The sequence below is a fragment of the Cryptomeria japonica genome, chromosome 4 (genome assembly GCF_030272615.1).
Source record: "Cryptomeria japonica chromosome 4, Sugi_1.0, whole genome shotgun sequence".
Classification (NCBI taxonomy): domain Eukaryota; kingdom Viridiplantae; phylum Streptophyta; class Pinopsida; order Cupressales; family Cupressaceae; genus Cryptomeria; species Cryptomeria japonica.
The window spans coordinates 285,899,769-285,971,857 of record NC_081408.1 but is presented as its reverse complement, the minus strand read 5'-3'; the positions used below and the strand labels follow the sequence as shown (position 1 = coordinate 285,971,857).

The 72,089-nt window shown below is 35.4% G+C and overlaps 1 protein-coding gene across 1 annotated transcript in view; it reads left to right on the top strand.

Moving 5' to 3' along the window:
• Window positions 1-1,594, top strand: part of LOC131875093 (putative disease resistance protein RGA3) — a 2,380-nt gene extending 786 nt beyond the window's left edge. Inside the window, exon 2 of the mRNA XM_059219109.1 lies at window positions 1-1,594. This exon is cut by the window's left edge and continues 503 nt beyond it. Coding sequence (XP_059075092.1) covers window positions 1-1,594 — 1,594 coding nt within the window.
• The last annotated feature ends 70,495 nt before the right edge of the window (window positions 1,595-72,089 follow it).

Below are 72,089 nucleotides of genomic sequence, written 5' to 3'. Positions count from 1 at the left end.
TTTACTATCTAAGCTTGGCCTCTTAACTGGAGACAATGGGTATTGCAAAATTCTGGTTAGCACAAGAAACAGAGAAGTTTGTACAATTCTAAATGCTCATATTTACGAGATGCAATGTTTGTTAGAGAAAGAGAGCTGGAGTCTGTTTTGTTTCTATGCGTTTAAGGGAGGTAAAGCGCCAAATCATCAGATCGAAGAAGTGGGCCGTGATATTGTAAAGCAGTGTGGGAATTTGCCGCTAGCTATCAAAATGGTAGCTGCATCTCTGCCGAAGACCACAATGCCAAGGGACTGGGTGCGCAAACTCCATCGGCTTAAAGAGGTAATTATTGCCGATGATGATCAGATCTTGCCCATTCTCAGACTGAGTTATTTCACATTGCCTGCACGTCTTAAAGCATGTTTTGCTTTTCTTTCTTTCTTTCCCAAGGTTGAGCAGATAAATTGTGAGTATCTACTATATCTCTGGATAGGGGAGGGATTTATTCCAGCAGGAGAGGGCCAGTGGGAGGCTGCTTGGGATTGTATAAATCAGCTTACCAATCTCTGTCTGCTTCAGCAATGGGAACAATATGAGGATGGACCATGCTGTAAACTAGTAAATTATTGTAAAAGTCACGATTTGTTGCATGATTTGGCCATAACCATATCTAAAGAAAATAAATGTATTTTTTCAGTTGAGGAAGCTTCTAAAGGTGAAAACAGTGACTGTTGTCGGATTTTACTGGGCATGAAAGATGTAAATGACCCTCCGATATCAGAGAGGCGTCTTGTTTGGCTCCGCACCCTCTCATTGTCTCAGAATTGGAGGATTACAAACATTCCGGGAAACTTGTTTACCGCTATGAGAGGATTGCGTGTTCTCGAATTGAGCGGGACACGGATATCTAAATTGCCTCAAAGCCTTGGAAAGATGAAACTTCTAAAAATTTTGAATTTAAATGGTACAAAAATTGAGAAGGTACCAGAGTGCGTGAGACACCTGAAAAGTCTCTTGTTTCTTGCCTTACCTCCAAGATGTAAGAACTTACCAGTATGGATAAATGAAGTTAAATGTCTTCAACATTTACAGTGCAAGGGTGTCACACGCATGCCAAAAGGAATTTCAAAGCTAGTCGCTTTGAGAACACTCCGATCAGATTGGTTGGACCTTTCCAGTAAAGGCGATAGATTCATGGGACCGAATGATTTTGTGCATATGACTCAGCTTCAGGAACTATCCTTAGATGTTAACAATGAAATGGATTCAAGGATAGAAGAAGGGATACTTGCACTATTGGTAAAGATGCGTCGTCTGACAATTTGTAACAGCATTGCAAAAGATTTGGAGCTTCCAAAGAAAATGGCAGCAATGGAAGATCTGGAAAGCCTTATAATATGGAGTTTTGCAGTAGGAAGTTGGATATGTGATATGGCAAATCTGAGGGAACTCGAGTTAAAGTGGTGTGATTGTAGTAATTATCCGGAGTTGCAAACAATGCCCAGTCTAGTCAGGTTGGAGTTGTCGGGAAATGATAGCTGCAAAGAACTGCCAAAGGCTTTTGGGCAGCGAGGGCCGAGGAGGGTTTATACACCTGCGCTTCCTCAAAATTGATCGGTTCAATGAATTAGAGGACTTTCATGAATTGGAAGAGGGGGCAATGATATGTCTTGAGGAGTTTCGTCTATGTAATTGTAGGAAAGTGAAAAAAGTGGGAGACGGATTGGAGCGGTTGAAAGGATTGAAGCTTTTCTATTATAAAATGACAGACAAATTAGAGGAGATGTTTAAAGTAGGGGGAGAATATTGGAGTAAAATTAATGTCATTAACCCTCATGTAAAAATTATGTCATGATAGATTGATATTAATAAGACATTTTGATGTTTTAACTTGTAAAGTTTAGATTTTAAATTGATCTATTTAGTTATAATTTTAGAACTATTTTAACTATGATAAAATATTTTTAAGGTGTTTAATTTATTATTCACTAATTTAAAGGGAGGAGATGAGAACTAGTAATTAACAATATTGTTTTACATAAATGAAATTATGAAAAATTATTAATTATTAATAGTTAAGGTATTTAGTTCTTAAATTAATGATGAATTATAGACATTGGAAAATTGTTTGCTTTTTTTTTGTGAGAGGTAGATAATAGTTAATGACAAAAGAAAAATTATATGTCATATGATAGTCATACTATGGAGAATAGATGTCATAAAGTTAAATGTTAAGTTCAACATAATCTTTTGTATCATTTAAATTAATTAGTTACACTTAGTTTGTGTTGCATTTAGGCTACCACAATGCTCCTATGTAGTACTAATAACATCAATCATTCCATGTAATAGTGATGTTACTAGCATGATAGTATTGTAATATTTTTTGTCACACATGTTCTAATATGAGGCTGGTGAACATGTTGTTTGTGTCATAACCATGTTTTGACATGGAGCATTGAGCATCGTGCCATGTTACTTTATGGTCATTGAACCTAGGGCTCATGTGTTTGAGTGAACATGAGGTTATTTAGCATGATTATTATTTTTAAGATTGTTTAATATATATTCTATCTAATGGGATCTATAGATGGTTGCCGTTGTGCATTCATTTACTACCTAAATAGACAAGGTGATAACATATGAGGAGCCTTGAAATGCATTATATAATATTTTAACCATATGAATTCTCTCTTTTCCTATTAGCAACTTAATGTTAGTCACATAGTATGGTGAACTATAATTTATATTACAATTCATCATTGGAAAAATCTACTTATGATCTCATTCTATGAGGTAATCACAAATCCAAATTAGAGAATATATTTAGTTTGTATTTATATAATAAATAAAAGTATAAATAATAGAATAAAAAATATATAAGCCTCATGGATACATGACTCAAATAAGTGAAATATTCAAGAGGTTATTATTTGACACAATCACAAGGTGACTTAATATGGTTTGTTTGTAATAAAGGTGGTCATGAATAAATAGATGTGGAGCCTAGCTACGATTGATTTGATGACACCAACTATAGTTGCAAATGCATAGAACCTCACCAATTCAAGGCTAGTATATGGAGATGAAGGTTGTGTTATTCAAATCGACCCACACAACCTCTAAAAAAGCCTAAAGTTGTATTGATAGTTATATCTTTAGCTTTAAAAGAAAATGAAATAGAAAGTACAATTGTTAGTTGCTATAGTAGCCAAAATATATGCTATAAGGATCTAAACCGTATGCTACAAGGTTTAACAAGACCACACTAATTCACAATATACCTAGATACAATCATAGAAAAAAGTGATTGCTTTGATAACACTACAATCATATTGGTTGGACCTTTCTAGTGAAGGTGATAGATTCATGAGAACAAAGTATTTTTTCAATATCACTCAACTTTAGGAACTATCCGTAGATGTTGTAGTGTCATAAATTGTATCCCTATAAAATTTAGCTTGATTGTGCTCAACCCATGACCATTTCTAGAATCTTGTCATAATCCCCTACTCACTGACACTAATTTCAGCCTAGAATGCAAGGACTGTGACACCTAGGACCATAGACCTCATAGACTATGGCATCGAGTACCATAGTCCAACCATTTTGCCCCAAATTTGAATTCATTTACTATATAAAAATTACTTATTTTTGTTCAAATATACATGAAACATATATTAATTTTCTATTATATCACATGTAACAATGCTACATTTTTAACAAAGGAGTGGCATTTTATGTATGTGCAAAACAAGGCTACCCTAAAGGTTTTTGAGTGCATGTGAAAAGAGTCATATGGTGTATTTTATAAAGATGGAAATTAAATTAGAAGAGTAAGAGGTTAGAGCTTTGTTGGGAAATGATAAATATTAGAATTACAAATTTCAATAAGAAAATGATGAATATATAAGTTTTCTTTTTCTTTTATTTTTTTTCCAATTGAAGCTATTTTATTATGGTGTATTATCCATTTAATATAATACTTTATTTGTCTATTATGTTCAAACAATTATAAATTATTGATAGTAATTTTGGGTCCACCCACGCTTCATCTAATAGGATTTTTTGATAATTTCACACTATTTCTATTATTATAGGTGTAAAGAAGTAAAAGACGATACTAGAGGTTAGAGAATTTATACAAGTTTAGATAGATTCTCACTTCAATTCAGTAGATTTATTTTTAAAAAACTCATACTTGTGTTCATTATTAGACTAAGATTGGACTTCAAAAATATTATAACTATCGATAGTTTGGTATTGGCATCCTCACGCTAAAGATATGAAGAGCTCTAGTATTGATAAAGTTCAACATGGATATTTTCCCCAATAGTTGGAGTTTATAGATATTATAAATTATATCCTTACAAAGGTCACAAAACAACATGATGGGGCATAGCAGATACAACTTAACACATATGATTATCCAATAATTTACAGATATATTTTTTGGGAGTGTGGGGAGGTGGGATCTAAAAACTCAAGAACTCAACTCAAAGGATATACGTTTATTAAAGTTATATGATAACTTGATATATATATATATATATACCTATTCTAAAATCAATTTTCAAAGAGAATATTCTAAGGAATATGAGTTTAAAATTAGTTTTATTATTTGCTTTTTTTTTGTTTTACTTTTTCTTATTATAAATATTAATAAGGGGTTCTAGTAAATAAGGTTTATATTTTGTAGTAAAGTCACACTAGTGACTTAGTGATGTTAATAATAAAAATATTAATTGTGTGTCATTTTAGTTATCAAGTGGTTTAAAAAGTCATGTTTTATAATCGCTTTCTAAAATCTATTTTTTGATAAATGGGTTAATGATCTTGAATAAATTAATAGTATAAATTTTTGTTCTTCATAAGGGTGTGCAGGGGAAAAAGCGAGATCGGGTGACTAGGTCCTAACCCCACTTTAGCCAACACATTGGGAATATGAAAGAGCCTAGGGAGATAGCTCACTTTCACTACTTTTTGTGAGGAAGAGAGAGCCAAGGATTATCTCTTAGGGTTTCTATTCCTCTTGTTGTATATGAAGATAAGATGTGAAAGATTGATCAACTAGACTAGGAGATGAATAATGAAGCATGTATGAACTGAAATTGTGGAAATTTGCATATCTGGAACTGAGATACTAAAAGAAGACAAGGGGGAGGAATTTGAATGTTTACCTGATACTAAAAACTGAGCCAAATTGACTAGGACTGGGCTTCCATGCCTTTATCTTGATTTTGTAGACTTGAGGTTGTAACTAATAGACTGCAATTATGAGATTCTTAACCTGTATACAGCCAAAAATCACTAAAAAGTGAAGGGACCAGGGCGCCACGCTCCTGTCCTAACATGAATAGGGTGCCACACCCCTCTCCTAAGTACGATCAAGGTTCCACATGCTTTTCCCAGAAATATTAGGGAAAATTTAAGGGTTTTCGGTTGTACTTGTGCCTTTTTCTGATCTGTGAAGCTTTCTGAGTACTTGTTTCTATAGTTGCAACTTAAAAGAAAGGATTTGGGTGGCCATATAGGGTTTTACCTTAGTCAAACCCTTGTTTTGGTGATTTCCACCTTCACAAATAGTTATTTTGTATAGTAAAATAGTGTGTGCAGGAATCGTCTATGTGTGCAAGACGCTAGGATGAAAGTAAACAATCTAGAGCAACCCTAAAGAGTAAACCTTCAATGCTTGTAATTGACAAAGTAAATACTCTAAATAAATGATGCAAAGTGATCTAAAGCATGAATTTAAATATGTAAATTGATGTAATGAATCCCATACAAAGACATGAAAACAACATGATATCATACCCAGCCCCTACGGGAGGAGTAAAAGGCAATCGTCAGTCGATGATCTCCTATTATTTTTCAATGTCTTCAAGGCTCCTAATTTATTATGAATTCCTGATGAATACTTGATAAATGCTTTATGAATGTTGTTGAATATTGTTGAAGACTCCACATAATCTTCTCTTTCACTGCATAGAAGGCTCCTTGTGCTCACTCCAAAAGCTTTTTCTTTTTGTAGATCTTAGTTGTCTTCAAATAAAGAAAGAGAGCTCTTATGTATGACACCGTAGATCTTAAGTTTATATTTAGGCTGACCTAGGAGTTTAATTTCTCACCAATCTCTTTGGGTTAAGCATTATAATATCATAGAATTATGCTCCCGAAATTTTGGGAAAAGAGTCGGGGACCACGTTGAAAGTGCACATGGTCCAACCAACTTTTCACTAAATTTTTAAGGTCATTAGATATGATGATATTAGAGTGACTCCCAAAGTTACAACTGATTTTAAGATGTTTTGATATGCGAAATCGGACCTTAAAGGTCAAAATAGGACATAATTAGGGTTTATGATTAAATGATTTAGTGGAGGAATAAAATAAAAGGGGCACACTTAGGGTAAAGGGTCCAATTTTACGATGTGAGGAGTGATGAAATATGACTTTAGATTAAATTAAATTCTTAAAGAGAAATTATAATGCAAGATGCAAATACACTAAGGTGGGTGCTAAACTCAGCGTAAAATTATACCAGCCTAGCATGGGTGTACAATTTACGACACTACATTTAGCCCCCACTTTAGAGGTCATATGACACTACGTGCATATGCAAGCAAATGTAAAGAAAAGTAAACATTCATGAAAAAGGATATATCCACAAGTTTTCAGACGAAGCCCCCAGCAGTATCTACAGTACACAGTTAGGAACCGCACCCTACAAAACCATATGTTAGATCACAAAATCAACTAAATGCTTACTAAGGAAGGTGATGAAAATTTGAGGGTAGCTATATGCCCCCCCTTGTTTTGGCTTACTAGTTTTAGTGAGTTGAAATAGTGTATCATGTTTACCATATCAAATTGTGAAAGAAGATAGATGACAAATGCTCACAATTAGATTTGATACAAGACCAAAAACTAATGGAGAATCATTTGGTAAGAAAGAGAACTAAACATGAATTCCAACACAACAAAGAGTGTGTGGATTTGAGAGCTCTCTAACACAAGATGAAATATTTAAATAGAAATAAATGCAAGAGATATAATCCAAAAAAGAAACTCTATAAAGGAAATTGGAAAAGAATGGAGGATTGAAATGACATCAAAGAGAGATTATTTATAGAAAAAATCTTTTGAAGAAGGCAAGAGATCCTCGTCAGGGATATGCACATGCACAAAAAAGAAAGGTTTATTATAAAAAATACTAGTCAATGAAGAAAAGAAATTGATGAATGATCAAAGACTTTCAACACCAAGGTGGAGGTCCCAATTAAGGATATGTACTTAAGATCCCAATTATGGAAGCTTGTTCCAAATGAGAAAAGGAATTCAAATATGAATACGCCTCTACAATGAATAAGAAATCCTTATAGAAGATAATACTTCACAAAGGGGAAATTTAGGAAGCAGAGATGATAGAAATAGGCTATTATATTACTTCCAAAAGTATGATTGCACTTGAAATTGTACCATCATGAATGATAATGAGGCCCCAGTAAGTGGGCTACCAATGTCGCATAATGATGAGCAATATAATAGCCATTAATGTTATTTAAAGACATCATATATTGAATGAGGTATCTGAATATGTGTTGGGCCCATATACAATTTTCATTCCATATGCATCCCTATAAGAAGTCGTGCTTGTTTAGTTCATCGGTCAAGAACTTGCTTAAATTTTGCTCTTGTCATTCGGTCCTTGTTAGGTTTCACTGCATTGAACTTGAACCTTGAAACTAGAACTTGAACCTTTTTAGTTCAAGGTTCAAAGTTCAATGGGCATTGATTCAAGTGTCTTTCTTATCCGCGCAACTTTAAGCTTTGTTAGTCTTGTTGACATTTTGCATTCTTTGAACCTTGAACTTGAACCTTTTTGATTCAAATTTCAAGTTCAACATTCATCTTGTCAATGTCTTTTTGTGATGGTTGCGCAAGGCTCTGAGTTTTATGTTTAGATTTTTTGGAAGATGTGTGACTTGCCACGTGGTGTTGGCCCGGACTTTCAGAACATGATAGACGGCCGCTGAGGGAAGGAATATTATTTTTCTAATAATTTGAAATCTACCATTTATGGCATGTGTGAAGATCAGCTATGTCAAAAGAAAAGTGACTTAATGGTTAAGGCATACCTCAGCGTAATCATTTCAAAGTAACTTGACACGAACAAGGAGTAATGAAGGCAGCTTTAGTAATGATGGGTAAGATTTTTTCCACTTTAAAACTGAGTAGTTGTCTCATCAAAATTATTATTTTCGTGAGAAGATTTTGAGGAGTTCACGGAGTGGGAAAATTAGGCAGCGATAGAGGGTTACAAAGAGTAGAGGAAGGTATGCTCAACAATTTTCTAAATTGTTGCAGTTTGTTTTAAAAGATCTGGGTGTTCTTTAGCTACTTTTTTTTGTTTTCAATTTCTTTCTTTGCCTGGGATTCATTTGGGGAAAATCACGAATCAAAATATGAGGCCCATTTTACCCAAATTGGTGAGCTCATCTTCCCTAGTCAGCTCTTTACCAGAGTTGGGTGACACAGCCCTGGTTCAACTAGATTTAGAGGTTTTTTTGTAGAGTGTAAGGAATTCAACCACAGACATGATGAAAGATGTGGCTCAGAGCAGATTATTAGAAGTCGTCACCTTCCCCACTACTGCTCCCTGCCCAGAGTTAGTTTTAGAATGCATGAATCATTACAACAAGGGTAATAGGTGTATAAGGAGAAATGATGGTGAATTCTTGTTGTCTATTGATAGATAGACAGTAATGGTAGCTATGGGTATTCCACACCGGGAACCCTATGAAGACTAGACTATTGGTAAATCTTATAGAAAACATAGTACACTATAAAGACTAGTCTTGTTGTTTACCAATAGTGTGATAGCGACCTGGTAGGATTTGAAAACAAGATTTGAAGCTAGATTCAAGGTAGCTAAAGATGAGCACTCCCTTTTAGCTCAGTTATCTCAGTTGAAAAAGGAATTCCCTAAATCTATGAGAGACTTTGTTGCTAGATTTGATAAAATTCTGCAAAAGATTCCGGTCAACCAGAAACCTTCAGATGATAATCTCAAATGTTTTTTATTAACTCAATGCCCTCTGAAATAAGTTTCTTGATTCGTAGGCAAAGGGTTGCTGATTTGAATGCTGCCAAAACCCTTGCAGTTGAACTAGAAGATGATTTGATCACTACGGGCAAATGGAAATGTGAAGTGCAAACACCTAGTGCACAACCTGCCACTTCCTCAGATCTTGTCATTCAATGGTTAATGAATTATGTCATTACCCTAAGGAGACAGACTCCTAAAGAAAATACTTCCTACTCCCAGCCATATCAAGATATTCCTAGGAGATATCCTAATCAACAGACAGGAAGTGGTGGGAGACAATTGCAGCTACCCCCTATCCAGCAGAGACTTGCTATTGAGGGGCCTCCACTCAAGACAAATTCTTGTGTGTTTCATTTAACTGATGAACATGATAGATCTTCGTGCCTGGAGATGGTTCATTTTTCTCAAATGATTAACAAAGGAGAAAAAATCTTAGAAGTGGATGAAGTAGGTTCCCAAGGAATGCCTGGCGACTCTGAAATTCATTATATGGAATATGTCTATGACTCAGAGAGGGGAGGAAACATGTTGGTATCCTTGGAAGATTCTTCATACGCAATTCTTACATGAACTCAACAGAATTTGAGATCTCAAGATGCTACAACACCCGTACACAGTTCTAAGAAGGGAAAAGAAATCTTGACCCATTATGGAGGTATGTCAAAAGTGGTTCCGGGAGGTGCACCTTCAAGTTCTAATTCTTCTACTAGCCCTTTTGATATCATTGAGTTTTGCAAAACATCTTGCATTTAGATTTCTTCAACTGAGTATTTGAAGTTAAACCCGAGTGAATTAGATATATTGGTTGAGTTTGTTAAATGGGATGATGCCCATGCCTTAGCAAGTGAAACCGAGATACCCATGAGTACTGATTCACTAACGCATGCTAATGTCAGTCCTGCTCAAGTAACCCTTGAGATCTCATCAAGGTCTATTCCTTTGCAAGATGATCCCCTCGAACCCAACTTTGAAAATAAAATAGAACCTTTCTATGTGTCCTTATATATCAATGGGCATAGGTTGAGTAATTGCATAATTGACTTGGGGGCATCCAATAACGTCATGCCTTCGGCTATACCAAAGGCTTTAAGTTTAACCCTAACAAAGACTTTTGGAAAGTGTTACTCCATGGACTCCAAGCAAGTTCCTTTATTGGGGAAAATTAAAGATGCGCTGGTTGCCTTAGTGGCACATCTTGCCAAGAGAATCAAGTTAACAATCCTAGTGGCTGATATTCCTGCTAGTTATGGCATGTTATTGAGTCACACTTTTTGTAAAGACATGGGAGGGGAGATTAAAATGGACTGGTCTCAAGCGATAATCTCAGTCAGAAAACAAAGAGTTATTTTGCACCCTGAAATGAAGGCTAAGTACATGGTTTTTCTCTCTCATGATCCTAAAGCTCAAATTTTGTATCAAGATTGTGGCTCTGGCAATTACATGATAACGACTGACCCTCAAAATGAGAATATGTTATTTGATGCAGGTAGGTTAAATGAACTCTGGCTCATGGAATTTGATGAGAGTTGTTCATCTTCAGGATAAGGTGTTGGGGTTGTTTTGATATCTCCTTATGGAGAAAGCATCCCTTATGCTTTTAAGTTAGAATTCCAAAACACAAATAATACGGCCGAGTATGAGGCCTTGCTATTAGGTCTAGTTGAAGTGAAGAGGTTGCAAATCAAAATGTTGAAAGTGAAAGGTGATGCAGAACTTATTGTTAAGCAGGTGAGGGGCTTATTTGTGATCAAAAATGAAAGATTGAGGCACTATAGAAATCGCGTTTGGGATGAGATTGAAGCCTTTGATGCTTTTTCAATTGAAGCCATTCCTAGGGAATTTAATTCGAAGGCCGATTCTTTGGTGGTATTTGCAGCCTTGCTGGTTCCACACCCAGATTTCACAACTGATACTTACAGGGTTGAACTGGTTTATAGACCTAGTGTGCCAGATAATTCTGAATCCTGGCAGGTGTTCGAAAATGATAAATAGATTCAAAACTTTCTGCAATGTGCTGATATTTTTACATCCTTGTTTTATGAAGGGTCAGCGGAGAGTTGTAAAGAGTTTTCTCTCGATACACAAGAGGAAGCACATGATGGGATGTTGCAGTTAAAGGGAAATAAAATTCCAAAGGGTTTAGTTTCTCTTGAACATCTCTTCGACAAGAAAGATGGGTATGTTAAGCGAAGAGATAAGGAAGCTCCTATGATTCAAAGCTATGGGGAGTACGAGCAAATTAACATTGGTACCAATGAGGATCCTGAATTTGTTAATTTGGGTAAATGCTATTCTGAAGTGGAAAGAAAGAGGTTCATTGATTTACTGGTAGAGTTTAAAGATGTATTTGCATGGAGTTATGATGTTTTGAAGAACTTTAGGGATGGTAAGTTTCAGCATCAAATTCCTTTGAAGCTAGGTGTTAATCCATTCTAGCAGAAGTTGAGGAACTTTAATCCCAAGGTAGCAAAAGTGATTTTTCATGAAGCTGACAAAATGTTGAAGGCCCAAATTATTTATCCTATACATCATTCTACTTGGGTTGCAAACATACTTCCTTTTCGGAAGAAAAATGGCGAGATTCAAATCTGTGTTGATTTTAGAAACTTAAATCAAGCAAGTTTGAAGGATAACTATCCCCTGCCTGTGATGGATCATATTTTACAAACTATTACCAGGTCAGAGATGATGTCCATGTTGGATGATTTCTCTGGGTATAATTAGAGAAGTGTCATGGAGTAGGATCAACACAAGATAGCCTTTATAACTCCATGGGGCACCTTCACTTATAACAAGATGCCTTTTGGGTTGATTAACGTAGGAGCTACTTTTCAAAGAGCGATGGATCTTTCCTTTGGACATTTGAGGGATAAGATTATTGTGGTGTATTTAGATGATTTAACTATATTCTCTAGAAAAAGGAAACATCATGTGCGGGACTTAAGGAAGGTTCTATTGAGATGCAGAGAGCATGGAGTATCCCTAAATCCTAAAAATTTTGTCTTTGGTGTCACGAAGGGGAAACTTTTGGGACACATTGTCTCACAGGAAGGAGTAAAGGTTGATCCACAGAGAGTAAAGGCGATACAATAGCTTAGTCTTCCCTCAAATAGAAATGGAGTGAGGTCTTTCTTTGGATAGGTGAACTTCTTAAGATGTTTTATTCCTGATTTTTCTGAAACTACCAAGTTCATTGTGAATATGATGAGTGAGAAGGTAGCTTTTAAGTGGAATGAAGCTAGCAGAAAAGCTTTCGAAGAGATTAAGAAGGAAATTGCACATGCACCAACTCTGGTAAATCCAGAATATAACAAAGGTTTTATTATTTATTGCTATGCATCAGATCATACTATGTCCAAGATTTTGGTTCAAAAAGGGGAAGATAACGAGGAAGTGCCGATTTCATTTATGAGTGTTCCCCTAAAGAAGCATGAGTTGAAGTATTCACAGATAGAGAAGCAAGCTTTTGCAGTGGTTAAAGTCATAAAATAGTTCAGGTATTATATACTTCACTCGCATGTGATTGTTTTTGTTCCCAATTCTACAGTAAAGGTTGTTTTAACTCAACAAGATGTTGGCGTCAATAATAGAGCATCTTGGGTTTCCAAGATACAGGAATTCAATTTAGATATTAAGTCCATTAAACTAGTCAGTGGAAAAGGCCTCTGTAGACTGATGGCGGAAAATGAGTACAAAGAAGACAACAATTTACCTTTAACCTTGTCTGTTGATCATAAAGATTCTTGGTTCACTAACGTGGCTTATTATCTTACGTATGGGGATTGTCTAGACTATCTTTCTCCTAGAGAAAAATGGAATCTGAGGTTGAAAGCTTTAAAGTATGTTATCTCAAATAACATATTGTATAAAAAGGGGTTAGATGGCACTGTCCTCCGGTGTGTGGACAAGCCGCACCAGGAAGCTCTACTGAAAACCTTCCATAATGAAGCTTGCAAGGGTCACTTTTCTTCTACAGTTACCGCATACAAAATCCTGATAAATTTTAATTATTGGCCAAGGATGTTCCAGGATGCATACGCTTGGGTGGCGAGATGTGAGAAGTGCAAGTTATTTACTTGCAAACCCCAGTTGGCTGCCTTGCCTTTAAGACCCATGGTGATTGAAGAACCATTTAAGCAGTGGGGACTAGATTTTATTGGCCCTTTGAATCCTAGTTCTAGTGCGGGGCACACTCACATATTAACGGTGATGGATTATTTCACTAAATGGGTGGAAGCTATCCCTGTAAGAAAAACTACCTCAAAAATTGTGTGTACATTCCTTAAAGAGAATATTCTTGTCAGGTTTGGAGTTCCTCATAAAATAGTCACAGATAAAGCATCCAGTTTTTCTTCATCAGAACTAAGCTTATTTTGCTATGATCATGGGATTGCTCTAGCACACGCTTTTGATTATTATACGTAGGGTAATGGTCAAGCAGAATCAAGTAACAAGAACTTGATCAATATTATGAGGAAGGTGGTCACTGAAAATTTTAGGGATTGGCATAAGAAGCTGCATGAAGCACTGTGGGCAGATCGAACTTCACCAAAATAGGCCATAGGGATGTCACCATTTGAATTGGTTTATGGTATTGGTGCGCAAAACTCTCTTCCTTTAGAACTAGTGGCTTCTAAACTGCAGTCGGTGATAGAAGATGCATTTTTCCAGAGCTCTCTTGAAAAATGAATCATGTACTTAACTAAAATTGAAGAAGAAAGAGAAAAATTGGTTGACATGATCACAAAACATCAGATGAGAGTTAAAATGATTTTTGATCAGAAGGCAAGGCCCAGGAAGTTCATGAAAGGGGATCTAGTGTTATTATGGGATAAAAGAAGAGAACCGAAAGGTGCTCATGGAAAATTTGAGTCGCTATGGAAGGGATTTTATGTGATTTACGAGGTAAAAGGGCCAAATTCTTTTAAACTTGCTTATCAAGATGGTTTTGAGCTTCCCTTGTCTTATAATGGGCAGGATTTAAAATTGTATCAATTGTGAACAGGCATCCCCTGTTAGCTTGTACATATTTCTTTGTCATACTAGTTTAGGTGTGTCCATTTTTATTGTAGGTCGATCCTTAGTCAATTATGCTACGAAACCAAAGATTTGGTGATTCATTGCTTGGTATCTTACGACACCCAGTACCCATGCAGAGCCACTATTGGGCACATATACAATTTCCATTCCATATGCATCCTTGTAAGAAGTTGTGCTTGTTTAGTTCATCAGTCAAGAACTTGCTTAAATTTTTCTCTTGTCATTCGGTCCTTGTTAGGTTTCATTGTGTTGAACTTGAACCTTGATCTTGAACTTGAACCTTTTTGGTTCAAGGTTCAAAGTTCAACGGCCGTTGATTCAAGTGTCTTTCTTATCCGCACAACTTTAAGCTTTGTTAGTCTTGTCGGCATTTCGCATTCTTTGAACCTTGAACTTGAACCTTTTTTATTCAAGGTTCAAGTTCAACATTCGTCTTGTCAATGTCTTTTTGTGGTGGTTGTGCAAGGCTCTGAGTTTTATGTTTAGGTTTTTTGGAAGACGTGTGACTTGCCACGTGGTGTTGGCCCGAACTTTCAGAACATGATAGATGACCGCTGAGGGAAGGAATATTCTTTTTCTAATAATTTGAAATCTGCCATTTATGGCAAGTATGTGTGAAGATTAGCTATGTCAGAAGAGAAGTGACTTAATGGTTAAGGCATACCTCAGCGTAGTCATTTCAAAGTAACTTCACACGAACAAGGAGTAATGAAGGCAACTTTAGTAATGATGGGTAATATTTTTTCTGCTTTAAAACTGAGTAGTTGTCTCATCAAAATTATTGTTTTCATGAGAAGATTTTGAGAAGGAGTTCGCGGAGTGGGAAAATTAGGGAGCGATAGAGGGTTACAGAGAGTAAAGGAAGGTATGTTCAACAATTTTCTAAATTGCTGTAGTTTATTTTAAAAGGGTGTTCTTTAGCTACTTGTTTTTGTTTTCAATTTCCTTCTTCGCCTGGGATTGATTTGGGGAAAATAACGAATCAAAATATGAGGCCTGTTTTACCCAAATTGGTGAGCTTGTCTTCCCTAGTTAGCTCTTTACCGGAGTTGGGTGACACAGCCCTGGTTCAACTAGATTTATAGGTTTTTTTGCAGAGAGTAAAGAATTCAACCACAGACATGATGAAAGATGTGGCTCAGAGTGGATTATTAGAAGTCATCACCTTCCCCACTGCTGCTCCCTACCCAGAGTTAGTTTTAGAATGCATGAATCATTACGACAAGGGTAATAGGTGTATAAGGAGAAATGATGGTGAAGTCTTGTTGTCTATTGACAGACAGACAGTAATGGCAACTATGGGTATTCCACACTTTGAACCCTATGAAGACTGGACTATTTGTAAATCTTATCGAATCTTCTCTGAGAAGAAGAAATATTATAGAATAGTGATTGCACGGAATTGGCTTGTAAAATTCCAAAAACGGGGCTTGAGGCTTCCGAGACCTTTAACTCATGAACATTTAATTCAAGCAATCTGAGATTTAGTCATACTGCTGAGAAGGGTGAAGGGTAACTCTCACTCTTTTTACTAGGAAGATTGGATGTATTTCTTCATCCAGGTTACACTGGATAGAAATTGGTTCATTGATTGGGGAACTGTTATTGTAGAGAGATTGCATGAGGATTTATGATTATCATCCTAGTTTAACTTTGAAAGGGCATGTTGATGATTATCTTTGTTGGAATGATGTTTTTTCTTGAAGGCTGACCTTTGAGTTATAGGGAAATTTGCATAGAAGAATGTCCGTGGAAGCAGTTGAACTCGTCAACATATATGATAGTTTCTTCATATAGTTCAGCTATTTCACTTATTTGAGAGTTGGAGGATTTAAGGGTGATCGCTTTAGACTTCCAAGGTACATCTCAGACTCTTGCATATTGATCAAAGTATCTAGATAGCTTGCTTACGTTGCTAAAGATTATGGTGAGGACTCCAACACAAGCAGGATTTTCCCCATTGATTTAGGACATTATAGTTGTAGATCAGTTTCCGATGCATTGAACCTTTAACTTGAATTCAAAAAGTTCCATTTGAAGTCTTTTGTAAAGAGGGATAACTTTGATAGTAGGGGTTTTATTGCTTAGTATGTAAAGAAAGTGGTACCTGATCAACATGTTCCTCATTTGGAAGATTATTGGGAGTGTTGTCGGGATGACTTTGAAGTATGGAGAAGGAGTTGGTCAAGACTAACTTTGACGCAAATTCATGATATGAAGTTACCCATGGATACCCCAGATGTCACTGGTGATGATAAGGACACACTTGACTCTGAGTTTATGAAGCAGGCTCATGATGAACCTCTTCCGAAAATAGATTGGAACAAGAAGATGAGCCACATTATTCAAACACACACTTTGGGTGTAATCCAAAGAATAGAAAATTGGCTTAGGAGTCGTCGTTTTCACCCAGAATGAGCCACCAGCTCAAGAAGCAAAAATGGGAAGAAGAGTACTACAAATAAAATTTTTGTTGTGTCTAACATTCCCATTTCTAATGCAGGAAAAGCATATGGAAGGATTAAGGAAGAGAAACTTAATATCAGGGTTGAGCTTTCTGTTACTGGTTGAGTTACTAGATCGAGATCTAAGAAAGGTTTCAAAGCGCCAATTTCTCACTTCATTCTTGGTCTGGACCCAGAGGAAACACCGACCAAGATGACATCCCTTGTTTCTGAAGCGGACAAGCTTTCAATTGACATATACACTATTTTATAGGACTCAGAAACTCTTGAGATTCAGTCTCACATTGACCATACCACGTCTCCCTCCTCAGCAAGGTTTCCATCCATGCCTTCAAAAGAGCTAACCCTAGCACCAAAATGTCTAAATGATTCTATCACTAGGAGAAGGAATGTAGTTCTGATTTCAGTATCAATGGAGGATGCCTAAGTAAATGTCTGGGAAGGTCTACAAAGCGCAAAAAGTTAAAAATAGAGGCAATGATTGACTTTGATGAAAATAAGAAGCATTGGACTACGGATATTGCTAGAATCAAGCCTAACAAAGATCCTACTACGGCTTCAGAGGTAGATTATGCTGTTGAACGAATAGATTTGGGAATCAGAACTAGAGCCATGGATGTTAAGCACTTGGAGACTTCCAGCAAATGAATCATCTCTCGTACCTAGAAGGATGAGAGGGACAAGGCTGATTTGAAACAAATTTTAACACAAATGGGTCAAAATATCCACGCTTTGTAGAATAGCCCATAACCATTATCCCAACATTCAAGTCCTTTTAGTCCAAAGTCCCCTAGCAATCAAAAATTGTTGGATGAGGTTCAACGAAACAGGATGATCGTTGAAGTCTTCTTAGAATGGCTCACCACAATCATGTACCAGGCAACCAATTACATAACCGACTTGGTCCAGATCTTTAAGGATGCAAATGAGGTTACTAAAGCATTAGATTCCAACTTGCTCTCATGGCAGAAGGAGAAATCTAAATGGGCTGTGATTTCAAAGCAGATGCAGGATATTCAACGTTATGGGCTAATGAACTTTCTAGCTGAAAACCAAGTGTCAGGTTTGAATGAAGATGTCATGTTCATTTGTAACGAGAGTATTGAGTGGCACAATTAGATTATTGAGCAGGGTTATAATGAGTCAGCCAGCCTGCATGGAGAATTAACAGCCTTGAGAGTGATCATGTAGAAGGACTTACGTTGTGTGGATGTTCAACTACTTATGGAAGATGGAGAAACTCTAGAGGACACCATGGAGATGATTAACCCATTCAGCAGCCACATCAGATAGATCAAGACGGAGAAATCTTTGTCTATGGAAGATTTCACAGGAATCTCTAAGGTAGAATCAATGCTCACCATTTCCCTCGATCATCTGGACTCTCACAGAGATAAAGTGCAAATGGTGAAGAGGAAGAAGGAGCTCTGGAAACAGAGGGTTATTCATATTAGTTTGCCACACGTGATGGTAATTCAAGAGTTTTAAAAAGTACACTAAGAGTGGAGTACGACCAAGGCAGTGATGGTGTCTGTTCAAGACACTAACCTGAGTGATCACATCGAAGCATAGCAAACTACATGACTAGTGTTGCTGGCAGTTGTTTGCCAGCAAGCCTAGTTATTTTCTTTAAAATTTGGTTATTGCAGTTAGGGTTGATTTTCATTAACCCTTAGGAGTTAATTTTACTTTGGTTAAAAAAACTATTGGGTCTGGTGACCTATAAGTAACTGATGTAATAACTTTGAAGGGGTTCACTAAGTTTTTTAAAAAGACTATCTTTAAAGCTAGTTAAATACATTTTATGTATGAAGGAAGTTAAGGATCATCTATGAATGTGAATTTTTTTAACAGCTATTTTCAGTCTCAAATCTGTGTGTTTGATTTCAAAATTTGATTTCTATGTGAGTCTATTTTGAGGAATGGGCTGTTATACTTTCTATATGTGTAGAAAACTATTGTCTAAGTTCAGCTCTGAAGGCTTTTTCATTCTGTTTTAGTGACCGTATGAAGTCTATCGGCTTTATATAAAAGATTATATATGAATCAGTGCTTGCATTCATTTTGTATTGACTGATGTATGCAATTGCCTTTAAGTGCTTTCTGGTGAAAAGCATTCCATTGATTGTATGTAATTTGGAGCCGAATGAATATTTACTAGAGTGAGTTGTACCTAAATTTAGAGGTTAATCAATTAAATGATTTTCCAACTGATTGGTAGAAGATTTTTTTTGCTTTCTTGTGTTTCACACTGCTATAATTTAATTAGATAAGAAAGACAACTATGTTTACCAGCAATATGACATGTCAAATTCTCTACTATAAGTGAGATTAAAAATATGTATAAGATGATGAGTGTTAAAAAGTTTATAGGAGAAGAAGAAAAGGCCACTAACTCATAATTTTATTGCACACAAGAACTCTTAGGAGAGGTACAAGTGTAATTCATTAGAGCCTTATTCCTAGAAGAAGGGATTTTAGAATGAGTAGAAGACAAAGTCTCATAAGTGGGATTAGAAATCTCTTGAAGAGACTCATAAAGAGATTTTTTCATCACCGAGATTTCCTTATGAGGGGATGAATGTTGAAAGAAGTAGAGAATGATTTAATTGAGGTGAGGTCATGATCACTACTAATGTAGAATTCACATTGAGAGATGGTCTTTTAGATGATTTGGTGGGATTAAAAAGATAATATACAAGTCCAAATGAAGCTTCATGTGTGTTATGTTCTAAAGAAACTTTAATTGTTTGTTCATTTGTACCACAACCATTGCCATTATAGCCACTCTTAGCTAAAATGTGAAAACTAGGACCATAAAGGGATGCCAAATTAGAAAGAGATGGTTGCGCCTCATAAGTCTCAGGGCTATATGAATTAGAGGAAGGATTTGAAGAATAATTTGAATTAGAAGAAACCACAAAGTGGTTAGTTAGTTGTTTAGACAAAATAGGTTGCTCTTTAGGTTTCTCCTTAGATTTCTCCTTCTCAATCTTAGACTTTTTCCAAGATACTCTATACTCTACTACAAAAGTAGGTTAAAGTTTAGAGATATCCAATCATCATACGAGAGCACTCCTTTGGGAGAAAAGATATCTTTAGGAGGAGATTCTGATTGAGTAGGATAATTGGGAGTACTATAAGGAACAAGATCATCAAAGGAAATAGATGTATTTGAAGAAGTAGGAGGATTAGAAGAGTGGGAAGTAGTTGAACAAGAACATCCAGATTTTAATGGTTCTTGAAGATTGGTATCACCTAACAAGGTGTATGTCTTATTATTATGAATGAACTTGACTTGCCTATGCAAAGTTGAGGGGACAACTTTCATGCTATGAATCCATAGTCTCCATAATAGAATATTATATGTCAAATTACCATCCATGACATGAATAGGTGTAGGTAAAGTAACAAGACCTACCTTAACAAGAAAGGTTATGACACTTAAACATTGTTTAACAACATTAGCAAAGCCTCAAATAGAGATAGTAGAATGTTATATGAGACAATGATCCACATTAATCTTATCCAATAAGTCCACACCAAACAATTTAAGGCCAGACCCATTATCCACAAGGGTTCATCTTGTAGCATTATAGTTGATAATAACCACAATCATAAGAGGATCATATTAATGTTGGATTTCATGAGAAGGTAACTCATCGTGTATGAATATAATTTAAGATTTTGGTTTGTTTGTAGGGTCAATCAAAGAAGCCATGTTATTAGGTTTCACTGTAGGTGGGACATCCAAGTTTTTCAAAGCATCTTGTAACATCCCATGATAAGTAGGTGAATGTTGAACCAAATCCAAACTAGAAATCTTGGCAAGAGTAGATTTAACTTGGTCAATGAGATCATACTCCTTGCCAAGAGCTGATATACAAGGTTTTTGTGGAAGGGGAGGTAGGGAGAGAGGAAGTGAACTTGGGATAATTGGAGGAGGATTAGGTTGCCTATTGTTTCTTGTGTTGTAGGTATGAGAAACCATATTATAACTCTCTCTAGTGATTTTCTTAGCATACAAATAAGGTCTCTTAGTACGATAACCTCCTTGCACAATAATAAAATGTTTCTTAAGAGTGCAAAAAGAATCATTAGCATAACCACCTTCAACCAATGCGACGGGCTTACATTAAGAACTTGCACAAGGACAAGCACCTTGACCTGTGAAGAGGGGTTTATTAGGTGTTTCATTCACATGTATCAAATTGATTAAAGATGGTTTAGGAATATGAAAGGTGTCCTTATGAATTTTAGAAGAAGAATAGGAAAGATTGTTGGAAGAATTATTGATAGTCTACTAAAGTACTAAAATGTTATCATGGATAAGATTAATTTTAGGAGATAGAATAGAAGTAGGCATTGATGTCTTAGAAGGAAGAGTTGTCAGATAGTTCAGATAACCAGAAGACAATTCAAAGGGGAGGGGGATTGAATCAGTTGTCACAGATTACTAGAAGCATTGGCAATTTAAACTTTAATTCTGGAACCCAAAACAATAATATCAGAATAGCAGTTAATCCAATTAAGTATAAACAATAATCACATAATAAAATCCATCCATACAAAACCAAGATTTGTATGTGGAAAACGCGGTAAAGGGAAAAACCACAATGGGAAGCCTACCCATAGTTAGATAATACTTTTGCAATAAGTTTGTGAATTTACAATGAAGGGGCCTGCACTTATAGGAAGGCCAACAACCTAGAGCATACTGATCATCAAAAAATGAGCCTCACTAACTATATATAAATCCAGACTACAATCTGGAGAAGTGTTGAACTGCAAAAGATAGCATCTCCTATGCCAGAGTACATTTCTAGTTAAGCTCAATATCAGAGGACTAAATCCTCTGACACAAACCCAATTTGATCTCCAATGATCAACCAATTCCTCTACCTGAATGATATTATATTATTTGTAGATTACATTCCTTGACCATGACCTCTTACATTAACCATGATGATCTACAATTAGATCTTAAATCTTATTTATACAAACCCTCGACCATAAACAATCAGATCAGCCACCAGACAATAAACCAATTACATAATTAGAGACCATGTCAGTCTTAGGCCAAACAAATAATATCCAACATATAAGATATCTCAGAAATACAACAATAGGTCTAATCCACATGTTACATTAATGTCGGTCCATAACCTAGATCAACTGGGACCAAGTATAGGTCCACATGCTTTAGCAATGATCTCCAAATGCCAAGTCTCAAACATGATCACCAACAACCTCCTGAAACTCCATCAGAAGCTGCACTAATACTAATTATGCAATGCATCAGAGAAACCCTCACCAAAACTAGAAACCAATCTTCTAAGAAAGCAGGATAACACCCAATCACATGACCAAAACCAACTAACCAAATATTAGTCTAAGTATCATGACCAAGCCAATTCCATCACCAAATTATATCAGAGCCTACCGGATCATGTCGAATCCAAGTTAACCAAAAACACCTCAACCTACTGGGACCAGAAGGGTGTCGGTAAAGTATCCAAACAACTAGTATTAACATCAATGACAAAAAATCAAAGCAACACATAATCAATTGCACCAAATGGCCAACAATCTCCACCTTTGGCATTGATGACAACACTAAATGTGAAAAACATCTTACCAAGAAATGCCACACAAGTCTCCCCCTATGGAAGACAGCCAATCAATCTTCTACATATAGCTCTGAATATCAATATCTCTCCCCCTTTGAATAATATCTCTGTAGAGTTCTAAATTTCTTTTTCACATCACTATCTCTCCCCCTTTGACATCAATGCCAAAAATCAGACAAAAACATCAAAGCAAAAGATAAGCCTCTGAATCTCAAAGCTAACTACTCCTCTTGAGAAGTAGCATCCCACATCAGTGCCAGAATGAATAGTATCTGTGATAATACATGCTGGACTGATGCCAAACCACATTAATCAAGTCACTACCGAAGGGGAAGAAACTCACAATATGTCTCTAAGGTGCTCAAATTCTTCCTTGGATAAAGGTTTAGTGATAATATTCACAATCTGTTATTTAGTGTTCACATAAACAAGTCTAACTTCATTTGCTTCCACCTTGTCCTTCAAAAAGTTATACTTGATAGATATGTGCTTTGTCTTATAATGAAATACCAGATTCTTTGATATATCAATAGCAGGAGAGCTATCATAGTGAATAACTACTAGTGCATCACAATCCACCATTATATCCTTAAAAAATTGCTTCATCCATTAAACTTGTATACAATTAGTAGCAGAAGCAACATACTCAGCTTCAACAGTAGATAGAGAAGTACATGACTATTTCTTGTTGATCCATGAGACCAACTTCTTTCCAAGAAATAAATCTCCACCGGAAGTACTTTTTCGGTCATCAACATCTCCATCCCACTCAGCATTTGTATATGCACATAAACTAAAGTTATCATTCTTAGGGTACCATAAGCCATATTTTGATGTACCTTGCAAGTATCTAAAAATTCTTTTCACCGCCATCTCATGATTTTCTCTAGGATCACTATGAAATCTTGAAAAAATTCAAACAACATTCATTTTATCAGGCCTGGTCTGAGTGAAATAAAGTAGACCTCTAATAATAGATTTGTATCTTGTAGGATTTATTGGTGTAGAAACATCTTTCCTTGTCAATTTCTCACTTGTAACAATAGGTGTACTTATTGGTTTAGAGTCTCCCATACCAAATTTCTTCAAAAATTCCTAAGTATATTTAGTTTGATAGATAAAAATACGTTTGTCAGTCTGAGTAATTTGAAAACCTAAGAGAAATTTCATCTCACCAATCATAGACATTTCAAATTCTTTCTCCATATTCTTAGAAAACTATATGCATAATTTATCTTCACCTCCAAAATAATGTCATCAACAAATACTTCAATAATCAATATATCATCATCAATGAATTTTTAATATAAATTACTATTAGCACTTCCCTTAGTAAAACCAAGCTTCAAAAGATATTTATCCAACCTTGCATACCAAGCTCTAGGTGCTTGTTTCAATCCATATAAAGATTTCCTTAATCTATAAACCATATCAGTATCATCTGATAGAAAAAACCATTAGGTTTCTCAATATAAACTTCCTCATTAATATCCCTATTTAAAAAATGCACATTTAACATCCATCTGAGAAAGCTTGTAGTTTTTATAAGTAGCATAAGCAAGAAATAATCTTATAGCTTCAATCCTAGCTATCAGTTCAAAAGTTTCTCCATAATCAATTCATTCCTTATGAGAATATCCTTTACAAACAAATCTAGCCTTATTCCTTATACCTTCACCATCCTCATTCAATTTATTCCTAAAAAACCATTTATTTCCAAAGACATTTTTATTTTTAGGCCAGGGAACCAAAGTCCATGTGTTATTTTTCTCAATCTGATCTAATTCTTCTTCCATACCTTTTAACCAAAATTCATCTTTACATGCCTCAATTACTGATACCGGTTCAACTTGTGAAATTAAGCATACCTCATTAGTTCCCAGTCTTCTTCTTGTCATCACTCCATTGCTCTTATCCCCAATAATTTGATCTTCACAAAGATTCAATCTCACATACCTAGGAGTCTTCTGACTCTTCGCTCCTCTTCCCTATTCTTTAGTTACTATATAATTCTCTGACGTTTCTGGAGTAACTGGTTCAACTCTTTGTTTTGGTAAAGGTGCTATCGGTTCAGATATAATCATTTCCACTGCCAGTTCCTTTTCATAAACTTTGATTTGACTTTCTCTTAGCTCATCTACTTTGAAATTAGCACTCTCCACTATTCTCTACAATCTCTTGTTATAACATCTATATGCTTTTCTTTCATTAAAATAACCAAGAAATATGCCTTCATCACTGCTAGGATCAAATTTCCCAATAGTATCATCTCTCCTGATATAACATTTACTACTCAAAATTCTGAAATACATAGCTATAGGTGTATTGCCAAACCATAATTCATAAGGTATCTTATGGGTTTCTCCTTTGATATGTACTTTGTTGAATGTATAAACCGATGTAGTCACTGGTTCTCTCCAGTAGATATGAGGTAGACTTTATTCTATCATCATTGTTCTAGCATCATCCAAGATAGTTATGTTTTTCCTTTCCACAACTCCATTCTATTGAGGTGTCCGGGGAGAAGAAAATTGTCTTCTTATACCATGCTTGCCACAAAAGTTATTAACCTCATCGGATGTGAATTCTCCACCATGATCTGATCTCAGACATTTCATCTTTATTGTTGTCTCAGTTTCCACTTTAGCCTTCAATATTTTAGACATTTCAAATGCTTCAGATTTTTCTCTCAAAAAAGTAACCCACATTATTCTAAAATAATCATCAATTATTAGCATGAAACTAAGGCCTACTCTGGCACATGCATTTTTATGTTATCTTAGGGCCCTTAATAGTGACATTTCAGTCATGATTCAGTCTACGGGTGCAAATACTCTACCAAATGCATTTGATGTTGCTATTAGAGCAGAAAACTATCTAATTCAGGCTCATAAAATATCCCCTAGGTCCCCAATGCCCATATTTCAAGAAATACAATCTATTGTACCTCTTTTAGAGCCTCCTCTAGTCGTTTTCCCACCTTTACCAACACTGAATTATCAAGTTGCAGCCCAAGCAAATATTGTCACACTCCCAAATCAAGAGTTTCAGGAATTTAAAAATGAAATGAAAACTGTGTTCCAAGTCTTCGGTAACAAAATGACCAATATTGAGAAGCAAGTTTCCCAAAACACCAAGCCTTATCAGTCCCCTTATCAGAATAACCAGTAGATTAGACCTCCTTATCAAGCTGACCCTCAGGGTCAAAGAAGAAATTATAACCAAAGATCCAATATACCTTACAATCCCAACACTACCAGCACATCCAAAGATATCTTCCCAACTCAAGACAACATGGCATTGGATTATGATTGGTGTTAGCCTTGCAACCAACCTCATAATCAGACCACTTGTTCGAATGGTATGCTACATCAAGCACTCATGGTTCAAAATAATGTTGTTGTCTTAGAAGATAGTACTCATGTAAATCATGATCAACAAGTCTCTCATTTTGAACAAGGCCTAGATGTCACCTTGCTCAATTGGCAAGGTGAAGAATTCTATGGAGTAAATTAGCCACAAGATCAGAATTAGTCCTACACTTCTATTGTAGCCAATACATGGTCCAAAAAGAGAGCCATTGATATAGGACAACAAGTTGATAAAGGCATCAATTAGGCTTCTATAAACCAACAAGCACCACCTGGACCTCAACCCACTCCAAATACACAAATCCTACCAAAAGGGAAACTAGCGGTCAACAAGGATCAGGCAAGAGGTCAATTACAAACATCACAAGTTCAAGAGGATGTTGTTGTTAAAAGAGGACAACAAAAGGTTAGTACAAGCTCATTTAATATTTTGGATCAATTGAAAAAGATGCATGTCAGTGTTTGAATGTGGGATTCCTTAGCTCTTCTAGGGAAAAAGGATTTTCTTAAAAATGCCTTGTCTAACATCCCTTTATCACAAGAGTTTCCTAATGAGCAACCCAAAGTATTCTTATCCAATGCCCCTCAAGAAAATTAGGATGAACAACAAACTCATAAGGTTAAACCCCCTCCATTTTATCTAACTTTAATCATAGGTCAACACCTAGTTTATAATTGTATGATTGATTGAGGTGCAAGTAGTTATGTCATGCCAAAGAAGATAGTTGATAAGATTGGTTTGACATATGAGCCTCTTTCAAAAGGGGTAGTCTAGCTAGATGGGACAGCAGTAAACACAGTAGGTGTGGTTAAAAATTTGGATCTCATATTGCATGCATGCCCAAACTTCTCAATTCTACAAGATGTCTACATCATAGATCTTCCACCTTACTTTGCTTTATGCTTGTCCAGAGATTTCATAGCCAAGTTGGGTGGGTATTTGTCTTCTGATTGGTCACACATGTTTTTCAGAACAAGATATGGTACCAAAGTGGCCATAAAATTAGAATTGTTAGCTAACGATCATATAGAACCATACATCCCAAGTGTTGTTAATGCAAATTTGTCTATACAAGAATCTAATGAACAACCTAATATCCTAGATCCAAACACCCCAATAGAAGGGATACTTGACATAGTATTAGATGAATGGGCAGTAGAGAATGATGAAGAAGATCAATTCAAGCATATGGAAGAATTAGAGCTAGGTGTATACATGATCCATGAAGAAGGTGTCACTGTCCTTAATCTTGAAAAGGGTGAAAATCAATTATCCAATGAGTAGGGGGAACAACAGAACAATGAATTGTGGTAACTCTATTTTGATGGCTTGAGGAGCAAGGTTGGTTCTGGAGGTGGTGTTATGTTAATCTGTCCTGAAGGTAACAAATAATTTTCAGCCTTTAGATTTTCTTTTAGCTGTACTAATAATACAGCTATATATGAGTCACTTGCACATGGATTGGAATGGGCTAGAAAAAGAAATGTAAAGTGTTTGCAAGTTTTTGGGGATAGTGAGCTAGTGGTAATTAAATTAAGAGGTTTTGAAGTGACTAAAAATGATGTCCTTAAAATCTATAAGCATAGGATATGGGACTTAATTGAATAATTTGATGCTTTCAATCTGTTGTCCATGCCTAGAAATGAGAATAAGGAAGCAGATAAGCTGGCTGCCTTGGGTGCTCAATTTGACATACAAGATGAGGTAAAAAATATTGAAAAACAACAATATGTCAAAGTGGTTGTTAGGCCTTGAATTCCAGGTAACCATGTCAATTTGCAAGTCTTTGATTCAGATGAACAAATTATTAATTTTCTTATAGAAGAGGCTGAATTTGCAGCTAGTAATCAGCATAAATTTGTAAAGCAATATAAAAATCAGATTCTTTAATTGAAAATTAATATGCTTCCAAAGGGATTGGTAACCCTTGAGTCAATCTTTAACACTGATGATCAAGTTAGAAAGTAAAAAGGTAGCATGCTGGTTAAAGAGGAGCACTACAAACCTATTGGAATCTTCAAAGATAAGTTATTAAAGCTTGGAAAGTATGAATATTTGAAGGGATTTAATCCCGCATTAGCCCAATACACCATAGAGTTGGAAGTTGATTCCAAGCCTGTCAAACAAAAGAAAAGACCCCTTAATCCAAAACTCGACCATCTCTAAACAAGTTGATCCAAGGTAATATCATATTTCCTATAAAGCATACATCTTGGGTTTTAAATTTGGTTCCCCTAAAAGAGAAGAATGGTTAGCTTAGACTTTGTGTAGACTTTAGATATCTTAAGAGAGATTCTTGAAAAGATCATTACTTGCTACCCTCAATGGAGCAGGTCTTACAAGTAGTTTCAGGTTTAGATAAAATTTCACTACTTGATGGTTAGTTTGGTTATAATCAGATTCTTGTAAAAGAGGATGACCAATTTAAAACTACCTTTACTATAAAATGGGGAACAATGGCATATAGGAAAATGCCTTTTGGTTTGTCTAATGTAAAAATAACCTTTTCGAGGGCAATGGATATGGCCTTCCAAAGTCTTATAAATAAATTTGTTTCGATTTATCTTGATGACGTAACCATTTTTTCAAAGCATGTGGAAGAGCACTTTTCTCACTTAAGGGAGATTTTTGAAAGGTGTAGAGAATATGAAGTATCTTTAAATCCCAAAAAGTGCATTTTTGTTGTACATGAGGGTAAGTTGTTAGGCTATATTGTCTCCAAACATGGAATAACCATAGATCTTGAGAGGGTAAGTTCTATTTTATCTTTGCCTTTACCTACACATAAGAATGGCCTTCAAAGCTTTATAGGCAGAATCAATTTTGTAAGGAGATTCATCCCCAATATAGCATTTCTTTTGAATCCATTAACTAGCATGCTTAAGAAAAATGTTACTTTCAACTAGTCTAAAGAGTATAAGAATAACTTTGAAGAAATTAAGACTTCCATAGCATCAATGCCTACTTTGATTAATCCAGACTTTGCAAATGATTTTATATTAAATGCTTTTGGTACTTTTGATACTATTTTAGCTATGTTGATTCAAAAAAATGGTGAGATATTGGCCTAGAAGGGTACAAGCAAAATTATTCTTTTATTGAGAAACATGCATTAGTAGTCATTAGAAGTCTAAAGAAATTTAGACACATGCTTTCAAATAACAAAATTCACCTAATGGTTGCTCATCCTAGTATAAAAGATTTTTTGTTAAATAGAGATCTTAATGACAAAAGAGTTGGCTAGATCACGAAAGTGATGGAGTATGATGTCAATATAAAGATAACGAAGCTAATTAGAGGTAAGGGATTATGCGAATAGCTTTCTGGTCACAACAAAAAACACTGAACAAGAGAATGAAGAAGCTATCCTACTTCATGAAGATAATGAACCAATTGCTGTAGCAACACTTCCTACAAGTTGGGTGCAAGAAATGATGAATTTTCGTTAGACTGGTGAGTGACCTAAAGGCTTGAACAATGCTAAACGTAGATACTATAGACTTCAAGATATACCTTATATCATTTTGGATGGAATTTTGTTTAGAAAATATTTTAATGGCACATTCTTAAGATGCGTAGATTCAGATCAAACTGACAAAATATTAGAGGAATTCCAAAATGGACCAGCTGGTGGTCATTTTTTACCATGGACTACAACATTAAAGATCATGAGGGCATGATATTTTTGGCTTGATTTGCATAAAGATGCATATGCTTGGGTAAGGAAATGTAGGAATTGTGCAGTATTTGCAGGCAAACAGAAGAAGGCAGCTTTACCCTTGCAAAATTTTCAAATTGAACAACCATTCATGAAGTGGGGGCTTGTTCTTATCGGAGTCATCAATCCACCTTCAAGTTCTGGGCATAAATGGATCTTGAAAGCCATTGATTACTTTACCAAGTGGACTAAAGTTGTATCCTTGAAGGAGGCAAATGAAAGCATTGTCCTAAAATTTTATCAAGACTTAGTAGCAAGTTTTGGTATTCCTGATTCTATTATTTTAGACAATGCATTAGCTTTTGTAGGATTTAAGATTACTGATTGGGCTGTCCAGAACAACATATTTTTGAGTACTTCATCCAATTATTACCCTCAGGGTAATGGACAAGTTGAGTCTACTAATAAGAACTTGATTAGGATAATCAAGAGGATAATAGAAGATAATCAAAGAACTTGGCACACTCAATTGAAACATGCATTGTGGGCTCATAGAATCACCCCTAAGAGAGATATAGGTATTAAATGCATTTATTAAAGAGTTTAAGAGTCAGATTATTGCAAAATATGTGAAACACTTCCAACATGCCCATTGGCTTGATGGACAATTTCGTATATGCAATAACACATTTCCAGTTGGAACAATTTTATTAATTGTTGATTTCGTAAAAATCTACACTCTAAAACCACAAGAAGAAACTAAGTCTCAGTATATAATTCAATGAAAGTATAAATTTTTGTACATATTATATATAGACATGCACATGATAGTACAAAAGATAATAGAAATGTTTTGAGGGAGTATCATTTCTATGCCAGTGATAATCGAATACACTCATTAGAATTTGTTCAATGTTGTTTCAAGGTCTTTTATGATAATCTAAAGGAAAGAGAAATTTAGATGACACAGCATATGATATGGTTAGATAATTACATGAGAAATAAATACAAGAATGTTTTATTGGCTAAGAAGAGCACAAAAGGAAACCAATTTCCAACATATATGGAGTATTTTTAAAGCAGGACATGGTAAAGGGGAACACAATTGGGTTGGTGCACATGTTAAAAGAGCTCTTGCTAGAGAACAATTGTAATTCAAGGATGCAGTCAAATTTAGAGATGGTTGTGCAGTTATAGATTGGTGCAATTTGAATTTATCTATAGGATTAAATGAGAACTCCACAATTCAATGTGTCTTCTAGTTAGTTGAGGAAGACAATATTCCTATATGACATGATTGTGATACAATCAATGGATCAACTAAATGGCATTTGTTTAAGAGTTATAATTCAAGCACATGCACTATATTCACAATGAAGCTTTCTTGTTTTTGACAGTTTTGTGTTGTTGGTGATTGGGAATTTTGCAAGATTACAAAATTGACATTATTGATTCTCTTATAAGTTTACTCATTAGCATAAAATTGATTCAACTACTTTCTCCATTGGTGGAATTGATCTAACTCCATATCAACAAATAGAACATAGTTTACAACAACTTGCATTGAAGTTGCAAACTATACAAGATGAGGGGGGCAACTAGCTCATTTTAGATTGAATTAATATTTTATTGTATGATCTTGAGGTTTTCATTTATTTGTGATCTCAATCGAGCCTTGTCTGATCTAGGGGGTGGAAGTGAGAGGTTTAGAGGTGGATGTGGGGATTTTTGAGGTTGGGGGAGTTGAGGTTAGGGATTTTGATCTAACAAATCATCTATGTCAAAGACATCCATAATAAAGATAACACCTACATATTTATAAATACACATAAATTATATACAAAATTACAAGTTCAAGAATCTATTTACATATTACAAAAATATATTTATAAGTAAAAACATGCACAAAAATAAGTTATTCGTGAGCAGAAGATGCGAGGAAGGTCATAGGGTATAGTAGGGCTTCAAAGCAGGGTTGTACGAAAGGGTAGATAGTGGCATGATTCCAGCGTAGGGTTGCAAGGTGCAACAAGGTTTCAAAGTAGGGTTGTAGGAAATGGAAGATGGCTGCAAGGTTTCAATGATCTTCAGCAGGCTTGTCACGGAAAGACTAAGGGTGTCCTCTGATTCATCCAATATCCAAATTTTGATATCAATCCCTTTACCAAAATCTTAATAAACAAACCTTTTATCAAACTGATTTCAGACTTACCTCCAGAGAACCAATGGTTGAATCATTTTGCATGTCTCCAAGATCAGTCAGATAGCCCCAACACTTTTTTCAATCGACCCTTTTTTCAATCGGCCCACTCATTTCATAAACAATGCCATAAAAGAAACAAGTAATCTGCAAAATTATTTGAACTTCAACAACTATGATCGGGGAGCTTCACACAACCAAGGGGCTCGTAACGATTCCAAAGGACACTCAGGCCATCGCACATCCTTTTCAAAATCATTCGAGCGGGAAAAAAGATTTCAAAACCTTGGACCATCCTTTCAAAAATCATTTGGGCGAAAAAAAAAATTCAAAACCCTGCCAAAAATTTTCCACCTTTGACAGCGTTTCGGTAAAAACATCAAGAAAAAGAACTGATTTTTGACATTTGTAATGTATCTCCATCTGTATCCCAACAATCTTTACTCAAGGATTTTTTCTCCAAAGGGGATAATGAAGTAGATCTTCAAGGTGATCATGGAGACCCCCTCAAGTTAAAACCAGCACACCTTGTGTAGAAAGGAAAATAGGCAAATTTCAACAAGGTGGATACCTCATTTCCCAAACCGGCTCTAGTAGAGAATACTTTCGCCATCAAGATAACCTTTCTTGATCATGTTCTCTCTCAGTCGGCCTCTTTTCTCCAAAATTCGGCTCTCATTGGTAAGTTTAGCTCAACAATCCCTCTTCAAACTTTTCTCTCATGGGCTAATAGTCACTAGTCGGGTCTTCATGATCTTTTCTTTATTGATAGCCATTTAGAGTTTTTTATTGCTCTATTTTCTTCATTTGAAGATAGAGACATAGTTCATAAAAATAAATGTTGGTTTTGTCAAGGGGTTGGTCTTTTCATCTTGACCTGGATTCCAAACTTTAAGCCAGATGTTAATCTATGTAGATTTTATGCTCACTGGTTTTCTTTACCGAGCTTTTCTTTGGAATATAAAGATCCAAATATTGTTAAGATCATGGCTAATCAACTAGGTATCTTTGTTTCTCATGATCTTATACCCTTTGAAATAATCCAAAGAGATGTTAGAGTTTGCCTTCTTCTTGCTTGAAATAAAACCCTACCAAGGCACTTCTCTATCACATCAAAATGGGGTTTATGGTACCAAGACATTGTTATGAATAACACAGAGGTCATTTAAAAATATCAGCACTAAATAGGACATTTTACTAATGCTTGTAGTGGTCTTGAGTGCTCAGAGCTTTTAGTCTGTAAAATTCACTACTCAGACCCTCTACTATGCATTGTCCACCAGCACAAGGCAGTTTTGTCTTCTGATTCTGTACAACCATGTAATGACCCCTCTGAGTCTCATGATGACTTAAGTCTTGAGCCATCTTACATTAACTGGATTATTGTTGACCAATTTCTTTATCATGTATAGCTAGATTCTCTATAGCTATAAATCTTCCTTCATGCCCACACCAGTTCTCCAATTATTTGACAAAACATCTGATGATAGGGAAGTTATAGTTTGGGACCTAATGTTTAATGAATCCCTGATTGATATTCAGAGTTTAATGCATAATTTATTAGTTTTAGGGGTAGCTGTTTCATAAAGGTCATGTCATAGCATACTAGCTTGTAAGAGAGAAGAAGAACACTGGAGACAAAAATCAAGAGAGCTATGGCTGAACCAGGGAGATAAGAACACAAAATTCTTTCATGCATCCACAAAACAAAGAAAAGCATCAAATGTTATATTCTCAATCAAGCATGCGGACACAGGGGTATTGATTAAAAATTTAGCAAATATTAAAGATGAAGGAGTAAATTTTTTCCACAATCTATTAGCCCCTGTACCTTCTAATTTAGATCCTTCTTGGAAGGATAAAGTTGATATTTTATTGCAGTCTATCCCTCCTTTGATCTCTGATCAATATAATAGAGTCCTAGTGGCCCCTTTCACTTTGGAGGAAGTCCATAAAGTGGTATTCTCTCTTTCCCCGGATAAAGCTCTAGGTCTAGATGGGTTCACCACCCTCTTCTTACAAAAGTGTTGGGATGTGATTGGTTTTGACCTCTCGGCAGTCATGGAAGAATCCAGGAATAGGGGAGCAATGCTAAAAAAAATTAATGCAACAAATATTGTTCTCATCCCAAAAATACCTTTGCCTTCAACATTCACAGAGTTCAGGCCTATTTCACTTTGTAACACAATCTATAAGATCATATCTAAGGCCATTTACCTAAGACTGCATTATCTCATACCTAAGATCATCTCGCAACAACAAGGGGGTTTTGTCCCAGCTAGGGAGACTATGGAAGGAGCCTTAGTAGAATGTGAGGTTTTACACTCTATCCATGAAAACCAACAAGAAAATTTTGTTGTCAAACTTGATATGATGAAAGCATACGACTGGGTTAAGTGGGATTTTCTCTTTAAGGTATTATCTAAATTCGGCTTCTCAGAAAAATGGTGGAAATGGATCAAAACTTGTGTCTCAGGTGCACACTTTTCAATTCTAATAAATGGACATCCCTCAAGGTTTTTTTAGGGTACACAGGGAGTAAGACAAGGTGACCCTTTATCATCTTTTCTCTTCATTCTTATGGTAGATGCCTTTAGTAGATACATCAATTTTCATTCCTCAAAAGGGCTTTGGCTTGGAGCCAGTCTTCCAGGTACTTCAATAGCAGTAACTCGCTCTCTTTTTGTTGATGATACATTGTTATTTGGTAAGTCTTTTCTAAAAGAAGTTAGGCACATTAAACAAACATTGGAAATCTATTGTTTTGTTTCGGGCTAGAAAATTAATGCTACTAAGCCTAAGATTTTCATCTTCAACACACCTCCAATCTTGTCACTAAGAATATCTAAGACTTTGGGCTTCCCAATGGATCAATTGCCATCTTCTTACCTTGGCCTTCCCTTTTTTATGGGAACAAACAAATCTTCTTATTGGTTTGTTGTTATTGCTATAATCAAGGCTCAAATTTCAGCTTGGAAAGTAGGGTGGCTTTCATTATCAGGTAGAATTCTTCTTATTAAGTCAGTGTTAATAGCTATACCGAACTATTACATGTTTGTTTTCAAAGCTCCCTCATCTATCATTCAACAATTGCAGAAACTTGTTAGAGATTTTCTATGGAATAGTAATATAACAAATGAAAGGAAAATCCCCTTAGCCTCTCAAGAAAATATGTCATGTCAAAAATCCCAAGGTGGAGTAGGTCTTCATAATCTAAAGCATCGCAACAAGGCTTTTGGCAGGAAAATGGTTTGGAAAATGTACACTAATCCTGCTTCCAAATGGTGCCAGATTATGCAAGCTAAATATCTGGACAACAATCAACCATCTAGAGTATTGACAATTTTGGATCCTCCATAAGGGTCAGCTATTTGGAATTTCATGATGGATTCAAGAAATCTAATTTCTAAGTATGTTTCATGGGAAGTCAATAATGGTCTAAGTGCTAACTTCTGGACAGACTCATGGTGTGGGAATCCTCCAATTTCTTAAATGGATAATATGGAAGATATTATGAATATAGCTATAGCTCATTGGGGTACAAAATTGAGTGACTATGTGTCCGCTGTAGAAATATTTTCTGGTAAAATAATATGGAAAGACCCAACTCTTCTCCCAATATCCACCCAACAATCTTCTTCCTTGGCAACTACCTTATTGAATAGGACAACTCTCATGTCTAACAAAGAAAATGTGTTAATTTGGGCATCTTCTAAATTAGGGCAATATTCAATTAAAGAAGGTTTCAAAGCCATACAATAGGGTTGCAACAGTAAGGTCAATAGTCGAGCATACCCATTATGTTGGAATGATATTGTTCTACCAAAAGCACGTTGTTTTGCATGGTTAACATTGAACAAAAGAATCCTAACAACATATAGACTAGTAAAATTGGGCATTTCACAATCTTTTAATTGTGTACTTTGTGGCCTAGAGGAAGAATCAGTTGATCACTTATTTTTACATTGCATTTTTGCCTCCCAATGTTGGTTCTTCATCTTGAATAAACTCCAAGTTATGATGCCCTTCCCAAAATCACTTTGGGATATGTTTAACTCTTGGCCTCTTTTATTTTTTTCATTAACTTTCTTAGGCATTTGGAAATGTGCTCCTGCTCACATCATTTGGGCCATTTGGTGGGAGAAGAATAAAATAATTTTCAAAAAAGCCATCCTCTTCTCTAGATCAAGCTTTGATCAATTTGGAAAATTCGATTGCAAAAATTATAAATTCTTCTCTCACTAATTCCAAGGACATTTAGTCATTCACCCAGTGGGATAAGGTAATTGCAAAATCATGGAATGGTATTATTTTTCTAATAGGGATCCCTCTGAATTGGTCCTTAGCTCATGTTAGAGATAGGTCTTCCATAAAATGGGTACCCCCAGCACCTAATTTCTTTAAGATCAACTTCGATGGCTCTTCCCGTGGAAACCCAGGGAAGTCAAGAATTGGAGTTTGCATTCAAGATCAATTTGGCAAAATGTGTGCTTTCCAAGCTTCTCCCATCCCTTCAGGTACCAATAACTTGGCGAAGGCAAATGCCTTAGTAGCTGGACTAGTGTTAGCAAGGAAATGCGGTTTCTCCAACATACATATAGAAGGGGATTCATTAGTTATCATCAATTCAATTACCTCAAAAAGATCTAAGACTTGGCACCTATCATATGTTTTGAAGCATATCTTGGATTGAATTGACACATTTTTGGATTACATTGTCAGCCACACATTAAGAGAGGGAAACTCTATAGCTGACAAATTAGCAAATATGGGTTGCGATGTCATTTCAGTTGAGTCGGTTGCATCTCCCATCAAACTGTCTTCTTTTCTCGAATTGCTTGAATTAGTACAAAAGGAAAGTACAACACTTAAATTACAAATTACATCTTAATAAGTACTCACATGTATGCATTTAACCTAAATCTTGTGAACATGATGGCTGATAGGACACTTGCATTTATGCATTTAAATATAGTTTGCGGATGGTATGAATAAAAGATTATTGCGAGTACTCTGAGATTTTCATGATGTCATTTCACACGAGGTAAAATAGATTTTGGCCTCTCACACATCCTCTTGACTGCATTACGGTCACATGTTAATGGAAGAAATATCAAACTTGATTTTAAAGACCGATTAATTATTGCATTTCGAGATGTTAAGTTTTATTTATAAATGGAAACTTGCCTATTTTTATATACACTATTCTTAGCAGAAGTTTTTGAAGTTTTTGATTTTTGAAGTATCTTAGTGTTCAACAATATGGAGAATGGGTCTTGCGAAGGGTGTAGGAAAATGCATTGGGAGTCCATGCCATGGAATGACCGTCTTCTAGTGAAAATTACAGAACCCTCGACAACTTTTCATGGACACATCAATGATAGGGACCTCGATCAACTATTTCTTCTGCATAACCCACAACTAAGAAGAGCAGTCAAAGATTTCGTTGGTCAGGATATTTTGTCCCCTCAAGCCAAAAGAATTCTTTTTCCCTATCAATTTCTCAGTTCTTTTTTGTCCAATGCTCTTGACCTCTTGCAACCGATTCCTCTGCTTGAACTAGTGTTTTTTAAGTTGGTAAGGCAGAATGTGCTTGCAACTACCTCATTCCATGAAGCCCTGGTTAATTATAATCTATGGCAGGGGTCGGCCCTCCTAAGGGGCCTATTTCCACGACTTTTATTCAATCCATCCATGCTTACATGGTGCTTTATGACCAAATCAAGCATGCTCTCAAAAGGCAAAACTTTTGTCATGTGAAGAATGGTCTGCAGCAATTTGGCAGACAACTAGATGAGCATATTGTGCACAAAGTCAGAATCAAAGTTGGGGCTCTCATGGCAATCTTGGAACTAGAAAATATTGCTCCCAGCCTGCCAATTTCACAACCAGTGGAAAGGGGATGGGCTTTAGATAGGGTGCCAGACCTCAATGCATTGGTGCAGGAAGGGGCCTCGGGATGGACTACCTCCTCTCAGCCCGAAGTGGCAAAGGAGTGGGAAAATATTGCATCGACTCCTTCAAGAGATGCAAGACTGTGACAACACACAGAGGTCAATTTCTGGGAGGTCCTTTGTCACCCTCAAGAAGATGCAGTGTCAGTGTGATGGGAGGTAGATATTCCAGCCTTCGATGCCCCTAAAACTCAAATCTAGGGCGATGCTTCCATGGGAGGGTAAAATGATTATGGCTCTATTTTTTGCTACTTAGAATATGCTCCATTTTGATGTATAACGAAATCTATTGGCAACCGACATGGCCGAAATTTTTTTGACTGCTTCTTGTTAATACTGTTGTTGGTTTGTTCGTTTATTTCCACCAGTATAACAAAACCAGTAGTGGAGACATCTTGTTAATCAGTCGGGTAGTACTGGTAATGGAGGTTCTTTTATGAACCGGTTAATAGGACAACATAGCAGTATCAAAGTTCCTATATAACACAACCAGTAACCGGTTGTGGTAGCTCTATAGTGTTCCGGCAACCAGAATTTCACTTCCCAAGTTTTCATGATAACCAGTTGTGGGGGTAATTTTAAAAGGTTTCTTTTGGATTTATCCTGACCTGCTACTCTCAATTTTGGCCTCTATGAGGTTTGTACTATGGGCAAGTTCTATCTTTCTCTTCAAATATTTGGGGGGTTCCTTCTTATAGCCTTGATTCCTCTTTGTTCATTGTATGTGAGCAAGGATATAGGGTTTTCTTCCTGGTTGTTTCCCTATTGAGCTCTTGAATCAATTATCTACATAAATTTAATACTATATTTAATTTTATGGATTTAAAATGTGAATCACTTGTACAAATGCATGACAAATAAATACATGCCAAATGATATGGATATGTGCATTCTAGTGTATGGGATAGGCATGAACATATAACACATGTTGTGAGACAAAAATATCTCAATAAGATTAAAATTAGAAGGAAGGCCTTATTGAGGGAATGTGAAGAAGGGATAAGCACTATGTGGTAAAATAGTAGTAGTGGTAGTACTATAATGATGTGTGATAGTAGAAGAAAATTTAACATAAAATGTTTAATGGATCAATGATAAAAGTGAGAAAGAAGGTAGAGGTAATAATCATTATATATGAAGTAATCTTAGAATTAGGTGTTGAATATCTGGGCAACTAAGAGGGGGGTTGAATCAGTTGATAACTCGAAAAAATAACTTTTATTCTTTTCACCTCTAGATCCAAACTAATAGAATTAATTAACACAGATATAGTATGAAAAACAAAAACATACAACATATCACACATAGAACATCAGATATGACATGAAAAAACAAAGAATGGAAAAACTAAGGAGAATGCTAGTTCTCAATATAAACACTGGTTAAGGTGATTTTTACAAGGTTCACTACCATAATGATAACTATGGGTGGGCTCACTACCTAGAAAACAGGTTCATTGTTGAAGAAAGAGAGAAAGAAAGAAAGAATCCACCATTGAAACACAATCAACACAAGCCGAACTTCTTTCGATTCCTTAGACCAACACACTTATGAACATTACCAATAGTCAAATCTTTCCTTTCCAATCTCACATATCTTCAAAACAATGTCACACTTTTTCCATATATAACATAAACAGATCATCCTCATAATTATACTCTTTCGGGAAGCATAATCTTCCAAGTCAACTAAGACAAAGACAAGGATCTAAAATAGGTCAATACTAAACATTTCGGTGGTGGGAAGGAATGAGTAGTAGACCACACCATAACACACATCAATGATCAGATCAACACACTACAATCATTACAAATTACTTTCCCAAAAACCATGATACACATGGTACACTATAGTCTGCAACATATTTTTGAATTTTAGACCCAAACAGCATCATTCAAATCACCAAGAATAAGAATAGTACCAAGATATCAGAAACCATATCCAGTAACTTGAAATATTTGGATCAACATATCTTCTTGAGCATCAAATATTCTATGAACACATATCATGTATCACCAATTTCAAGAACACCATCTCATCCATCACATCTGCAATAATCTGCCAATTTGTCATTGATGGAAACATTCATCAACAAAAACCAAAAAAATCTTTGCATAACACTTTGCACAATACTGCAATAACTCAACAACTAAAACAACCTAAACTCTCAAGATTTATCCCCCTTTGACAACAATGACAAAGGAAGGCATAACTTTTGCTATGAAACTCAACCCTTATCCCCCTAAGAGGAAGCACCCAAGCATCAGTCTGGATTAAAATATACAATCTACTCACTCAACCAATGCACATCCAAATGCACATTAGTTCAATCTAGAAATAGGTAGTATCCCTAATCTTTATTGAAGATACACAAAAGAATCTTTACATAGTGCCTTCATGAATATCTGCAATTTTTTATTTTGTAGGTATATACTCAAGTTTTAATTCATTATCCAACACCTTTTCCCTCAAGAAGTGATACCAAATAGATATATACTTTATTCTAGAAGGTTGTACCAAATTCTTAGAAATATTTATTGCACTAGTGTTATCACACATAATAGAGGTAGGTTCATTCAATGTTATACTAATATTGTTCAAAGTCTACTTTATCAATAAAATTTGTGTGCAACATGAAGATGTATGCAATATATTTGGCTTCAGCTATAGATAAAGAGACAAAATCTTGCTTCTTACTTGACCAAGCCACTAACCGGGAGCCTAAAAAGAATGCTCCGCTACTTGTACTTTTTCTGTCATCAACACTTCTGACCTAATCTCCATCAGTCTAATCTATCAAAGTAAGATCTAAAGTTCTAGGGTACAATAAACCAAATTCTTCTACTCTTTTTAGATATCTAAAGATTCTTTTCACTTTCACAACATGAGACTCTTTTGTTGGATATTATTGTTGCTAGGATATGTTGTTGTCATTGATGTCAACATATTCTTATGTTTTCTTGTTGCAAAATGTTGTTTGGTGTTCTGGTGATTGCATTGAGTTGATATAACTAGTTTATCTATTTGGGATGTTAGAATACTTTATTCCTTATTTGTTTTAGTGATCCGAAAGTTTACTTGATCATATTATTTGATATGGTTTGGAGTTTATTCTTTTTGTGTAGTGGTTGGGAGAGTTTGGTATTTGATCTGGTGAGTTTTGGTATGATTATAACTTTAGTTTCTGATTTGGGAGAATATTTTGCATATTCATGTGTATCTCATTTTAGATGGTTAGTGATTTGGTTCTCCACAAGGTATCTTTCTTGTCTGAATTGCTGCTATTGGTTATTCATGTGAGTCAGCATGTTATTCAATGAAGATTTGAATAAGTGGCATTGGTGCAACTATTGCGGTCAGTTCTAATGTGGTTGTTGGTGTTTCCTAGTTATGTCCTATTTGTCTCGATGGTCTGCATTGGTCCTTGTGCACATTCTTCAAGATTTTGTTTATCTGGTGATATTCTTCATGTTATGTGGTATTATTGGTGGTGTAATGTGTTGTGGTTGACCTTGACAAGATTTTTGGTGGTGATGCACATTTGGATATTTGATCTACATTCATGATATGTCATACATGTCATCATATTGGTCTAGTGTTTTATTTATGTGTCATGTGACATAAATTTGTAATTGAGAGTTGAGGGTTTCACCAACCTTGTAGTCAATGTTGAAGATTTGTGTATATAGGTGGTATAGTCATGTAATTTAGGTGTTGATGGTGTGTCTACATTATTAGAAAGTGGTGTATGTGTGCATATGTGAATTTATCCTTAGGTGTGGTCTATTGAGAAGAGATTGTTGCAAGGAAGACAAATGTGCTTAACCACAACTATCATCAGGAATTAGCAGATGTTATCATTATAGTTCATTATTTCCGGATTGTAGTTCAATCATTATTGTAAGGTAGTGAACCTTTCCTGAGGGTTGGAGCCTTCTAGGTAATCTTGTTTTTAGCAGTGATCTCTAGGTAGTGTGCCTGAATGTATGTGTATTCCTCACTGTAATATCTACACATACTATTGCAAAGTATCATTTTATTGCGGGTAGGTTCTCACCATGGTTTTTCCCTTAACCAAGTTTTCTACTTCAAAATCATAGTGTTATGTATTATGGTATCATTGGCTTTATCTTTATTCTTGCTACTTCCTATTTAGATTTGAGATGTTGGCATTTGATCTGAATCGGTACATTTTTTATTTGTAAAAAGATTAGATTCTTGTGTGATGACTATGTTGTATGTTGTCATTGATGGCAACTATATTTCTACAGTCATCTGATTCTTACAGTTCAACCAGTAAGGCATAATAAGTAAGAAGAGATAGTTTTTTATCAGATCCAACAAATAGGACTTTAACCAGTAAAGACAGACAAAATTATATTCTGACAACCGATACTAGAAATTCATGAAGTATGGGATGATGTGATTTTGCAGCAACAATGAAGATTGCTAGCTGAAGTTATGTTTGTGACTGTATGTGCAGATTCAATCAGGTGAACGAGATTTGTCTGATACAGCAGATTAGTTGATGAAGACTTAACTGGTAGTGATGAGAATCACTAAGATTGGTAAACCGACATAGAATTTGATGAGTTTAGTTAGTGGATGACTTATGTAAGGCGTGAAATGCAAGTTTTCTATATTCATTGAACCTAGGGAATTGTGCCAAGGTTCTAGCTGACCTAATGATGTTTTTAAGAAGTGTGATGAGGTATGAGTTAGTGTATGAGTTTATGAGTATGAGATTGACTATTTTTTGATATTGTAGTGATCAGAGGATTTTTGAGATGAAGTATATGTGATGCGGTAATGTTTTGAAGTAGATCTTATTAGACACTAATGGTGTTATACTAATATCACTTGAACTTTTTGTCTCCCTAACAGTTGCAGCAAGAAAATCCTCTCACAAGGTCACTCCTAATAGGGTGCAGTCAAATCCTAATAGGTCTGATCATTAAATCCTCTAACCATGTGACACATTAACTTGTGTTTAAAAATCCCAGTAACATGGGTAGCTCCTAACAGGGCTGGTCCTCAGAGGCCTTATTGCATAGGTCTTAACCAAGCTTTGACACTTCTAACAGGGTGTGCCCCTAACTGGGTATTGTAGAGCTTAATTCGTCAAATCTCTATACTGCGGATAGTGGATCTTTTTAAGTACTAACTCCCATTGTGGTTTTTCCCATTTGAGTTTTTTCACATATAACCTCATGTGGTATGTGGTTTATACTTTATGTGGTGATTGCTTACTTATTCTTATTTCTTATTTGCCTATTGAGTTTAAGTTGGTAAAATTGATAATTAGATTTGTATTGGTTTTACTTATACTAATTCTCACCCCCTCTTAGTGCCTTATAAGTTCATCAATTGCTATCAGAGCCTAACTTCCTTAAGGCTTAACTTCTTGGAATGGATTCATAAGGAAGATATGGAGGAAGGAATGAGTTATAGAGAGATGGCTAGGGAACTTGCAGAAAGCAAGGAAGACCTAGAAACATTGAGAGGCAAGTATAAGGCTTCACTTGATAAAAGAAAAGAGTTAATTGAACAATTGTTGTAGATTTCTAAAAGAAACCCTTCAGATGAAGCAAACATAGATGCCCTAAGAAGAGAGTTTGAAGCCCTTACAATTCAGATGAGTCAAGAACTTGAAGCTAGAAGGGAGGTTGAGGATCAGATTAGAGATAAAGAGCATGAAATCTTTAAGATTAAGCAATAAAATGCCAATAGTTCTAATACTTAATATAAGTATAGATCCAATAGCCAACAAGATGAGAGGGGGGGGGGTGAATCATACAAACTTAATCATCCATAAAAACATTAGATTCAACCTCGGTAACATATATATCAGTCATACAACCAAAAACTGTCAAACATACAAACTCAAAAGCATATGAACAATATAAACCTCATAACACCAGATTTAATGTGGAAACCCAAATAGGGAAAAATCACTGTGGGATTTCAGACCCACTAAGAAATATACTCTTCTAGAGTATGCTTGATTAAAAGCAAATCCTATTAAAGATTACAAACACATTGCTAGATGTGACCCGGTTAAGGGATTTCCCTCAGATCTGTTAGGATCTTCACTTTGTTAGAAGTGACCTTGTCAAAGGATTTCAAACACTCAATCAGAATGTCACCTTGTTAGAGGATTTACATATAATACTATTAAGTCCAATCGGTTAAGAGATTTCTCGTCACTTTCACAAAATAACAGTAATACAATCTATCTGCAACTTCACATCTAAAATGCTAAAGCAGATTCCTATTTGATTCAATACAATCTAGACATAGAACTAATCTTCTCTATCTATTGGGCATCAATACTCTGTTATTCTAACAAGTCTTCAAGCTTCTGTGCTCTGTAATCACTATGTAGCATCCCTATGTATACACTTGCCCGCATACATTGTTTATCTACAGTTTCCTATTTATAAACAATCTTCTAACCACTTAATCTCCTTGATCACATTTCCCATGATCAATCATAGCCATCAGATCTTCAATCTTGTCCAGGTTCATTGTATCTTTCGATCTGAAAATGTTTTACCCCACCTTGGAACTTGCACATTCACCTTGGAACTTGTGTTAGGGTAATGCAATTCAATCTGAGCTGTAGATCTTCTTGTCGACTTTCCATTGCCTTAGATTCGTTTAACAAACTTCTTTCATGTCTTGGCAATCATTGATCCGCTCCAGCTCATCAACTTCTTTCATTAAATATCACATGTAAACATTTAATGCATTCTGTTATAGCTTGGTTACAACTCGGTGAATACTAAACTTCACTCGGTAGACATTCTGTCTTCATTAACCGTCTACGATAACCTTAGGGTTTACCGACTAGGTTCTTTGCTTGATAACATAGTATAGTATTAACCTTTATATTTTACAACATATGTATGATGTTAAAACAAGCTAAAACATCAAGATCTCATCATTGTCTAACTCAGTAGTAGTTGCCCATTGAATAACTTATCCCCTTATTCATCATATTCTTTCATGTGTCTTTACAGACTTCTTTATAATCTTCAAATCATATTTCTTAAGTTATGGCAACATCATACTGAATTAGAAAATCAATTTCTTGACATCAATGACAAAATAATAATATCAAGATAGTAAAACATCTTAATTAGTTATGTCCATAATCATCAACAACCTTCTCAATATCCTTATAATGTAATATTGCCAACAATCTCCCCCTTTGGCATTGATGGAAAAACCAATTGATTTGAACTTTAAAAGATTTGGATTGCTATGATTCTAAAATGCTAAAATGCTCTCCCCCATACATTAGACTTCTCTTCTATTTCTAGTCTTTATTTCAACTTGTAGTCTTCTCTTAGTCTTCTTAGGTCTTCTCCCCCTTTGTAGGTCTTCTCCCCTTCAGGTCTTCTCCCCCTTTGTAGGTCTTCTCCCCTTCAGGTCTTCTCCCCCTGGGTAGGTCTTCTCCCCCTTTGACAACAATGCCAAAAAGAAAAAGAACTAAAACATAATTTCTTTCTGTAAGAAGTTATTGTCTACTATTGTGTATCAACTGAGTCTCAGTCAAAGCATTTTTCTTCAATTCTTGTTCCTTGTATCATTCTTTATATTGTCCCAGTATTAATTCCAGTACACTTTCAAAAAAAAATCTAAAGTTTATCAATCCAGCATCAACTCCCCAAAAGATATTCAATAGAGTCATCAAAGTGATGATTTCACTGAACTCGGTCAGTGAGTAAAAGATAGGGTTAGGACCCCTAACTTACTTCTGAGATATTCAAAAGTGTCCTTTGGTAGTGGCTTGGTGAAGATATCAGCTATTTTCTCCTTTGTGTTAACATATTCCAACACCACTTTCTTCTCTTGAGCTTCTTCTCTAAGATAATGATATTTGATAGATATGTGCTTTGTCTTAGAGTGCATAACATGATTCTTTGAAATATTAATGGCACTAGTATTATCATAGAATATAGTTACTGGCTCAGTAACTTTCTCATTTATAGCTTCCAATAGTTGTTTGATCCATGCAATGTTGGTACAATTTAGTGCTGCTGCAACATATTCAGCTTCGACTGTTGACTGAGAAACACATCCTTGTTTCCTTGCTAAGCCAACTCACTAGTCTTTCTCCAAAGAAGAAAGCTCCTCCACTTGTGCTTTTTTTGTCATCAATGTTGCCTACCCAATCAGCATTAGTATAAACTTTTAGATCAAAATCATTTCCTTTCTGATATACTAAGCCATAATCTTCAATGTCTTTCAAGTATCTAAAAATTCTTTTGATTGTTGTCATGTGTATTTCCTTCGGATCTGCAGAGAATCTTGCAACAATACCTATTGCATGTGTTATATCTGGCCTGCTGTGAACAACATATTGCAACTTTCCAATCATAGATCGGTAAAGTGTCGCATCAAGAGTTGTAGATTCATCATTCTTTGATAGTTTACAGTTGGTAGTCATAGGAGTACTTACTCGTTTTGAATCCTCCATTCCAAATTTCTTCAAGATTTCTTTTATGTTCTTGGATTGAGTAATGAAAATCTCATTTTTCATTTGCAATATCTGTAAGCCTATAAAATACTTTATCTCACTGATTAATGACATGTCAAATTCTTTGCTCATTTCATTTCCAAAGTTCTTGCATAAAGAGTCATTTCTACAAAATATAATATCATCAACAAATATGGCTAGGATTAGTATTCCATTTTCATCATTCTTCATGTACATGTTGCTATTCTCACTTGTCCTTATAAAACCAATCTTAATCAAATAAGAGTGCAATCTTTCATACCATGCTCTAGGTGCTTGTTTTAGACCATATAAAGCTTTGTTCAATTTACATACCTGATCTTTATCATTGTCATCAACAAATCCTTCAGGTTGTTCAATGAAAACTTCTTCTTCTAATATTCCATTCAAAAATGGAGATTTGACATCCATTTGATATACCTTGAAGTTTTTGAAAGCAACATATGCCAACAATGTTCTAACTCCTTCAAGTATAGCAATAGATGCAAAAGTCTTGCCATAATCAATTCCTTCTTCTTGGGCATAACCTTTTCAAACTAATCTCACTTTGTTCTGAATGACCTCACCTTTTTAATTTAGCTTGTTTCTGAAGATCCACTTTGCACCGATTACATTTTTGTCCTTCGGTTTTGGGACCAGTGTCCATGTGTCATTCTTCTTGATTTGATCAATCTCTTTAGTCATAGCATTTATCCAATCTTCACTATTAAATGCCTCTTTCACAATTCTCGGTTCAAATTCAGATATCAAACATGTGTTCTGTCTTAGTTTGTTCCTTGTCATCACTGGATCATCCTTATCTCCTATAATCTAACTTGATGCATGGTGTCTTCTAACATACTTGGCTAATACAGGCTCGGTAGGCTCTATATGATCTTCTTCATCACTCAGTAACTGGATATTTCCTTCATTTTCTCCAACAGTTATCATGGCAGGACTTCTCGATTGCACATAGACAAATTCATCATAGTCTTCTGGTTCTTTGGAATTCCCTTCATCAGTTCTTTCTGCAAATTCATCAATTTTCACATTTGCACTTTCTACTATTTTGTTAGATGATTTGATCAAACATTTAAATGCTTTGCTTCTAGAAGAATGTCTTAGAAATGTTCCTTCTTCACTTTTTTGATCAAACTTGCCATTTCTACCATCTTTATGAACATAGCATTTACTTCCAAAGATCTTAAAATAACTTACATTAGGTTTCTTGCCATACCAGATTTCATAAGGTGTCTTCAAAGTATCTTTCTTCAATTGAACTCAGTTCAAGGTGTAAACAGCTGTGCTTATTGCTTCTCTCCAAAATGTTTGTGGAACCTTCTTCTCAATCATCAGTGTTCTAGCACAATCCACAATAGATCTATTTCTTCTTTCAGCTATTCCATTCTACTATGGAGTTCTCAGTGTAGAGACTTGTCTTTTAATACTAGGATCATTGCAAAATAGGTTGAACTCATCAGGTGTGAACTCTCCTCCTCTATCTGATCTAAGACATTTCAGTTGTCTTCCTATTTCATTTTCAACTCTAGCCGTGTACCACTTAAACATTTGAAAAGCTTCTAATTTTTCTTTTAAAAATATTACTGACATCATCCTTGAATAGTCATCCACAAATAATATGAAATACTTATCACCATAATAACTTTGAACTTTCGTAGGACCACAAAGATCAATGTGCACAAGATCTAAAATTCCCTTAGAAGTGTAGGACTTACTTGTAGAGCTTGATCTTGTCATTTTACCCATCTGGCATCCTCGACACATAGCATTCTCATGTTTTTCAAGACTCGGTAGACCTCTTACTCTGTGCTTCTTACTTATCTTGATTAGATTATCAAAATTAACATGACAAAACCTTTTATGCCATAACTAGGTATTATCAATCTTTGCATGCAAACACTTATTGTGAGTTGAGTCAAGGTGAAATTTATTACCTTTTGTTTGTGTCCCGGTAGCAGCTAACTTTCCATTCTTGTCATCAACTTTGACAATTCCTTTCTAAAATTCTATTCGGTAACCTGTGTTGTTTAGCTATGCTACACTCAACAAATTATATTTCAAACCTTCAACCCAATAAACATCATTGCATCTGGCTTTATCAAGAAGTGTTATGGATCCTTTACCTCTTATCGGACATGGTGCATCATTACCAAATCTAACATAGCCTCCATTATAATCTTCTAACATAACAAACCTGTGTTTATCTCCTGTCATATGATGTGAGCATCCACTATCTATAATCCAAGAATCATTAGTGTTTATGTGAGATATTAGGGCTTTTTCTTCATACCTTTCTTCATCTGATCCATCCTTTATAGCCACAAAAACAACTTCTTCTGTATCAATCTCATCTAATTTATCATCTTTAGATTCCTCATCAGCAATTAAGCATGTCTTTCTATCTCTTCTTCTGAAGTCTTGGTGTCCTCTGTAATGATTATCTTTTTGTCTGCCATCTTGGTAATATCTCTTTTCAGTAAAATATTTGTCAGGACAGTTAGAAGCCATATGTCCAATCTTATCACAATTGAAACATTTCAAAGGTATTTTTCCTTTATACTTACCTTTGCCTCTCGATAACCTTTTGGCCAATAGTGTTTCAAACTCTTCTTGCTTTTTGATTTCTTCATACAGTTTGTGTACCTCCTCCATGTTCTTCTGAAATCTTTCACTTGCTCCACTATGATCTCCTTCAGAGTACTTATACTTTCTTTCATTGTAATCATTAGATTCATTCAGATAAAAAGAACTAAATGTAGATTCAACTTTATTTACCAATGACCCACTGTTATCAAAATTACTTAACTCAAATGCATGTAGCTTACCAATAGTAGCATCTAAGGAAACTGGCATATTAGGTACAGACCTCAATTCATTGATTGCAGAGACTCAGATTGCATAGGCAGGTAAAAGGGTTCTCAACAACTTACTTGTCACATCCTCTTCTTTAATAGTTCCTCCTGCTCCTTTGATTTGATTTACAATCTCCTTTAGTCTTGTACTGTACTGGGTTATGTTCTCACCTTCATTCATCCTCATAGATTCAAGTTGTCCTCTTAAACTATCAACTTTTTCTCTTTGAACATGTTCATCTCCTCCATATACAGATATGAGCTTAGTCCACATTGCCTTTGCATCATTGCAGCCTTCTAGATCATTAAACTCAGAATCGGTCAATGCAGATGTTATTTCAATCATTGCTTGAATATGTTCTTGCTTCGCCTTTATCTCTTCCATAGTCAATGGATAGGTGCTCGGTGCAACTAAATCATTCTCCAAATAGTATATAGCATATTCTCCAACTCCTGATAGATGTAGCTTCATCCTTTTCTGCCATGTGGAGAAACTTGACTTATTTAGCTTAGGTGCATCCCTCTTATACATCTTTGGATCTTTAACTCAAGTGCCTTTAAACTTTCCTTTTGGAGTCCAAAGCTCTGATACCAATTGATAGTTTTGATACTTAATATAAGTACAGATCCAATAGCCAACAAGATGAACAATATAAACCTCATAACACCATATTTAACATGGAAACCCAAATAGGGAAAAACCACTATGGGATTTTGGACCCACTAAGAAATATACTCTTCTAGAGTATGCTCAGTTAAAAGCAAATCATGTTAAAGATTACAAACACATTGCTAGATGTGACCTGGTTAAGGGATTTCCCTTAGATCTATTAGGATCTTCACTTTGTTAGAAGTGACCTTGTCAAAGGATTTCAAACACTCAATCAGAATGTCACCTTATTAGAGGATTTACATATAAGACTGTTAAGTCCACTCGGTTAAGAGATTTCCTGTCACTTTCACAAAATAACAGTAATACAATCTATCTACAACTTCACATCTAAAATGCTAAAGTAGATTCCTATTTGTTCAATACAATCTAGACATAGAACTAATCTTGTCTATCTACTGGGAATCAATACTTTGTTATTCTAACAGGTCTTCAAGCTTCCGTGCTCGGTAATCACTATGTAGCATCCCTGTGCATACACTTTCCCACATAAATTGTTTATCAACAGTTTCCTATTTATAAACAATCTTCTAACCGCTTAATCTCCTTGATCACATTTCCCATGATCAATCATAGCCATCAGATCTTCAATCTTGTCCAAGTTCATTGTATCTTTCGATCTGAAAATGTTTTACCCTACCTTGGAACTTGCACATTCACCTTGGAACTTGTTTTAGGGTAATGCGGTTCAATCTAAGCTGTATATCTTCTTGTCGACTTTCCATTGCCTTAGATTAGTTTAACAAACTTCTTTCATGGCTTACCAATCATTGATCCGCTCTAGCTCATCAACTTCTTTCATTAAATATCACATGTAAACATTTAATGCATTCTGTTATAGCTCGATTACAACTTGGTGAATACTAAACTTCACTTGGTAGACATTCTATCTTCATTAACCGACTGCGATAACCTTAGGGTTTACCAACTAGGTTCCTTAGGGTTTACCGACTAGGTTCCTCGCTTGATAACATAGTATAGTATTAACCTTTACATTTTACAACATATGTATGATGTTAAAACAATCTAAAACATCAAGATCTCATCATTGTCTAACTCGGTAGAAGTTGCCCATTGAATAGCCTATCCCCTTATTCATCATATTCTTTCCTGTGTCTTTACTGACTTCTTTATAATCTTCATATCATATTTCTTAAGATATGGCAACATCATACTAAATTAGAAAATCAATTTCTTGACATCAATCACAAAATAATAATATCAAGATAGTAAAACATCTTTAATCAGTTATGTCCATAATCATCAACAACCTTCTCAATATCCTTATAATGTAATATTGCCAACAAATGCAACTTTGTATGAACATTGGCATGAGGAGAAAGAAGAAAAAGAAAGTATACAAGCAGATCTAGATATGGCTATGTTTTCTAGAGAGCCCCTCATGAAAAATAATTTAGATCTCACAAAGGAAATTTCTGAGGCTAATTAGAAGCTTGGAAAATTCAACAAGAGTTCTTCTATACTTCATGAGCAGATCCAATCTCAAAGGGAGAGAGGAGATACAAGTGGATTGGGACACACTACATTTGAGAAGGGTGAACCTTCTAGTACAAAGAGAAACATGCATGAAGGTAAGATATCTCCTAAAGTTTAGAAACCTACTGGTAGGAAAGCTTACAAACCTGTTTGTTTCAATTGTCATAAACTAGGACATACTACTCATGTTTGTAGAAGTAGATCTGATGTTAATACTGCTTATAGACCTAATCATAGATATGTGCCTAGAAAATCTGAGGGATATCGTTCCACATGCAACATGTATGGGAATAGATCTATTGAATGGAAGTATGGAGCTAATAATCCAACACCTCACATGAATCAAAGATCTATCGATGATTGGAGAAGGAATTTCAATGACTAGAAGAACACAAATTGGCAAAGGCCCTATGTTAATCGGTTTAGCCCCTATTAGATGGAGAAAATAATTAATGTGATTTGTTCAATCTGTAAAAACTTTGGACCCATGGCTATGAGCCATAGAAGGACATGTGGAGGAAATGTAGGACCTTGGACAACATCTGGCATGGCCTACTACCATTGTCACAAACCGGGACACATTGCTCAGTTTTGCAAAACACAGAAAAACCAACCGGTAAATCATTCAGAAGACCCGAAAGGCAAAAAAAAAGTGGATGTTGAAGAAACTAGAGCCAAGATGAATAAGATATGGAGGAAGAAGAGTGATGATAAATCATAAGAGGAAACCAATTCTTCACCTAGTGTGGAGAATTCTTTACAGGCAAACTAAGTTGTTTCTACAACTTGGGGTATGTATATTGTCAAATCTTCAAAAATAACCCTGGCTAAAGTACTGTAAGTCAAATCTACATATTTTAATGTATTTTGATGTTTATAAGTCCTTTGAATCATAAGAGATAAATAACATATATTTTTAGCAACTGGTAATATGCTTAAGAGTGTTTTAAGGCGTTTTAAGGTTTTGTCGATTAAAGCATTTAATATAGTAGATAGAAAGCAAATAAAAAGAACATTTTGAATTACATTTCTTACATTGCGAACTTGAGAGAATTTGGTGAGTGAGCAGAGAAAATAAAATCTTGTGATTGAAGCATTCACCATGTTTAGTAGATATTTGAAGTGATTTGAAGAACATTTTGTATCGGTGAACGATGTTTAAGGTTTTGTCTATTTGAAACCCTTGTGCTGAAGCAGGAAAGGTATTTATCAGAAAATCTTACTCTTTGCTTCGATATTTTTCATATTTTAGTATGGATACTCTACATCTTGTGGAGGTGACAAAGAGGCCAAGACCTGAGTTTAAACCACATCCTTTTAAGTTTAAAGATACAAACCCTATCGGTGCATTATCTAGTATACTGTATGGTGTTTTACACGTAGAAGATGTTCGATCATTTTATCATTGCAAACTTGAGGATATGGGATTACCTATTATACTTGATAAGTATAGATCTTTATGTGATAATAAGGGTATTTTAAAAGAATAGTTTAGAAGCATTGTTGACAAAGGGTTTCACCATGGGATAAATTTTATAGATGATTTTGATGATGAACTAGTCAGATTTTTTTTGATCCGGATCCATGATTAGTTAATGTGGTTAGACAAACCTCACAAAATTACAAAGGAAGAAATCCATGCAGTAACTAGTTTTTACTCAACCAATGAAGTGCCATTATTGAGGTCAGTATGGAAGAATTATGTTGAGAATATTACTGGATCAAATTTGGATGGCAGGGCCATTATGGTAAACAACATCAGTGATCCTGTTGTTAAATATGCTTTAATGGTCATCAGCTATAGAATTTTCTATAGTAGTAGAATGAACAACATACCGACAATAGCTATGCATACTGCCTACCAGATGGTGAAGAAAAATCTTGATTATGACTTTGTTGAAGCAATGAGAAGCAAGTTGATAATAAATCTTGAAGTTGTTAAGAAAGATAAGAAATTGAGATTTAAATTTGGACATTTCCAATACTTTATCCGTAGGATTGATGATGTTCAATGGATTGAAGGTACTCTTGCACTACTATAGATGAAGAATAGAATTAGAATGTTGAAGGAAAAGTTTGATAATATTTGTTGCGGTTATTTCAGGGAGTTTCAAAAGAAAATGTATGCAAGAGAATGTATACTGGCAGAAGTATTGAATCGGTATGAAGATACAATCCGCTTCATGGTTCAAACTAACACCTATATGATGGAAGAAGTTGTACCTAGGACCACATGGGTATTTCCCATGGGATATGAGGTAGACAAGGATCCACTCATTTCTTGTACTGATCATCTGCTAGAGCAACCGAGGGATACCAATCCAGAGAGATTTGGGACATACAAAGAAAAATCACCACAGGTGCATCCTAAATTGCAAAGACCGATGATTGCAAATAAAGTTAGGGAGGAGGTAGAAGCATTTGTAGAGCAAGTAGTATTTTGAAAAGAATAAATTGTAGTTGCAAGGGAAAAAACATGAAGTAGAAAATAAAAGTACCTCAAGTGTACCTACTGGTACTCGTACCGGTAAGACTAAAGTTGCAAAAGCCAAAGTAACAGAGAAGAAGAAAGAAGTAACAAAAGATAAACTGGCTAAATCAAAAAGTGGTAAACCATTAAAAAATTAGTTCCAGAGGAAAGGAAAGATAGTTGATCCACCTACTGCATCGGTACAAACCAGGAAGAGAAAGAAACAAGAAGCCTACAAATCAGGAAATAATGAAGAGGATACTGAAGTAGATGAGGATAAAAGAGCACTTAGAGAAAGTTTTAAGAAGCCTAAGACAATCAGTAAGAGAGACCACCTAAGAAACCACTAACATTAGAAAATTATTTCAATAAGATGGTTAAAATAATAAAGGATTATGCAATTTATAAGGGATTGAACACATTGTTTATTCATTTGACTGATTCATGCAAGGTGGTAGGTTGCTATTAGCCAAGATAGGGAATTTATTGATTATACACTTAAACACTTGCAATCAGAAGCAACTGAAGAGGAAATTGAACAAATAAAGGTTAATGAAAAAGCATCATTTAGATCCAAAAAGATATTAACAAGAATGTTAATAGGAGAGACCGAAGCAGTCCAAAAGGAGACTGAGATTGTAATAAAAAAGGCTTTAGGTCTCATCCCTAATGAAGAAGAGGAAAAAGATGATGAAATTGAGGAAGAAAGGTCTGAAAGACCTAAATTAGAAGAGCTTCCTAAAGGTGTGAAGATTATAGATTTTGAGCCTAATAACAAGTATATGTATGATGATCCTATTGATACCAAACCGGTAGTTATAGAGGATGATGATGACACATATGATAATGATGATAACACTGTTGATAATGTAGATGTATATGATGTTGATGTTCAAATGTCTGAACAACATGAACCATAGCAGGAACATGATGAAAGAAATACTAGAGGTAAAGCTCAACTGAGCAACTGGTGAGTACATAGCTAGTTGATTCTCTGTCACCATTGGTAAGTGGAAAAGTAAGTGAAAATGTAAGTATAAATGTAAATGCTAATGACAGTCAAAAGGATAAGGTTGATTAAAAGAATAATGAGGTAGTATTGGTGAATGAAAAAAATGTGGAAACTCAACCACCACCGGTCAAGGACACCATTGAAGAAGAGAAGATGAGAGAAGATAAGATAGAGAAGGAGAAAATAGAGAAAGAAAAGGAAGAGAAAAAGGAGACAAAAGAGATGACAACAAAAGAAAAGAAGACTACACCTAGGGCCACTCCTGAGTCCAAGAATAAAATAATTGATGATGATGATGATGACTCTATGAGCATCAAAGGACCTATTGATATGGACAATATGAGTTCCTCACAAATGATGTAGAATACAACAGTAATGCAATCACGTGCACAAAGTAAGAGAATAAAGTAACAGCAGAGAAAGGCAGAAACAATAAGGACAACAGTTGATATCTTGTCTAGTCTCCTACCAAAGACAAATACTGAAAGTTTTGTTACTCCCATTGACAAGCTTGGATATTTGGTTATCCATGTTGGAGATCAACTCAAGACCTTTGAAGATGCAACATACATATTAATTGAAAAGGACTACAAAAAGAAAAGGACACAACAACTCATGTCTGAGATAGATAAAGGTAAGGTAGCACTCACTATTAATAAAGACTTGTTGAAGAAAGGACTACAAAATATGATGCAGAGATCTTTAGTAGTAGTGTGACAAATGACACACACACTCTCACCTTTCACTCTCACAATCCCAAGCCTATGAAGGCCTCAACTCACACCAAAACCAAAACTTGAACCTTATCCCTCACAAGGGTTGGCAAACACCTTCACTATGCCCTTAGGGTCTCACAAGACCTTCCACAACCTTTTTATCATTGATGGCAACAAGGTTCTATAGGTTCAACAAGCAATAGACTTCACCTACCGGCAATAGACTTCACCTATTGACAATGAAAGATACAACAAGGCTCATTCACACTGGCATCCAATTTACACCAATTGAAGATTATACCAGAAAATTATAATTATAGTTTCAAATACCCTTTTGGAACTTCTCTTAGACTCCAAAGAACCAGGACCTCAACTTTCTCTTACACACCTAGACACCTAGTTGGGTCATAGACCTAGTTGATCAGATTAGGCCTAGGTTACAAAGGAAGTGTACAAGAATGGGACCACAAGGAAGATCCAATGCTTCAAAGGGATTTTTTAATATTTAAATGTACCAGTTCAACCATCTAACTCCTTCTAATGTCTGGTATCATGCAATCCATCAATTCTTGATTGTACTAGTCTAAATCCTTACAAAGTTTAGGCTAGAGATTGGTGGTAAAAATACCAATCCAACTCCCCTGATCTCTCCCTTTTATAATATCATAATACACCCCCCTAACTCACATCCTACCAAAGGCCGTTGAGAGCCAATGACTAGATTGCAAGTTAGGGCCTCATCTTTGCAACACCTTAGGGAAATTAAGGGTTTTCTGACCTGTAGAAGCAAATTGTCAATATCTCCTCCCAAACACCACTTAAAGGGGCTACACTAGATTCGTATGAAAGATTATTCAGTTTTCTACTATACCAAGCCAATTTTTTACAAAACCATTCCATGTTTTGTACGGAAAAGTAACAAAAATCAGGCAAAATCAATCTTGTTTCATTTCATACTCTCGACCAAACTTCTCCAAATCATTTTTTTCCTTCAACCAGCCTTTATCATCAGTTGTAAAATTACAAATAGGCTCCTCTCAACAACCAAAACCAACTTTTAAATGGTTGTGACCATTGGAAAGAGGTTACATTCCAACCAACAACCTTTCAAAAGTTTCTTTTACAATAATGACAACTTTTGCAACTTTGAATTTCTAAGCACCTAAACCTGACCAAACATGTCTAAGGACATCATTAACCTTTAAAACACCTAATAAAACATTCTAGGATCATAAACAAAAAATTTCATGATTCAAGCCCACATGGCCAAATAGACCTCTAGGCTTATATGTGCACCTGAGAGGTTATTAACCACACAAAGGAATTTTATTACATCTAAGTTGATCCTTGAGATCTAACCCATTATGGCAACACACAAAAAACACTAGACACCCCTAATGGCATGAAAATACCATGAAAAGAAGAGGTGCTCTGCACCATACTCCCCGGGCTAAAGAAACTCAAGTCCCTTGAGTGAGTATGTCTGCAATTTTGGTTCCTATTCTCTCAATGGCTTCAGAGGTCATCCATGTAGCATATTCTAAAGGTTGATTTCTCCATTTGACCAAGTATTCCAAATAATTCTTCCTCCTTGTTTTCTTGCTAACTCTTTGATCCAAAATACACTCAATTCCTGGTTTGTGTTGTGTGGGAAGTCCTTCTATCATGTCTGCAATAGAGGAATCAGATTGACCTATATCAAAAACATCATCAATAGAACCCTTATATGCATATATATCAAAAAAATTAAATATATGTGACAGTCCCACATTCGGGGGTAGATCTATTTTGTATACATTGTTCACACATCTTTTGAGGACCTTGAAAGGACCAATCTTCTTCATGAGTAGCTTGGTGTATTTCTCCTTAGGGAGTCTTGATTTATTGAGATGAATCGTCACCATATCTCCCACTTTAAATTGAACATCTCTCCTTTTGAGGTTTGTTGCATGCTTGTATTTCTTAGAGCTATGAACCAATATATCTTTGACTTGTTGGTGTATATCCTTCATGACTTCAGCAAAGTCATTTTCCTGAGGACTTCTTCTATCAGTATTTTTCACATCTCTAAGTTCAAGAATACCCCTGGGATGTGTACCATACACAATTTGGAAAGGACTTAACCCTGCACTTCTATTCATAGAGTCATTATAGGAAATAATTTCCTATGGAATAATGGTATCCCAATTAGTTCCATGCTCCTTGGCCAAGCACCTTAACAAGTTTCCAAGGGACCTATTTATTACCTCTATCTTCCCATTAGATTGAGGGTGATCAAAAAAAGAGAAATAAAAGTTAGTCCCTAACTTATGCCACAAAGTTCTCCAAAAGTGTCCTAAAAACTTAGGATCCCTGTCTGAGATAATGCTCAAGGGTAACCCATAAAGTCTGGCAATTTCCTTGAAGAATAAACCTACAATATTAGAAGCATCATTTGTAGCCTTGGATGGTAAAAAGTGTGCCATCTTGGAAAACTGGTCTACCACAACATAGACACTGTCATAACCTGATTTAGTTCTAGAAAGGCCTAAGACCAAACCCATATTGACCGAATCCCAAGGTTTGGTAGGGATTGGTAAAGGAGTATAGAGGCCTGCATTTGAACTTGTACCCTTAGCTCTTTGACACACCACACATTCTGAAACAAATTTCCTTACATCTGATTGCATTCTTGGCCAAAAATAAGACCTTCTAACCAACTCAAGTGTCTTATCAAGTCCAAAATGTCTAGATAAACTCCCACAATGCTTTTCCTTGACAATATTATCCCTCATTGAGCAATTAGAAATACAAAGCTGACTACGCTTGAATAGTTTGGGACCTAATGTTTAATGAATCCCTGATTGATATTCAGAGTTTAATGCATAATTTATTAGTTTTAGGGGTAGCTGTTTCAAATAAGGAAGGTCATAGCATACTAGCTTGTAAGAGAGAAGAAGAACACTGGAGACAAAAATCAAGAGAGCTATGGCTGAACCAGGGAGATAAGAACACAAAATTCTTTCATGCATCCACAAAACAAAGAAAAGCATCAAATGTTATATTCTCAATCAAGCATGCGGACACAGGGGTATTGATTAAAAATTTAGCAAATATTAAAGATGAAGGAGTAAATTTTTTCCACAATCTATTAGCCCCTGTACCTTCTAATTTAGATCCTTCTTGGAAGGATAAAGTTGATATTTTATTGCAGTCTATCCCTCCTTTGATCTCTGATCAATATAATAGAGTCCTAGTGGCCCCTTTCACTTTGGAGGAAGTCCATAAAGTGGTATTCTCTCTTTCCCCGGATAAAGCTCTAGGTCTAGATGGGTTCACCACCCTCTTCTTAAAAAAGTGTTGGGATGTGATTGGTTTTGACCTCTCGGCAGTCATGGAAGAATCCAGGAATAGGGGAGCAATGCTAAAAAAAATTAATGCAACAAATATTGTTCTCATCCCAAAAATACCTTTGCCTTCAACATTCACAGAGTTCAGGCCTATTTCACTTTGTAACACAATCTATAAGATCATATCTAAGGCCATTTACCTAAGACTGCATTATCTCATACCTAAGATCATCTCGCAACAACAAGGGGGTTTTGTCCCAGCTAGGGAGACTATGGAAGGAGCCTTAGTAGAATGTGAGGTTTTACACTCTATCCATGAAAACCAACAAGAAAATTTTGTTGTCAAACTTGATATGATGAAAGCATACGACTGGGTTAAGTGGGATTTTCTCTTTAAGGTATTATCTAAATTCGGCTTCTCAGAAAAATGGTGGAAATGGATCAAAACTTGTGTCTCAGGTGCACACTTTTCAATTCTAATAAATGGACATCCCTCAAGGTTTTTTTAGGGTACACAGGGAGTAAGACAAGGTGACCCTTTATCATCTTTTCTCTTCATTCTTATGGTAGATGCCTTTAGTAGATACATCAATTTTCATTCCTCAAAAGGGCTTTGGCTTGGAGCCAGTCTTCCAGGTACTTCAATAGCAGTAACTCGCTCTCTTTTTGTTGATGATACATTGTTATTTGGTAAGTCTTTTCTAAAAGAAGTCAGGCACATTAAACAAACATTGGAAATCTATTGTTTTGTTTCGGGCTAGAAAATTAATGCTACTAAGCCTAAGATTTTCATCTTCAACACACCTCCAATCTTGTCACTAAGAATATCTAAGACTTTGGGCTTCCCAATGGATCAATTGCCATCTTCTTACCTTGGCCTTCCCTTTTTTATGGGAACAAACAAATCTTCTTATTGGTTTGTTGTTATTGCTATAATCAAGGCTCAAATTTCAGCTTGGAAAGTAGGGTGGCTTTCATTATCAGGTAGAATTCTTCTTATTAAGTCAGTGTTAATAGCTATACCGAACTATTACATGTTTGTTTTCAAAGCTCCCTCATCTATCATTCAACAATTGCAGAAACTTGTTAGAGATTTTCTATGGAATAGTAATATAACAAATGAAAGGAAAATCCCCTTAGCCTCTCAAGAAAATATGTCATGTCAAAAATCCCAAGGTGGAGTAGGTCTTCATAATCTAAAGCATCGCAACAAGGCTTTTGGCAGGAAAATGGTTTGGAAAATGTACACTAATCCTGCTTCCAAATGGTGCCAGATTATGCAAGCTAAATATCTGGACAACAATCAACCATCTAGAGTATTGACAATTTTGGATCCTCCATAAGGGTCAGCTATTTGGAATTTCATGATGGATTCAAGAAATCTAATTTCTAAGTATGTTTCATGGGAAGTCAATAATGGTCTAAGTGCTAACTTCTGGACAGACTCATGGTGTGGGAATCCTCCAATTTCTTAAATGGATAATATGGAAGATATTATGAATATAGCTATAGCTCATTGGGGTACAAAATTGAGTGACTATGTGTCCGCTGTAGAAATATTTTCCGGTAAAATAATATGGAAAGACCCAACTCTTCTCCCAATATCCACCCAACAATCTTCTTCCTTGGCAACTACCTTATTGAATAGGACAACTCTCATGTCTAACAAAGAAAATGTGTTAATTTGGGCATCTTCTAAATTAGGGCAATATTCAATTAAAGAAGGTTTCAAAGCCATACAATAGGGTTGCAACAGTAAGGTCAATAGTCGAGCATACCCATTATGTTGGAATGATATTGTTCTACCAAAAGCACGTTGTTTTGCATGGTTAACATTGAACAAAAGAATCCTAACAACATATAGACTAGTAAAATTGGGCATTTCACAATCTTTTAATTGTGTACTTTGTGGCCTAGAGGAAGAATCAGTTGATCACTTATTTTTACATTGCATTTTTGCCTCCCAATGTTGGTTCTTCATCTTGAATAAACTCCAAGTTATGATGCCCTTCCCAAAATCACTTTGGGATATGTTTAACTCTTGGCCTCTTTTATTTTTTTCATCAACTTTCTTAGGCATTTGGAAATGTGCTCCTGCTCACATCATTTGGGCCATTTGGTGGGAGAAGAATAAAATAATTTTCAAAAAAGCCATCCTCTTCTCTAGATCAAGCTTTGATCAATTTGGAAAATTCGATTGCAAAAATTATAAATTCTTCTCTCACTAATTCCAAGGACATTTAGTCATTCACCCAGTGGGATAAGGTAATTGCAAAATCATGGAATGGTATTATTTTTCTAATAGGGATCCCTCTGAATTGGTCCTTAGCTCATGTTAGAGATAGGTCTTCCATAAAATGGGTACCCCCAGCACCTAATTTCTTTAAGATCAACTTCGATGGCTCTTCCCGTGGAAACCCAGGGAAGTCAAGAATTGGAGTTTGCATTCAAGATCAATTTGGCAAAATGTGTGCTTTCCAAGCTTCTCCCATCCCTTCAGGTACCAATAACTTGGCGAAGGCAAATGCCTTAGTAGCTGGACTAGTGTTAGCAAGGAAATGCGGTTTCTCCAACATACATATAGAAGGGGATTCATTAGTTATCATCAATTCAATTACCTCAAAAAGATCTAAGACTTGGCACCTATCATATGTTTTGAAGCATATCTTGGATTGAATTGACACATTTTTGGATTACATTGTCAGCCACACATTAAGAGAGGGAAACTCTATAGCTGACAAATTAGCAAATATGGGTTGCGATGTCATTTCAGTTGAGTCGGTTGCATCTCCCATCAAACTGTCTTCTTTTCTCGAATTGCTTGAATTAGTACAAAAGGAAAGTACAACACTTAAATTACAAATTACATCTTAATAAGTACTCACATGTATGCATTTAACCTAAATCTTGTGAACATGATGGCTGATAGGACACTTGCATTTATGCATTTAAATATAGTTTGCGGATGGTATGAATAAAAGATTATTGCGAGTACTCTGAGATTTTCATGATGTCATTTCACACGAGGTAAAATAGATTTTGGCCTCTCACACATCCTCTTGACTGCATTACGGTCACATGTTAATGGAAGAAATATCAAACTTGATTTTAAAGACCGATTAATTATTGCATTTCGAGATGTTAAGTTTTATTTATAAATGGAAACTTGCCTATTTTTATATACACTATTCTTAGCAGAAGTTTTTGAAGTTTTTGATTTTTGAAGTATCTTAGTGTTCAACAATATGGAGAATGGGTCTTGCGAAGGGTGTAGGAAAATGCATTGGGAGTCCATGCCATGGAATGACCGTCTTCTAGTGAAAATTACAGAACCCTCGACAACTTTTCATGGACACATCAATGATAGGGACCTCGATCAACTATTTCTTCTGCATAACCCACAACTAAGAAGAGCAGTCAAAGATTTCGTTGGTCAGGATATTTTGTCCCCTCAAGCCAAAAGAATTCTTTTTCCCTATCAATTTCTCAGTTCTTTTTTGTCCAATGCTCTTGACCTCTTGCAACCGATTCCTCTGCTTGAACTAGTGTTTTTTAAGTTGGTAAGGCAGAATGTGCTTGCAACTACCTCATTCCATGAAGCCCTGGTTAATTATAATCTATGGCAGGGGTCGGCCCTCCTAAGGGGCCTATTTCCACGACTTTTATTCAATCCATCCATGCTTACATGGTGCTTTATGACCAAATCAAGCATGCTCTCAAAAGGCAAAACTTTTGTCATGTGAAAAATGGTCTGCAGCAATTTGGCAGACAACTAGATGAGCATATTGTGCACAAAGTCAGAATCAAAGTTGGGGCTCTCATGGCAATCTTGGAACTAGAAAATATTGCTCCCAGCCTGCCAATTTCACAACCAGTGGAAAGGGGATGGGCTTTAGATAGGGTGCCAGACCTCAATGCATTGGTGCAGGAAGGGGCCTCGGGATGGACTACCTCCTCTCAGCCCGAAGTGGCAAAGGAGTGGGAAAATATTGCATCGACTCCTTCAAGAGATGCAAGACTGTGACAACACACAGAGGTCAATTTCTGGGAGGTCCTTTGTCACCCTCAAGAAGATGCAGTGTCAGTGTGATGGGAGGTAGATATTCCAGCCTTCGATGCCCCTAAAACTCAAATCTAGGGCGATGCTTCCATGGGAGGGTAAAATGATTATGGCTCTATTTTTTGCTACTTAGAATATGCTCCATTTTGATGTATAACGAAATCTATTGGCAACCGACATGGCCGAAATTTTTTTGACTGCTTCTTGTTAATACTGTTGTTGGTTTGTTCGTTTATTTCCACCAGTATAACAAAACCAGTAGTGGAGACATCTTGTTAATCAGTCGGGTAGTACTGGTAATGGAGGTTCTTTTATGAACCGGTTAATAGGACAACATAGCAGTATCAAAGTTCCTATATAACACAACCAGTAACCGGTTGTGGTAGCTCTATAGTGTTCCGGCAACCAGAATTTCACTTCCCAAGTTTTCATGATAACCAGTTGTGGGGGTAATTTTAAAAGGTTTCTTTTGGATTTATCCTGACCTGCTACTCTCAATTTTGGCCTCTATGAGGTTTGTACTATGGGCAAGTTCTATCTTTCTCTTCAAATATTTGGGGGGTTCCTTCTTATAGCCTTGATTCCTCTTTGTTCATTGTATGTGAGCAAGGATATAGGGTTTTCTTCCTGGTTGTTTCCCTATTGAGCTCTTGAATCAATTATCTACATAAATTTAATACTATATTTAATTTTATGGATTTAAAATGTGAATCACTTGTACAAATGCATGACAAATAAATACATGCCAAATGATATGGATATGTGCATTCTAGTGTATGGGATAGGCATGAACATATAACACATGTTGTGAGACAAAAATATCTCAATAAGATTAAAATTAGAAGGAAGGCCTTATTGAGGGAATGTGAAGAAGGGATAAGCACTATGTGGTAAAATAGTAGTAGTGGTAGTACTATAATGATGTGTGATAGTAGAAGAAAATTTAACATAAAATGTTTAATGGATCAATGATAAAAGTGAGAAAGAAGGTAGAGGTAATAATCATTATATATGAAGTAATCTTAGAATTAGGTGTTGAATATCTGGGCAACTAAGAGGGGGGTTGAATCAGTTGATAACTCGAAAAAATAACTTTTATTCTTTTCACCTCTAGATCCAAACTAATAGAATTAATTAACACAGATATAGTATGAAAAACAAAAACATACAACATATCACACATAGAACATCAGATATGACATGAAAAAACAAAGAATGGAAAAACTAAGGAGAATGCTAGTTCTCAATATAAACACTGGTTAAGGTGATTTTTACAAGGTTCACTACCATAATGATAACTATGGGTGGGCTCACTACCTAGAAAACAGGTTCATTGTTGAAGAAAGAGAGAAAGAAAGAAAGAATCCACCATTGAAACACAATCAACACAAGCCGAACTTCTTTCGATTCCTTAGACCAACACACTTATGAACATTACCAATAGTCAAATCTTTCCTTTCCAATCTCACATATCTTCAAAACAATGTCACACTTTTTCCATATATAACATAAACAGATCATCCTCATAATTATACTCTTTCGGGAAGCATAATCTTCCAAGTCAACTAAGACAAAGACAAGGATCTAAAATAGGTCAATACTAAACATTTCGGTGGTGGGAAGGAATGAGTAGTAGACCACACCATAACACACATCAATGATCAGATCAACACACTACAATCATTACAAATTACTTTCCCAAAAACCATGATACACATGGTACACTATAGTCTGCAACATATTTTTGAATTTTAGACCCAAACAGCATCATTCAAATCACCAAGAATAAGAATAGTACCAAGATATCAGAAACCATATCCAGTAACTTGAAATATCTGGATCAACATATCTTCTTGAGCATCAAATATTCTATGAACACATATCATGTATCACCAATTTCAAGAACACCATCTCATCCATCACATCTGCAATAATCTGCCAATTTGTCATTGATGGAAACATTCATCAACAAAAACCAAAAAAATCTTTGCATAACACTTTGCACAATACTGCAATAACTCAACAACTAAAACAACCTAAACTCTCAAGATTTATCCCCCTTTGACAACAATGACAAAGGAAGGCATAACTTTTGCTATGAAACTCAACCCTTATCCCCCTAAGAGGAAGCACCCAAGCATCAGTCTGGATTAAAATATACAATCTACTCACTCAACCAATGCACATCCAAATGCACATTAGTTCAATCTAGAAATAGGTAGTATCCCTAATCTTTATTGAAGATACACAAAAGAATCTTTACATAGTGCCTTCATGAATATCTGCAATTTTTTATTTTGTAGGTATATACTCAAGTTTTAATTCATTATCCAACACCTTTTCCCTCAAGAAGTGATACCAAATAGATATATACTTTATTCTAGAAGGTTGTACCAAATTCTTAGAAATATTTATTGCACTAGTGTTATCACACATAATAGAGGTAGGTTCATTCAATGTTATACTAATATTGTTCAAAGTCTACTTTATCAATAAAATTTGTGTGCAACATGAAGATGTATGCAATATATTTGGCTTCAGCTATAGATAAAGAGACAAAATCTTGCTTCTTACTTGACCAAGCCACTAACCGGGAGCCTAAAAAGAATGCTCCGCTACTTGTACTTTTTCTGTCATCAACACTTCTGACCTAATCTCCATCAGTCTAATCTATCAAAGTAAGATCTAAAGTTCTAGGGTACAATAAACCAAATTCTTCTACTCTTTTTAGATATCTAAAGATTCTTTTCACTTTCACAACATGAGACTCTTTTGTTGGATATTATTGTTGCTAGGATATGTTGTTGTCATTGATGTCAACATATTCTTATGTTTTCTTGTTGCAAAATGTTGTTTGGTGTTCTGGTGATTGCATTGAGTTGATATAACTAGTTTATCTATTTGGGATGTTAGAATACTTTATTCCTTATTTGTTTTAGTGATCCGAAAGTTTACTTGATCATATTATTTGATATGGTTTGGAGTTTATTCTTTTTGTGTAGTGGTTGGGAGAGTTTGGTATTTGATCTGGTGAGTTTTGGTATGATTATAACTTTAGTTTCTGATTTGGGAGAATATTTTGCATATTCATGTGTATCTCATTTTAGATGGTTAGTGATTTGGTTCTCCACAAGGTATCTTTCTTGTCTGAATTGCTGCTATTGGTTATTCATGTGAGTCAGCATGTTATTCAATGAAGATTTGAATAAGTGGCATTGGTGCAACTATTGCGGTCAGTTCTAATGTGGTTGTTGGTGTTTCCTAGTTATGTCCTATTTGTCTCGATGGTCTGCATTGGTCCTTGTGCACATTCTTCAAGATTTTGTTTATCTGGTGATATTCTTCATGTTATGTGGTATTATTGGTGGTGTAATGTGTTGTGGTTGACCTTGACAAGATTTTTGGTGGTGATGCACATTTGGATATTTGATCTACATTCATGATATGTCATACATGTCATCATATTGGTCTAGTGTTTTATTTATGTGTCATGTGACATAAATTTGTAATTGAGAGTTGAGGGTTTCACCAACCTTGTAGTCAATGTTGAAGATTTGTGTATATAGGTGGTATAGTCATGTAATTTAGGTGTTGATGGTGTGTCTACATTATTAGAAAGTGGTGTATGTGTGCATATGTGAATTTATCCTTAGGTGTGGTCTATTGAGAAGAGATTGTTGCAAGGAAGACAAATGTGCTTAACCACAACTATCATCAGGAATTAGCAGATGTTATCATTATAGTTCATTATTTCCGGATTGTAGTTCAATCATTATTGTAAGGTAGTGAACCTTTCCTGAGGGTTGGAGCCTTCTAGGTAATCTTGTTTTTAGCAGTGATCTCTAGGTAGTGTGCCTGAATGTATGTGTATTCCTCACTGTAATATCTACACATACTATTGCAAAGTATCATTTTATTGCGGGTAGGTTCTCACCATGGTTTTTCCCTTAACCAAGTTTTCTACTTCAAAATCATAGTGTTATGTATTATGGTATCATTGGCTTTATCTTTATTCTTGCTACTTCCTATTTAGATTTGAGATGTTGGCATTTGATCTGAATCGGTACATTTTTTATTTGTAAAAAGATTAGATTCTTGTGTGATGACTATGTTGTATGTTGTCATTGATGGCAACTATATTTCTACAGTCATCTGATTCTTACAGTTCAACCAGTAAGGCATAATAAGTAAGAAGAGATAGTTTTTTATCAGATCCAACAAATAGGACTTTAACCAGTAAAGACAGACAAAATTATATTCTGACAACCGATACTAGAAATTCATGAAGTATGGGATGATGTGATTTTGCAGCAACAATGAAGATTGCTAGCTGAAGTTATGTTTGTGACTGTATGTGCAGATTCAATCAGGTGAACGAGATTTGTCTGATACAGCAGATTAGTTGATGAAGACTTAACTGGTAGTGATGAGAATCACTAAGATTGGTAAACCGACATAGAATTTGATGAGTTTAGTTAGTGGATGACTTATGTAAGGCGTGAAATGCAAGTTTTCTATATTCATTGAACCTAGGGAATTGTGCCAAGGTTCTAGCTGACCTAATGATGTTTTTAAGAAGTGTGATGAGGTATGAGTTAGTGTATGAGTTTATGAGTATGAGATTGACTATTTTTTGATATTGTAGTGATCAGAGGATTTTTGAGATGAAGTATATGTGATGCGGTAATGTTTTGAAGTAGATCTTATTAGACACTAATGGTGTTATACTAATATCACTTGAACTTTTTGTCTCCCTAACAGTTGCAGCAAGAAAATCCTCTCACAAGGTCACTCCTAATAGGGTGCAGTCAAATCCTAATAGGTCTGATCATTAAATCCTCTAACCATGTGACACATTAACTTGTGTTTAAAAATCCCAGTAACATGGGTAGCTCCTAACAGGGCTGGTCCTCAGAGGCCTTATTGCATAGGTCTTAACCAAGCTTTGACACTTCTAACAGGGTGTGCCCCTAACTGGGTATTGTAGAGCTTAATTCGTCAAATCTCTATACTGCGGATAGTGGATCTTTTTAAGTACTAACTCCCATTGTGGTTTTTCCCATTTGAGTTTTTTCACATATAACCTCATGTGGTATGTGGTTTATACTTTATGTGGTGATTGCTTACTTATTCTTATTTCTTATTTGCCTATTGAGTTTAAGTTGGTAAAATTGATAATTAGATTTGTATTGGTTTTACTTATACTAATTCTCACCCCCTCTTAGTGCCTTATAAGTTCATCAATTGCTATCAGAGCCTAACTTCCTTAAGGCTTAACTTCTTGGAATGGATTCATAAGGAAGATATGGAGGAAGGAATGAGTTATAGAGAGATGGCTAGGGAACTTGCAGAAAGCAAGGAAGACCTAGAAACATTGAGAGGCAAGTATAAGGCTTCACTTGATAAAAGAAAAGAGTTAATTGAACAATTGTTGTAGATTTCTAAAAGAAACCCTTCAGATGAAGCAAACATAGATGCCCTAAGAAGAGAGTTTGAAGCCCTTACAATTCAGATGAGTCAAGAACTTGAAGCTAGAAGGGAGGTTGAGGATCAGATTAGAGATAAAGAGCATGAAATCTTTAAGATTAAGCAATAAAATGCCAATAGTTCTAATACTTAATATAAGTATAGATCCAATAGCCAACAAGATGAGAGGGGGGGGGGTGAATCATACAAACTTAATCATCCATAAAAACATTAGATTCAACCTCGGTAACATATATATCAGTCATACAACCAAAAACTGTCAAACATACAAACTCAAAAGCATATGAACAATATAAACCTCATAACACCAGATTTAATGTGGAAACCCAAATAGGGAAAAATCACTGTGGGATTTCAGACCCACTAAGAAATATACTCTTCTAGAGTATGCTTGATTAAAAGCAAATCCTATTAAAGATTACAAACACATTGCTAGATGTGACCCGGTTAAGGGATTTCCCTTAGATCTGTTAGGATCTTCACTTTGTTAGAAGTGACCTTGTCAAAGGATTTCAAACACTCAATCAGAATGTCACCTTGTTAGAGGATTTACATATAATACTATTAAGTCCAATCGGTTAAGAGATTTCTCGTCACTTTCACAAAATAACAGTAATACAATCTATCTGCAACTTCACATCTAAAATGCTAAAGCAGATTCCTATTTGATTCAATACAATCTAGACATAGAACTAATCTTCTCTATCTATTGGGCATCAATACTCTGTTATTCTAACAAGTCTTCAAGCTTCTGTGCTCTGTAATCACTATGTAGCATCCCTATGTATACACTTGCCCGCATACATTGTTTATCTACAGTTTCCTATTTATAAACAATCTTCTAACCACTTAATCTCCTTGATCACATTTCCCATGATCAATCATAGCCATCAGATCTTCAATCTTGTCCAGGTTCATTGTATCTTTCGATCTGAAAATGTTTTACCCCACCTTGGAACTTGCACATTCACCTTGGAACTTGTGTTAGGGTAATGCAATTCAATCTGAGCTGTAGATCTTCTTGTCGACTTTCCATTGCCTTAGATTCGTTTAACAAACTTCTTTCATGTCTTGGCAATCATTGATCCACTCCAGCTCATCAACTTCTTTCATTAAATATCACATGTAAACATTTAATGCATTCTGTTATAGCTTGGTTACAACTCGGTGAATACTAAACTTCACTCGGTAGACATTCTGTCTTCATTAACCGTCTACGATAACCTTAGGGTTTACCGACTAGGTTCTTTGCTTGATAACATAGTATAGTATTAACCTTTATATTTTACAACATATGTATGATGTTAAAACAAGCTAAAACATCAAGATCTCATCATTGTCTAACTCAGTAGTAGTTGCCCATTGAATAACTTATCCCCTTATTCATCATATTCTTTCATGTGTCTTTACAGACTTCTTTATAATCTTCAAATCATATTTCTTAAGTTATGGCAACATCATACTGAATTAGAAAATCAATTTCTTGACATCAATGACAAAATAATAATATCAAGATAGTAAAACATCTTAATTAGTTATGTCCATAATCATCAACAACCTTCTCAATATCCTTATAATGTAATATTGCCAACAATCTCCCCCTTTGGCATTGATGGAAAAACGAATTGATTTGAACTTTAAAAGATTTGGATTGCTATGATTCTAAAATGCTAAAATGCTCTCCCCCATACATTAGACTTCTCTTCTATTTCTAGTCTTTATTTCAACTTGTAGTCTTCTCTTAGTCTTCTTAGGTCTTCTCCCCCTTTGTAGGTCTTCTCCCCTTCAGGTCTTCTCCCCCTTTGTAGGTCTTCTCCCCTTCAGGTCTTCTCCCCCTGGGTAGGTCTTCTCCCCCTTTGACAACAATGCCAAAAAGAAAAAGAACTAAAACATAATTTCTTTCTGTAAGAAGTTATTGTCTACTATTGTGTATCAACTGAGTCTCAGTCAAAGCATTTTTCTTCAATTCTTGTTCCTTGTATCATTCTCTATATTGTCCCAGTATTAATTCCAGTACACTTTCAAAAAAAAATCTAAAGTTTATCAATCCAGCATCAACTCCCCAAAAGATATTCAATAGAGTCATCAAAGTGATGATTTCACTGAACTCGGTCAGTGAGTAAAAGATAGGGTTAGGACCCCTAACTTACTTCTGAGATATTCAAAAGTGTCCTTTGGTAGTGGCTTGGTGAAGATATCAGCTATTTTCTCCTTTGTGTTAACATATTCCAACACCACTTTCTTCTCTTGAGCTTCTTCTCTAAGATAATGATATTTGATAGATATGTGCTTTGTCTTAGAGTGCATAACATGATTCTTTGAAATATTAATGGCACTAGTATTATCATAGAATATAGTTACTGGCTCAGTAACTTTCTCATTTATAGCTTCCAATAGTTGTTTGATCCATGCAATGTTGGTACAATTTAGTGCTGCTGCAACATATTCAGCTTCGACTGTTGACTGAGAAACACATCCTTGTTTCCTTGCTAAGCCAACTCACTAGTCTTTCTCCAAAGAAGAAAGCTCCTCCACTTGTGCTTTTTTTGTCATCAATGTTGCCTACCCAATCAGCATTAGTATAAACTTTTAGATCAAAATCATTTCCTTTCTGATATACTAAGCCATAATCTTCAATGTCTTTCAAGTATCTAAAAATTCTTTTGATTGTTGTCATGTGTATTTCCTTCGGATCTGCAGAGAATCTTGCAACAATACCTATTGCATGTGTTATATCTGGCCTGCTGTGAACAACATATTGCAACTTTCCAATCATAGATCGGTAAAGTGTCGCATCAAGAGTTGTAGATTCATCATTCTTTGATAGTTTACAGTTGGTAGTCATAGGAGTACTTACTCGTTTTGAATCCTCCATTCCAAATTTCTTCAAGATTTCTTTTATGTTCTTGGATTGAGTAATGAAAATCTCATTTTTCATTTGCAATATCTGTAAGCCTATAAAATACTTTATCTCACTGATTAATGACATGTCAAATTCTTTGCTCATTTCATTTCCAAAGTTCTTGCATAAAGAGTCATTTCTACAAAATATAATATCATCAACAAATATGGCTAGGATTAGTATTCCATTTTCATCATTCTTCATGTACATGTTGCTATTCTCACTTGTCCTTATAAAACCAATCTTAATCAAATAAGAGTGCAATCTTTCATACCATGCTCTAGGTGCTTGTTTTAGACCATATAAAGCTTTGTTCAATTTACATACCTGATCTTTATCATTGTCATCAACAAATCCTTCAGGTTGTTCAATGAAAACTTCTTCTTCTAATATTCCATTCAAAAATGGAGATTTGACATCCATTTGATATACCTTGAAGTTTTTGAAAGCAACATATGCCAACAATGTTCTAACTCCTTCAAGTATAGCAATAGATGCAAAAGTCTTGCCATAATCAATTCCTTCTTCTTGGGCATAACCTTTTCAAACTAATCTCACTTTGTTCTGAATGACCTCACCTTTTTAATTTAGCTTGTTTCTGAAGATCCACTTTGCACCGATTACATTTTTGTCCTTCGGTTTTGGGACCAGTGTCCATGTGTCATTCTTCTTGATTTGATCAATCTCTTTAGTCATAGCATTTATCCAATCTTCACTATTAAATGCCTCTTTCACAATTCTCGGTTCAAATTCAGATATCAAACATGTGTTCTGTCTTAGTTTGTTCCTTGTCATCACTGGATCATCCTTATCTCCTATAATCTAACTTGATGCATGGTGTCTTCTAACATACTTGGCTAATACAGGCTCGGTAGGCTCTATATGATCTTCTTCATCACTCAGTAACTGGATATTTCCTTCATTTTCTCCAACAGTTATCATGGCAGGACTTCTCGATTGCACATAGACAAATTCATCATAGTCTTCTGGTTCTTTGGAATTCCCTTCATCAGTTCTTTCTGCAAATTCATCAATTTTCACATTTGCACTTTCTACTATTTTGTTAGATGATTTGATCAAACATTTAAATTCTTTGCTTCTAGAAGAATGTCTTAGAAATGTTCCTTCTTCACTTTTTTGATCAAACTTGCCATTTCTACCA